The 58883-nt window shown below is 37.1% G+C and overlaps 1 protein-coding gene across 5 annotated transcripts; it reads right to left on the reverse strand.

Annotated features, from left to right (window-relative positions):
- Positions 1-226: 226 nt before the first annotated feature.
- On the reverse strand, positions 227-48986 carry MYBL1 (MYB proto-oncogene like 1). Of its 5 annotated transcripts, XM_074386714.1 has the most exons (17): positions 48589-48822; positions 37164-37269; positions 36455-36526; positions 34188-34280; positions 32462-32682; positions 30728-30902; positions 28070-28144; positions 27375-27479; positions 16884-17000; positions 15477-15710; positions 13761-14123; positions 11051-11193; positions 10177-10291; positions 4936-5052; positions 4744-4848; positions 4074-4253; positions 233-2844 (listed from the first exon to the last, which is right to left on the reverse strand). In XM_074386714.1, the coding sequence occupies exons 1-17, from the start codon at positions 48606-48608 to the stop codon at positions 2716-2718; spliced, it is 2370 nt and encodes a 789-aa protein (XP_074242815.1). In that variant the 5' UTR covers positions 48609-48822; the 3' UTR covers positions 233-2715. The 5 variants fall into 5 exon arrangements, with proteins under 5 accessions (XP_003942939.1, XP_003942940.1, XP_074242815.1 ...); XM_003942890.3 differs by lacking the exon at positions 16884-17000 and having other exon boundaries at positions 227-2844; positions 48589-48986; XM_074386715.1 differs by lacking the exon at positions 16884-17000 and having other exon boundaries at positions 13758-14123; positions 48589-48821.
- Positions 48987-58883: the final 9897 nt, after the last annotated feature.

Raw genomic sequence — 58883 nt, forward strand, 5'->3', positions numbered from 1 at the left:
CTGCTTTGGACATGTTGTGTTTAAGGTGCCGACAGGCGTGTCATGCAGCTGAAAATATGGTTTTAAATGAGGCTCAATAAAGGGGCAATGTTATATTTACTGATAAAATCACCTGTAAAGAGAGTTCTAAGGGAGAAAAAAGGCCTAAGAACTGAATGTTAAGTCTTTAAGGATTCTACTAGTTCTTCATACAACACAAAACCAAAATGAAATGAGCAATGCCAAGTCAGCTTGTACACAGATGCTTTATTCTGGATGTTAATATGTCGACATTGTATGCAAGATTCTCTTACAATGGAGTTTTCCTTACATCACAAAACTCAATTTAGTCACGGTAATTGCTGTATTAATGTGAAAACCTTACAATAAAATGCAGTATTATATATGTATAGTCAGTTTCCATGCAAGTATGGCTGCTACATGTATGTCTGGCATTTGTATAACATACTGAAAGAAATTCAGAGGAACAAAACAGTATAAAGGTGACTTAAGATGTCTGACATGTTTAAGATTAAAAATCTTGCAAAAAGCAACAAAGCAGTTAACTGAAGGATTCAACCAATACCGACCCACGTATGCATTATGTCCAATAAGGCCAGACTTATCCACAATATATTACCATTTAGGATAATTTAATGCTCAAGAAAAAATATGCTTTAAAAAGTATAGCTCTTCCAAGATATTATATTTTGGTGATTGCAGACTATGTACATCCAGGTAAGGGAAAACAACAACAACAACAAACCATTATGTGCTATTAGTTCAAGGTAACTGAAATGATCCAGTATGAGTTTGCTACAATCATTGGTTTCACTAAGTAAAATTTCTGTGAGAAGTTCATTAATTAGAAAGCAATCAACATACTTAAACATCCTAAGAGGATTCGAATTGGTTTAACTATTTGTTATCAACAAGTCATAATCTTAGTACCATACATTTTCTTCACTTCTCACTATATGTATATAAATATATAAAATATGCAAAAACTAGCAAGTAGATTTAAATAGCTTAAAATCCTTTTAGGTCTACTGTTCAAGAGCTAGGCATTAAAATACTTAGTATTTCCATTTCTATTAACATACAAACAGAGCAGAAAATCTTAACCTGCTTTCATTTTGTTTTTTAAGGCATAGTAGTTATTTTGGTATTTGTAAGAATTTGTCTGGTAATGGTTGATTCCATTTAGTTAACTTGAGAACTTGCCATCATTTCTTTATCTTTTCACACAGTGCAAGTGGTGGTCGCTCTTTCCTTCTCTCATAGCAGCAAGCCGATTCTGCTATTTTCTATAGCAGCATACTTCAGGAGTGGAGAGGGAGAGAGTGTGTCAATTATAAATAATTCAGACTACAGTGTACAATTCTATTTACCTGTCAGTGTTTAAGTTGACAGCACACCATTATATAACTGAAAAAAAATTACATATAATCTCTACCACAAAAGCAAATAAAAATTCTTTCAAGAAGAAATAAAATAAGTGCAAACACCTAAAACAGGCAACTGAAGCAACTGTTGTAACCTATAGAGAAACACAAAACATTTTTTAAAAGGACAAAATATTTTTTTAAATAAAAGATAATGTTCTCCACTTCTGAAACACTGAGTAAATATAAACTTCTAAGTGCAGATTGTTTTTAGGGACCAAGGTACCATATAAATTTTTAAACAAAATGCAAAAATTTCAAACACATATACAAATCACCAGATTAATGTATATGACCACCCTCGATATAATTTAAAAAGAAAATATTAAATTATTATTTAGTACATTTTTAGAACTACTTTATAACCAACATGATTTAAAGGGCATAGTGCAATATTTAGGTAGATGTGACATACAGTATAGATATTGTATTCTTTACAGCTATAACTTACTACTGCTTCATACTTAAAAGCCAAAATTATTCTTTACTGTGTTAGCTGTAATAACAAGAAACAACACTGGCTTCTAGGCACCCTGCATATGTATAAATATCTACATTTAAGCTTTAAAAATAAAATAAATTATAAAAACAGACTTCTTTCCAATTTACAAAGTTCTCCTGCTCCTACATACTGTACAATACATTCAACAAAACTCAGCTCTTCTGAGATTAAGAAAATACTATTTACTAATAAAGGAAAAACTCTTTTTGAATGCTTTTTGTTTTTAGTACTATGCTCAAATAAATACATTTAACACTGTAGTTAATTTTATTGTTTCTGAAAATAAAAAACAAAAAATTAGTAGTGCAACTTTCTATCCTTCCTTTAAATTCCTTTTCAATGTGTTTCTTTGTAAATGGAAGCCTAAGTAAATCAGCACGCGGGTAAAAGTACTTCATAAAATCATGTGTGCTTTCCATACATAGACTAATTTCAGAAATCATATGTACTCATACCCCTATCTATAACAAAACTGCAGCATCAAGAGAATAGCAATATATACCTTGTGAAGAAAATATATGAGAATTTACTTTTAGAATATCCATGAACATTCTATTATTTTCCCATCTTGTTCTTTAAAAACAATTTTTAAAAATCTCATACCTTAAAACATAAACTATTAAATTGTGACTTACTAGCTTTCTGCCTGCTCTATATAGAAAAAAGATCCTGTATTAAAAGGACTATATTACAACTTTAAAAACAATTAATTGAGAAAAATTTCACTGCAACCTAATTTAGTAGAGAATGCAGTAAGGAAGTGGGGCATTTCATCAGTTTTAATAACAATTACAGTATGAGAGCTCTTGAAGTACTGCTGGTAGCTGTGTAAGTACTCAGATATCTTCTTGCTTGTTCAGTCATAATAAGTTGGTCTTCTGTCTTCCCATAAACCACTGTTTCCCATTCACAATTTGACTATAAAGGAAATTTTAATAGTAATGTGAAAATTATTAAAATCTCCATATTACATCACAATTAGACTCTTAAAATCAGTTATTTTAACTGATTAGATATTTTATAATTACTATAAAATGTTTTAACAATGGCATTGTATTTTTTAATAATAATATCTTAAAATATATACTGAAATATTATTTATCAAGTTTTTAAAAAGTCAATTATTTTACCTATCTACATTGCTTACAGGCCAATGGAGGCAGTTTAAAAGTCTCGTCCCTAACAATTCCCCCCAAATCAAGTAAGTCCTAACATGTAAATAACTGTTAGTCTTTATTGCTTCAAAATTCTGCAAAAGGTTTAAAGAGAGGATGTAATGTCAAAAAATGAGCCAAGAATGCTTTATTTACAAATTAAGAAATATATTCATAACAAAAAATCAAGTTTATGTTTTTTTTTCTTCCCTTATTATAAAGATTACTATGTTATAGACATGATCAGCTATATAATAACTTTCCCCAAAAGTTCTATGTTAATTAAACACTGGGAATTCAAATCATTTTAGATGGATTAAGAGAATGTGCTACATGGCTCTTAGAAAGCAGTGGCTGAAAACAGATGTGAGGTGGCCAGATGTGATTGTCAAAGATGTTTTCAAAGCATGCTTCAGCATCAGGAATACTAGTGCTACAGTCACTGTGGCATAAAGAAAAAATTTCCTCCTCAATGAACTCTCAAATTATCTGGGGTAAACTCTTAAGATAATGCAGTAAAAATTTTTCCAACCTTCCTTTGCAGCTACACACTGGCCACATCCCAACCAAAAAAAAGAACTTTATTTTACAACTTCTGAGCCAAAAAGTTCACTGGAAACCATGGTACAAACAAAATCATGCTGAAACTGCTTCCAATCACTTACCCTTTTTCAGAATAGCAATTAGGGCTATACATATTTGTTACAGGAGAAGAGATGCCAAAAGTAGATGTATATATCTCCAGTTTTAAAAAAATATAGTGCTTAGGAAATCACCAGAAGAGTCTTTGGTTACAACTCCAATTGTTTAGTTTATATGTGCCCTGATAAATGAGTCTCTCAAACCCAAATGTGAGTGACAAAATAATGGTAAATGTTTAGTTGCTGTTACAGTCAATTATGAATTTAAAGGAAAAAGTATAATTTGTGGTAAGTCTAAAGTGATCATTGATTAAACAAACAAAAATCACTAAAGAAATTTATAAATCCATACCTGAAGATTCTTTTCCAATTTGACAACTTTGGAAGTGTTAGGGTTTGGTTTCTTTATAGTAAGTGTGTATGTTTTGTTGGTTGAATTTATATCTTGTTTTTCAGGAGTCAAGTTGCACCTATTGTCATGTATTTCCAATAATGGTATCATTAATAAAGATGTAGTAAATATATTTTCTGACTAAGAGAGAAAACAGAAAGAGGAAAATAACTAATTCAAAAATGGAGACACATGGAGGGACTACTGAGTAAGTGGTAATGGAAGCCCTGTTTATTTCCCTCCAAGAAAGCATTTGGCTCTAATGAAATTTCTAGTAATGTAGTAATATTAAGTATTTTGGAAATGAACCAAAGATAAACTCTGAAATTTAAAATCTTGAGAACTACAATTTTTTGACATCATAGATAAGACAGCTAACTCCTCTCATAACAAAAGAAGTATTTTTTTAAGTAAATAAAATATTCTCTACAGTGAATAGTTTCTCTGTGAATTAGGAAAAATGATACTAAAATAAAAATCTTCCATGAATCTCTAATGAATTGGCTACACAATGAGTAAGAAATAAGAACCACTAGGATTTAAAGTAACCATTTCTTTCTTGTTATTGTCTTTTTTTTTAACCTGTGTCTAGAAAAGCAACCATTTAAAATAATAATAATCCTTTACAAACCTGCATGTCTGAAATGTCTTCAGTCAATAGTTGAGTGCCTGATTCTTCTTTTTCCCAATTATCTAAGACTAGTGATTTTCTGACTTTCTTTCCAGAAGCGGTATTCTAGAATGAGTAATTTATATAGAAGTTTTATGGCGAAGTCTCTTGGATACAATCAGACTTTTATTAACAATAATACTAGAAGATTACCTCTTGTTTGCAGCTTTTGTAAGCAGGTTCATCTTCCTCTTTGAGGAATATGTCTGTTCCAGTTTCTTCTTTTAAAACTTCCCGAATATCTTCTTCCAAGAAGGCAAGTGGCTGGGACTAAATTGTTTTTTAAAATGTTGTAAAAAGTCATATATAGCAATTCCTTTTTCTCCCCATATATAGGAAACCAATCTTTTAAACTTTTCCATTACTGTCATAATTTTCTCCTAGCTCTTATACATATATCAATTTAATTAATCCATTTTATGGCAAAACAATATTGCACATTTGCAACCACTGAGTAAAGAATGGCAACTTCTTCTTTCTAGGCTACTAAACAAAAATCTTCCTTTTGGGGAAACCATTGTAGCTCCTGCTTCAGGTCAGGATCTTCAGAATTAAACAGAAAAGAAGAGGTTATTTCTTATGTATTTTTTTACATAAAAATAGGAAAAATAAGAAACATAGAATATATTGGGAATACGCTAGCTCTTATTCTACTTTTATTGTAATTATTACATAGTATGTAATTACTAGTTAACATGTTTCTGTTACCATTAAGATTGTGAGATACTGACACAGTATCCAGGGAGGACAGGAGGGTGGGGGGCGGGGAGAGAGAGAGAGCAAGAGCGAGAGCAAGAGAGAGAGAGAGAGAGTGTGAGAAAGTGTAAGAAAGTGTGAGAAGGTAGGTTACAGAGAGATAGACACTTGAGTGTGAGCTGAGTAATGAAACAGTCTCAAAATATTATTCATCTAGCTTTCGGTCAAAAAAGTACAGGTAAGTACAACTTATAACTCAGAAAAAATTTTTAAATTGTATCTAACTTATACCTGTCATAACCAAGCTATACTTGAAATGGTAATCAAACCTCTACAAAATAAAAGAACTGGAAGCACTTAATAACCAGCAGCTTGGCTGGGTGCAGTGGCTCACGCCTGTAATCCCAGCACTTTGGGAGGCTGAGGCAGGTGGATCACGAGGTCAGGAGTTCGAGACCAACCTGGCCAAGATGGTGAATCCCCATCTCTACCAAAAATACAAAAATTAGCCAGGCGTGGTGGTGCACACCTGTAATCCCAGTTATTCAGGAAGCTGAGGCAGAAGAATCACTTGAACTCGGGGGCTGGAGGTTGCAGTGAGCCAAGATCATGCCACTGCACTCCAGCCTGGGTGACGGAGTGAGACTCTGTCTCAAAAAAAATAAAAATAAAAATAAAAATAACCTGCAGCTTACATTCCCAGCCAGCAGCTAAGAGAGAAGAGCATTCATATATGAGTGAGATTTCACAGCACTTACAAAAACTTCTAAAATGAAAATAAAATGTTAAAAGTATTCTCATCTAGATTGAGATACATAGGAATTTAATATTAGTGTTTCTGTATATTTCTCAAAGAGCTTTTAATTTTTTTATTATTTACTTTATTTATCGAGAGAGAGTCTTGCTTTGTCATCCAGGCTGGAGTGCAGTGGCTCGATCTCGGCTCACTGCAACCTCTGCCCCCACCACCCAACCCCATTCAAGTGATTCTTCTGCCTCAGCCTCCCAAGTAGCTGGGATTACAGGCACTTGCCGTGACGCCTGGCTAATTTTTTTGTATTTTTACTAGAGATGGGGTTTCACTATATTGGCCAGGCTGGTCTTGAACTTCTGACCTCAGAAGGTGATCCGCCCACCTTGGCCCTCCTAAAGTGCTGGGATTATTAAAGGTGTGAGCCACCATACCTGGCCTCAAAGAGCTTTTTAATGATGGTACTTCACCAAGAACATAAAGTACTCTTTTTTAAAATTAACTTTTATTTTCAGTTCAGGGGTCCAAGTGCAGGTTTGTTACCTAGGTAAACATGTCATAGGGGTTTGCTGTATAGATTATTTCATCACCCAGGTATTAAGCCTAGTATCCATTAGTTATTTTTCCTATCTCTCTTCCCACCTTCCACTCTCTGAAAGGCCCTGGTGTGTTTTGTTCCTCTCTATATGTCCATGTATTCCCATCATTTAGCTCCCATTTATAAGTGAGAACATGCAGTACTTGGTTTTCTGTTCCTGTGTTCGTTTGCTGTGGATAATGGCCTCCAGCTCTATCCATGTCCTTGCAAAGGAATGATCTCACTCTTTTTTACGGCTGCATAGTATTCCATGGTGTATATGTACCACATTTTCTTTTTCTTTTTTCCTTAACTGTTTTGAGATGGGGTCTTACTCTGTTACCCAGGCTAGAGTACAGTGGCACAATTATCAGCTCACTGCAACCTCCACCTCCCACACTCAAGCAATCCTCCCATCTCAGTCTCCTGAGTAGCTAGGGCCATAGGCGCACACCACCATGCCCAGCTAATTTTTTGTACTTTTGGTAGAGATGGGGTTTTGCCATGTTGCCCAGGGTGGTCTTGAACTCCTGAGCTCAAACGATCTGCCTTTCTTGACCTCCCAAAGTGCTGGAATTACAGGCATGAGCCACTGCATCCAGCCCACCTTTTCTTGATCCAGACTAGTATTCTTTAAAAGATCTGGAATTTTTTCCCCCTTTAAGAATACAAATGTCCTAAAGTAATGGCTAAAACAGATTAATTCATTCATTAGCAAGAATTATTCTCTTAATTGTTCTAATGTGTCAAAAGCAAAGAACTCCTGCATTTAATACCTTTCAGGTTTGATAACACCAAACTTAATATTTCTACAGTTTTTTGCCTTTTGATAATTTAAAGTAAATATTAGAAGAATCCAAGTTTATTAATAAGGCAACAGATATTTAAGATATACCTGATTAAAATTCCAAAGCCAATCTCCAAAAAGTGCATTTGACTCATAGTAAGATACATTAGAAAACTAAGTGGTTAGCGTATAGTAGTTGCTCAGTAAATAACTGAAGGAGGAGGGGCAGGATAAATGAAAAGTCAGCTTACTCCGAAGAAATGTATGAACCTATAGATAGTCTAGGAATTTTAATTTTTAAATTACTGTCTTCCTTTTATCTTAAATTGCTAATGGAAGTGACCTGTCTAACAACAGTCAAATTGTATCCAAAGAACTAGCTGTGAATGCCGCTGGTATTAAATTTAAAATGTCAGAAGGGTAGTAAACAAACTGACAAGGGCTTTAGGTATTTGAAACCTACTACAAACGATACTTTTGGTTTTTTTCAAACAGAGCTACACTCGGTCCCTTAGGCTGGAATGCAGTGGCTTGATCATCACTCACTGCAGCCTCTACTTCCCAGACTCAAACCTCCTGGGACTACTACAAGAGCATACTACTATACCCAGCTATCAAATAATAAATTTTATTCCACTTATATGTTGACCAAATGACCTCGACTCACTGTAGAATTTTTAACTGCTTTCAAATCATTTTTTACTTGTCTAATCCCCAATTAGTCTGCATGTCCCTATGAAGGCAGGAACCATACTTGACCTTTTCAACATTCATTCCATAAAGCCTAGTAGAGTGTCTGGCACCTATTAGGCACTCAATCAATATTTGCTGAATTAATAATGAATTTTTAAAATAAACAGCAAAATACTGAAACAGGTTAAATCAATCAGGTAATTCCATACAATGGAATATTATGCAAATATATAAAATTATGGGATAAATATATACATTTATTTGGTTAAATTTAAAAAGAGTGTTATAAAATAATAAAGTGTGGTCTCTTGTTTTCTTTATATATATGCATAAATAAAAACTCCAGGAAGCTCTAAAGGAAATATGACTGTTCACAGCAGTACATGGAGCTAAATGACAAAAAGACTTGATCAAACCTACTGTGTACCTTTTAATACAGTATTTTGAAAAAGAAAAAAGAAAGACTAGAAGATTTGAGGATGTAACATGCTTTTGGGTAGAAAATTAAATCAAGTAAACTAGTATTTGTTAATAAATCTAACCAGAAAGTACTAAAAATAGAAGAACATAACTAAAAAATCCTGGAAGTGACCAGTATTTTAAAAATCATATTTCTAAAGAACTTGTCAGAAATGTTTATCTGCCTAAAATGCCCATCACTTTTCAAAGGTACTTCGAAGGTAGGAGTATATATGAAAGCACAGTAACTAGAACACTTCCCAGTCCTATTCATTCGTGAACTACTACCACAAATACTTACTAGAATAGCAACAACCAGGCACACACTACCTGAAACTCAGAAAAGCCCCTTTAATAGTATTATCTCTTTCAGCTTCACAGTAACAATTTGAGGTGTGTTTTACGATCTCCTTTGCATAGAAAAGGAAACTGAACCTTTTCCTAATCAGTTTCCTATAGCAGTACCCTGATTATTTCCTAAATATTATCATGAAAGTGCTTCAGTATATCAAAATATTACAATTATTTTATTCTAATGCATTTAACCATGACAGAAACTATTAAAATGTAAATTTCAGTATTAAGAGTTCCACTGACACTTGATCTGCTTTCTCTAGACGATACAAAGAATTCAAAACAAGCCAAGCAAGGGTTTATTTACAAGTTAAGGAAAAAGGTGAACACAAATTCAAACTTGAAAATCAGGCTGGGTGCAGTGGTTCACACCTGTAATCCTAGCTCTCTGAAAGGCCGAGGTCAGCAGTCCGAGACCAGCCTGGCCAATATGGTGAAACCCCATCTCTACTAAAAATACAGAAAGGCCAGGTGTGGTGGTGAGCACCTGTAATACCAGCTACTCGGGAGACTGAAGCATGAGGATCGCTTGAACCCGTGTGGGCAGAGGTTGCAGTGAACTGAGATCATGCCACTTCACTCTAGCCTGGGTGACAAAGTGAGACTCTTGTTTCCAAAAAAAAAAAAAAAAAAACCTTGAAAATCAAAAGATAAAACTTTATATCTGTTTCAGTAAACATCTTTTTTTAAATGTTAAAAGTCGGCCAGGTGTGGTGGCTCATGCCTGTAATCCCAGCACTTTGGGACGCTGAGGCAGGGGATCACCTGAGATCAGGAGTTCAAGATCAGCCTGGTCAACATGGTGAAACCGCATCTCTACTAAATATACAAAAATTAGCCTGGCGTGGTGGAGGGTGCCTGTAATCTGAGCTACTCGGGAGGCTGAGGCAGGAGACTCGCTTGAACCCAGGAGGCGGAGGTTGCAGTGAGCTGATATCATGCCATTGCACTCCAACCTGGGCAACAAGAGCGAAACTTTGTCTCTAAACAAAACAAAACAAAACTAAGTGATAAAAATCACAATTTGTGTTTTATTAAAATTAGGAAAATTATTAAAAATAAAAATAATATACATACCACAATTTTAAGAGGTCCATATTTTTTCTCCTGAGCAGCAAGCGCATTCTTAAAAGGAGTAGGAGTTCTTGGTGTGGTACCCAATATAGATCTTCTAATAGTAGGTGTTCTAAACCTATCCAATCATTTAGATATTTATGTTATAGTCATAATCTGATTTCATACAAGTTAATGAAAGCAAAGCAATTTAAGCACACGCTAAATTCTTTTACATATATATATGCTTCATTTAAACATTCTAAGACTATTTTAAAGTATGTCCACCTATAGTAATTCTGATTTCAACTAATCATCTTAAAATAGAAAAAAAGAATTAACGCAGAAAGAAGTACTAGAAATGTTTTTATTAAAATCAAAGTTTGATGCTATATTTAAATTGGTTTTCAGTGTCCTAAGGAGAAAGCATAACGTTACGATTAAAAAAAATTCTGCCCAGGTACAGTGGCTTATGCCTTAATCCTAGCACTTTGGGAGGGGGCTCAGACGGGCAGATCCCCTGAGGTCTAAAGTTCGAAACCAGCCTGGACAACACAGTGAAACCCCATCTCTACTACAAATACAAAATTAGCCAGGCGTGGTGGTGCATGCCTATAATCCCAGCTACTTGGAAGGCTGAGGCAGGAGAATCGCTTGAACCCGGGAGGTGGAGGTTGCAGGGAGGTGGAGGTTGCAGTGAGTGGAGATCACACCATTGCACTCCAGCCTGGGCAACAAGAGTGAAATTCCATCTCAAAAAAAAAAAGAAAGAAAAAAAATTCTAAGTCCTATAAGAATAGAGATTATGACACAAGCCATATATATGCACAAAAACCTAGTCTATTCTTAACACTGTGCTCCCCATTTTCTCTAACACGATTATTTAATATCTACTTACCCTACATTTTCCTTTTGATCTTTGGGAGTTGTTTCCTTATGAAGAGGAGTTGTAATAAGAACTTTTTGCCCACAAATAGGGGTTGATGTAAATGAAGGATTTTCTATATTAAGTTGTTCATTTCCAGGACAGGTGTTGAAAAACTAAAAAGGGAAGAGAGTTTAAAGGTGATTTCTAGAACATCAAAATCCCTACACAAACATTAAACTGATAAGATTTTCAAATTACTTCTTCATACTTCTTTAAAATAGCTTATGAATAATATTACACTTACACTCTATGGAAATTAAGCTCCACGAGGGTAGGAATTTTTGTCTGGTTTGTTTATTTTTGTTTTCCCAGCTCTTGGAACAGTGTTTAGCATATAAACAAATTCAATATACAGCCATTTAACATATATTCAAAAGTTAAAAAAATATAAAAATTTTAAAAAACAGAATATTATCAAATAAGGAGCTATAGAAACCATAAACAGCTGTTGTGTTAAATATAACAGTTTTGTACAACAGTGTGCAACTGAAAAAAACACGGTTTTTGTTTAGCTCTTATTAATAAATGACCTTAAGTGGCTTTTGCTTTTCTTTTCTTTTGAGACAGAGTCTCACTCTGTCGTTCAGGCTGGAGTGCAGTGGAGTGATCTCTGCCTCCTGGGTTCAAGCGATTCTCCTACCTCAGCCTCCCGAGTAGCTGGGAACTACAGGCACATGCCACCACACCCAGCTAATTTTTGTATTTTTAGTAGAGGCGGGGTTTCACCATGTTAGCCTGGATGGTCTCAATCTCCCGACTTCGTGATCCACCCGGCTAGGCCTCCCAAAGTGCTGGGATTACAGGTGTGAGCCACTGTGCCTGGCTTGAGTGGCTTTTTCCATGAGAGTATTTTAACTCAGAATATAATAATAATGCTTTGCTGTTAAGAAATACAGCTGTCTGGCAAATTTGCCTGTCTAGAACACAGAACAGAACCTCTAAGCAGCCAACATTGATATCACAGAGTCCATTTTCTAAACTACATAATTTACAATTATGAAATACTAATTGTATTCACAACACAATTGTGAAATACTAATTTATTTTTGTAGTCAAAAGATTAGAAACAGTGAAGCAGTAGATTAGAAGCAGTAAAAAAAATAGCTTCAAAGCTACTTATAACTAGAATGAAGTCTACCTCTATCACTTCTGGCTCCGAATACCTGAATTTATTTTACCCTAAGATTAGCAATCAAATCCTCTTTTACAGAATAAAATCCAAGCAGTTTGCCATGGGAAATAAGCATCTTTCAGCCACTTCCACCTTAGAATTCACACTCCACAAAAACTGCTGGCATGCAAAACCCCAGAACAGAAAACTGCTAGTGTGCCCGAGCCTATTCACTTTCCCCAGTTCTTTTTAATTCTGAGAGCAGGGCTGGGGTGAAGAGACTATTAACCTTGTAGTCTACACAAATGGTATCCCCTGAAGCATGGGTGCATAATTTTCAGAGATCTGTGTTCTGCCAGATCCTGCTTACCTCCCTAGCCTCAAAATATACCTCTAATAATATCCCAGCATTCTCCATGTTTATTTGACCATTAAACTCTTTTCTTCCCCTTTAAACTTTGTAGTCTCTGCCAAACACTTTCAGGAAACATCAGCTCCATCTCTTACTAACTGTTGCCTTTGACAAGTAGCTCAATTTCAGAATTTCCCCTCACTAACTCCTTCTGAAAGAGTATTAACTGAGATGCTGTAAGAAAAGTGTTTGGCAAACAGCCTGAAGCATAGCAAGCATTCAATAGGAAACTGTCCTAACATAAACATCTACTGTCCAGGGATATTACAAGAGGAGAAAGTGGGTAGTTCTGGACATCCTTAGGAAACCTCTTGACACATGAAATTCTTACAGTAAGCAATTATCTAAGTTTCTTTCAAAGAACATTAAGAAGAAAAATCCAGTGGACAAATTAAAATCTAAATTACTCTAAATAGGTATGGTCACTTTAAACCCTATCCGGTATACCTATTGAACAGACAGTCAGGAAGGTGGATCTTAGTCTCAGCCTTGCATTAGATAACTTTGGGCAAATCAATTTTACCTTTCCGGGATTGTTTTCTGATGAGTTCTATAAAGATGTGGGACTACAAGATTTTAAAAATGTCCCTCTAAAAACTGTAGGATAATATAATGCAGAACCAGTAGCAGTGGCTCACGCCTGTAATCCCAACGCTTTGGGAGTCAAGACAGGTAGATTACTTGAGCTCAGGAGTTCAAGACCAGCCTGGCTAACATGGTGAAACCCCATCTCTACAAAAAATACAAAAATTAGCTAAGTGTGATGGCACACATCTATAATCCAGGCTACTTGGGGGTCTGAAGCAGGAGGATCACTTGAGCCTGAGTAGTTGAGGCTGCAGTGAGCTGTATTTGTACCACTGCACTCCAGCCTAGGCAACAAAGTGAGATTCCGTCTCCAAAATACATATATATGTATGTATATATGTATGTATGTACGTATGTGTGTGCGTGTGTGTGTATATATTTATAGCTACTACACTTTGTGAGATACTTTCTAATCTCTCAGAGTTCAGCATTCTCATGTTAAATTTATGCATTTAAACACATTATTTTTATATGTTATCAAAGCTACCAACTGCTAGTAAGGATACTGAAGATCTAATTTAATCTAACTCACTGACATTTGGAAACATAAACAAAATGAACACCACTACCTGTGAAGGAGAAAATGGTAGTGTTTTCAGTGGTGTATGTTTTAGCGCTGTATTACCACCATCGTTCAGTAAGCCATCCCTAAGTTCGCTGCCGGGGGAATGACCCACTCGCATTCTTCTCTTCTTTCTGAGGATGGCTGGCGGAGTGCTAAACTTGGCCATATGTGGGGAAGGAACAGGTTCACTGTTGCCACCATTACAAATGTTTTTTTTCCCTTCAAGTACAACACTGACATTAAGTTGACATTCCACGGCTCCTTCATTGTGCTGAATTCTCATGAATTTAACTGGGGTGGATTTGATAGGAGAAGCAGCAGCATCAGAAATATCAAAACTGGCAACATCACTCCATGCTACAGGATCCTGCAATAAATTAAATTGTTAAAAAGTTAATGCTATAAACTAGTTAAATCTGATCTTGAACATAGGATGGTGACTTCCACAGTTAATTAACCACTCATTTTATCAGTAGAAATGCTTTCCTGGGAACTTTTTTTTTAAGCAAGACCATTTGAGAGAAACAGATTATGGTTTTCCTACAATTCCAAAATTCATAGTAGTTCATCTAATTCAGTAGTTGAAGCTTACTGTCAAAGCATTTTAAGAAGAACAAATTATAAGTTATTATCAAAAAGTATAATACATCATAAAACTTCACTGTTTACTCCACAACAGGAAAACAGCATCAAATTCTACATAATAGTTTGGTAATGTGTATGGAACATGTTAAAAATGGTGATACACTTTGGTCCAGAAATTCAATTTAACCTAAAGACATAATCATGATTTTGCACAAAGCTTTATGTAAATATGTTATTTATAATACTGAAAAACTAGACACTACCTAATGTCCAATAATAATAGTACACTGGGTAAATATATTTTCTTATAGTCATCTGATGGAATACTACAAAGTCTCTAAAATTCAAGTTTAGGACTTGAATTCACAGTGGCTCAGGCCTGTAATCCCAGCACTTTGTGAGGCCGAGGTGGGAGGATCACTTGAGGTCAGGAGTTCAAGATTAGCCTGGCCAACATGATGAAACCCCATCTCTACTAAAAATACAAAAATTAGCTGGTGTGGTGGCAGGCACCTGTAATCCCAGCTACTCAGGAGGCTGAGGCAGGAGAATCACTTGAATCCAGGAGGTAGAGGTTGTAGTGAACCAAGAATGCACCGCTGCACTCCAGCTTGGAAAACAGTGAGACTCCATCTCAAACAAACAAACAAACAAAAAAATCAAGTTTAGAAAAGTTAAGAAAACAGAAACATGTTCATGATACAGTGGAAGACAAAAAAAATTCCACAAATACAATTCATAAGTGTATTTTTGGATTTAAAAATATAATGTGTGTTTTCTATGTATAGAGCACAGACTGAAAGGAATATATCAAATTATTAACTCTGGGTTTATGAAGGATTATAATTTTCTTTTTTTATAGTTTTCTCTAGTTTCCAGCTTTCTCTAATGCACTCACATAACTTATATAATAAAAAATGAATTAAGTTTTTAATTTAAAAAAAAATTCTTCACAAGGCACATAACTTGAAAAAAATTTGAACTTCTCCCCACTAGAAGCTACTGCAAAATATCAGAACAAAATTAAGCATGGCATACAAAACATAAAACTGGTCAATGTCCAAAACTGAGTTTCTGAGCATTAAATCATGTAACTAAAATTGAACTTTTGATAATCTTACAATTTTTAACTTACAGATTCAATAAGTTCTAGAGTCTCTGCAAATTCTGGTATTGTCTGCAAAGAGGACAACACAGCATTTGCCTCCACGGCCAGGAACTTCGTGGGTGAATTCTGCTGAGCAGACACAGGCTGATTTTCATCCATACTGTAAAACTCACTAGTGTGCTCATCAAGGCTATTTAGAGTATTAGACATGTTATCATCCATGAGGAAACTTCCAGACCAGCCAGAAAAACTTCCAGCCTGCTAAAAATACAAAAGAAATTTGAATATTATTTCTCATTCTCATGTAGGCATAAATTCAGATTTCAAGTGAAAAGTTTTCTCTAGAACAACACATTTCAATTAGGCTAAAAATACAGTAGCAAATATTTTGTCTTTCCTCAAAATTGGTATACTTTTTTTTTCATTAAACTTCATGCTTTGACTATGTTTCTTTTTTCTAATTAAAATTTTTAATCTATACAATCATGATGAGATAAAACAAGCATCTATATACAACCTAAAGCCCAAACTCTTAGAATCTGGCTATTATCTTCCTTCCAAACTTCATTTCTCAACATTTCCATTCACAAGAGCTCCTCCCAGGGCATACCCAGCTGGAGCACTTGAAATTCCCCAACGAATTATACTCTTTTGACCTGGAGTGCCTTTGCACATATGCTGCTCCCTTTATCTATTAATAAAATGCTCTGAAACCTACTGACCAGGGAAGTTATTTTTTTTGAAATGGAGTCTTGCTGTGTCGCCAGACTGGAATGTAGTGGCGCAATCTCGGCTCACGCAACCTCCGCCTCCTGGGTTCAAGCAATTCTTCCGCCTCAGCCTCCCAAGTAGCTGGGACCACAGGCGTGTGCCACCATGCCCAGTTAATTTTTGTATTTTTAGTAGAGACGGGGTTTCACCATGTTGGCCAGGATGGTCTCGAACTCTTGATCCACCCACCTTGGCCTCCCAAAGTGCTGGGATTACAGGTGTGAGCCACCGCACCTGGCTGGGAAGCTATTCTTAAGACACAGTTTGAATACTGGAAAGTACTTTACCTGATTATATACTTTGATCTGCTTCATTTATAATAATGTCCTAATTCATCTATGTTGCTAATATATAATCATTGTCTTTCAAGTTAGGACTTCTTCCAGGAACTCTTCCCTGATGAACTGAATCTAAATCAAGCACCTCTCCTATATGTTACCATAAACTTTGTGACTTACAAATTGTCAAAAGTCAAAGAGAGAGAGAACTCTAAAAATAGCAACAGAGACCAAGCATGATGGATCATATCTATAGACCCAGCATTTTGGGAGGTCAAGGCGGGCAGATTGCTTGAGCCGAGGAGTTTGAGAGCAGTTTGGCCAAGATAATGAAACCCCATATCTACAAAAAATACAAAAATTAGCTGGGCATGGTGGCACGCACCTGTAGTCCCAGAACTTGAGAGGCTGAGGTAACAGCATCACTTGAATCCAGGAAGTCAAGACTGCAGCAAGCTGTGATCACATCACTACACTCCAGCCTGGATGACAGAGTGAGACCCTGTCTCAAAAAAAACCATTAAAAGTAAAAATTGCAAGGTAAAAGCATTAAGTCACATATAAGGGAATCCTTATTAGAAAACAGAAGATTTATCTGAAAAAAAACATTACAGGCCAGAAGAGAATTAAATGATATATTTGAGAAGTGCTGAAAAAAAAAAAAAAAAAATGCCTGCCAAGAACACTCAACCCAGCAAAGCTATCCTTCAGAAATGAGGGAAAAACAAAGTCTTTCCCAGACTTTTTTTTAAATGGTGGGAATTTACCACCACTACAATCAGCCTTACAAGAAGTGCTCAAAAAGTCCTCTACCTGGAAGCAAAAAGATAACAAACACTATTATGAAAATATGCAAAAGTATAAAATTAACTAGTAGAGTAGGTACACAAAGGAGAAAGAGAGAATAATCAAACCACAGTACTACAGAAAACCACCAAACTGCAATGATAAACATTAAGAGAGGAAGAAAGGAACAAAGGATATACAAAACCAGAAAACAATTAACAAAATTGCAAGAGTAACTCTACACATATCAATAATAACCTTGAATGTAAACATTAAACTCCATACCTAAAAGACATAGACCAACTAAATGGATTAAAAACACATGAACCCACTATATGCTGCCTACAAAAACTCATGTCATCTGTAAAGACACATATGGACTGAATGTTTACATTCAGGATGTAAAAAGATATTCTATGCAAACAGAAACTAAAAGCAAGCAGGAATAGCTATACTCATATCAGATAAAGGATAATTTAAGTTAAAAACTATAAAAAGAGGCTGGGAATGGTGGCACATGCCTATAATCCCAGCACTTTGGGAGGCCAAGGTGGGCAGAATCACTTGAGTTCAGGGGTTTGAGACCAGCCTGGGCAACATGGCAAAACCCTATCTCTACAAAAAATAAAACTAAAAATTAAAAAAATTAGCTGGACGTGGCAGCACATGCCAGTAGTCCCACTACTTGGGAGGCTGAGGTGGGAGGATTGTCTGAGCCTGGGAAGCTGAGGTTGCAGTGAGCCGAGATCACAGCACCGTACTTCAGCCTGGGGGACAAAGTGAAATCTTGCCTCAAAAAATAAAAAAACCCTTTGAAACCCTGCCTCAAAAAACAACAACATACTATGAAAAAAGACAAAGAAGGTCAATATACAATGATACAGGGATCAATTCAGCAAGATAATGTAACTGTAAATATATATGCACTAATATCAGAGTGCCCAGCTACATCAAGTAAATATTTGATCTAAAAGGAGTAATAGATTCTAATACAAAATAGCTGGAGACGTCAACACCCACTCTCAGCAATGAAAGATCATCTAGACAGAAAAATCAACAAAGAAACAAACATTGGCTTTAAATTGCACTTTATACTAAAAATGAACTTAACAGACATCTACAGAACATTACATCCAATATCTGCAGAATATACTTTCTTTTCATCAGCACATTCTCTAGGATAGACCACATAGTAGGCCACAAAATAAGTCTGAACAAATTTAAAAGAATTAAAGTCATATCAAGTATCTTTTTTGACTGTAATGAAATAAAACTAGAAATCAATAACAAAAGAAACTTTTGAAATTGTAAACTGAAATTAAGCAACATGCTCCTGAAAAACCAAGAGGTCAATGAAGAAATTAAGAAGGAAACCAAAACATTTCTTGAAATAAATGAAAGTATAAACACCAACACCTATGGGATACGGCAAAAGCAGTATCAAAAGAAAAGTTTATAGTAATAAATGCCTACATCAAAAGAGTGGAAATAAACAATGTAGCTAGTAAAATAAGAACAAATCAAACCCAAAGCTATCAGAAGAAAATAAATAATAAAAATCAAAGTAGAAATAAACAAAATTGAGACAAATAAATACAAATAATCAATGAAATGAAATGTTGGCTTTTTAAAAAACATAAACAAAATTGACAAACTGCTGGTCAGGCTAACCAAGGAAAAAAAGACCCAAATAAATAAAATCAGAAACAAAAAAGGAGACATTACAACTGATAACACAGAAATACAAAGGATCATTAGAGGCTATTATGAATAACTGTGTACCAAGTTAGAAAACTTAGCAGACAGTGGCTCACACCTGTAATTCCAGCACTTTGGAAGGCTGAGGTGGGTGGACCACCTAAGATCAGGAGTTCGAGACCAACCTGACGGATATGGTGAAACCCTGTCTCTACTCAAAAAACAAATTTAGCTGGGCAGCATGGCGCACACCTGTAGTCCCAGCTACTCGGGAGGCTGAGACAGGAGAATTGCTTGAACCTGGGAGGTGGAGGTTGCAGTAAGCCAAGGTCACACCACAGCACTCCAGCCTGGGCAACATAGCAAGACTCCATCTCAAAAAAGAAAAAGCAAAAGAAAAAGAAAAGAAAATTTAGCAGAAATGGATAAACTTCTGGACACATATAACCTATCAAGATTGAACCAAGAAGAAACAGAAAACCTCAACAGACCAATTACAAGTAGCAAGATTGAATCTGTAATAAAACATCTCCCATAAAAGTAAAGCCTAGGACCCAATGGCTTCATTGTGGAATTCTACCAAACATATAAAGAAGAACTATCAATTCTTTTCAAATTCTCTCAGAAAACTGAAGAGGAATGAATTCTTCCAAAACCATTCTACAAGGTCAACATTACTCTGATACCAAAACCAAATAAAGAAAACTATAAGCCAGTATCTCTGATGAACATAGATGCAAAAAGACATTCACTAAGATCAGATGGAATTTATCCATGGATGTAAGGCTGATTCAACATACATACATCAATAAATAAAATCAAATATCAATAGAATAAAGATTATCAAAGTAGACATAAAAATCATTTGATAAAATTCAACATCTTTTCCTGATAAAAACTCCCAAGTTAACTAAAGAAAAAACACACCTCAACACAATAAAGGCCACAGCCAACATCATAATGCACGACAAAAAGTTGAAAGCTTTTCCTCTGAAATCTCAAATGAGACGAGGATGCCCATTTTTACCACTTTTATCAAACACAGTACTGGAAGTCCTAGCCAAAGCAATTAGGCAAGAGTTTAAAAAAAAAAAAATAGGCATCCAAATTGGAAAAAAGAAAGTCAAACTGTCCCCATTAGCAGACAACATGAGCAAAAACAGTGCTAAAATTCATAAAGAATTACAAATAGCTAAAGTAATCCTAAGCAGAAAAAAATAAATAAATAAAAATGCAAAGCTGGAGGCAACACACTAAAAATCTTCTAAATATTCTATATAGAACTGCAGCAACCAAAAACAGCATGGTACTGGAACAGAATATAGACCCCAGAAATAAATCCATGCATTTACAGCCAACTGATTTTCAACAAAGACACCAAGAACACTCATTGGAGAAGAGGTGGTCTCTTCAATATCAAAATGGATAAAAGACTTAAATGTAAGACCCAGTCTATAAAACTACTAAAAGAAAACATAGAGACTGGGTGCAGTAGCTCATGCCTGTAATTCCAGCACTCTGGGAGGCTGAGGCAGGCAGATCACTTGAGGTCAGGAGTTCAAGACCAGCCTGGCCAACATGGTGAAACCTCATTTCGCCTAAAAATACAGACACAAAAAAAATTAGCTGGGCATGATAGCAGGCACCTGTAATCCCAGCTACTCAGAAGGCTGAGGCAGGAGAACTGCTTGAACCTGGAAGGCAGAGGTTGCAGTGAGTTCAGATCATGCCACTGCCACTGCACGCCAGCCTGGGTGACAAGAGCAAGGCGCCGTCTCAAAAAAAGAAAGAAAACGTAGGAGAAATGTTTCAGGACATTGTTTGGGGGAAATTTTTATGGGGAAGATCTCAAAAGCACAGGCAGTAAAAGCAAAAACAGACACATGAGATTAAACTAAAAAGCTTCTGCACAGCAAAGGAGGCAATCAACAGAGTGAAGAGAAAGACAGTGTGCAGAATGGGAGAAAATATTTGCAAACTGTTAAAAAACAAGGGATTAATATCTAGACTACACAAAAAACTCAACAGTAAAAAATACTAATAATAATCTGGTTTGGGGTTTTTTTGTTTATTTGCTTTTAAGACAAGGTCTGGCTCTGTTGCCCAGGCTGCACCGCAGTAGTGCCATTCCAGCTCACTGCAACCCTCACCTCCCAGGCTCAAGATATCCTCCCACCTCAACATTCCAAGTAGCCTGGACTACAGGTGCACATCACCATGCTTGGCTAATTTTTATATGTTTTTGTAGAGATGGGGTTTCACCATGTTGCCCAGGCTGGTCTCAAACTCATGAGCTCAAGCAATCCACCCACCTCAGCCTCTCAAAAGTGCTGGGATTACAGGGATGAGCCACCACACCCAGTCAATAATCTGACTTAAAATGGGCAAATGAGCTGAACCAACATCTCTCAAAAGAAAACATACAAATGGACAACATGTATATTAAAAAATGCTCAATAACACTAGTCATCAGGGAAATGCAAATCAACACCACAATGAGATATCATCTCATCCTTGTTAGAATGACTATTATCAAAAAGACAAAAAATAACAGATGCTGGCAAAGATACAGAGAAAGGGGAACTCTTACATACTGTTGGAAGCAATGTAAATTAGTACAGCCATTATCAAAAGTACTATGGAGGCTCCTCAAAAAACTAAAAATAGACTATGATATAATCCAGTAATCCCACTACTGGGTATATAACCAAAGGAAAGAAAATCATATATGTACTCCCATGTTTATTACCGCACTACTCACAGATACGGAATCAACCTAATTGCCCATCAACAGATGAATAAAGAAAATGTGCTGTATCTGTATATTTACACACACACACACACACACACACACACACAAACACACACCATGTAATACTATTCAGCCATTAAAAAAGCATGAAATTCTGTCATTTGTGGCAACACAAATGAACGTGGAAGACATGTTAAATGAAATGGGCAGAGAAAGATAAACATTACAGGTTCTCATTTACATGTAGAAGCTAAAAAAGTGGATCTCATAGAAGTATGGAGAATAGTGGTTACTAGAGGCAAAAGAAGGGGAGCCAAGGAAGGGGAGTGGAGAAGAGAGAGTAGCCAAAGGTTGGTTAATGGACATATAAATACAACTAGAGAGGAGGAGTAAGTTCCAGTGTTCTATAGCACTATAGGGTAACTATAATTAACAGCAACTTATTGTATAGTTTCAAATAACTATAAGAGCAGGATTTAAATGTTCCCAACACAAAGAAATGATAAATGTTTGAGGTGATGAATGTGCTAATTACTATGACTTGACCAAGACACATTGTACGCATGTATCAAAATAGCACACTTTACACCCTGTAAATATATACAATTATTATGTGTCAATTAAAAATAATAATAAAAGCAAAACAATTCTTGTGACTTATTTTATCATACACTATCCTGTTTCTTGTCTAGGTCCCCACTGAAAAGTAAAACCTGAAGTTAGAGACTATGTCATTTTTTCTTTATCTCTTTAGAAATGTACACTAGGCAATTTACTTATCTTGCAAGTCTAGCTTTCTAGTGTTTTATAATTAAAAAAAAAAAAGAAAAGAAAAGAAACCTCAAAGAGTTATGAATGAGAAACAAATCATTCAACAGAACTTTCTGAGATGATGAAAATGTTCTATATTTCCTCCTGCTCAATATGGGAGCCACTAGCCATGTAAGCAACTGATATGTGGCTAGCACAACCAAGGAACTAAATTTTAAATTTTATTTAAAATTAAATGAGGCTAGTAACTACCATATTGTAGAAAGCACACTGGAAGTCTATAGGAAGCACTGAGTAAAAGGTAACTATTACTATTAAAAATATAAATTTTCATGGCCAGGTACGGTGGCTTATGCCTGTAATCCCAGCACTTTGGGAGGCCGAGGTGGGTGGATCACCTGAGTTCAGGAGTTCCAGACCAGCCTGGCCAATGTGACAAAACCCCATCTCTACTAAAAATACAAAAAAAAATAGCTGGGCGTGGTGGTAGGTGCCTGTATTCCTAGCTACTTGGGAGGCTGAGGCAGGAGAATCACTTGAACCAAGGAGGCAGAGGTTTCAGTAAGTCAAGATCGTGCCATTGCACTCCAGCCTGGGAGACAAAGCGAGACTTCGTCTCAAAAACAAAAACAGAAACAAAATTTCAGAATGTTCTAGAGATTCACAATAAAATGTTATATTTCATCTCAAATAAGGTAATAGAACACTGTTGCAAAGCAAATTCCACCTGTTTTAAAAATAAAAGAAATACAAATGATCTTATTTCATTATTTCTTTTTTCATTACCATAGCCACCTTCTGTCTTAACAATCAAATCACTTTCAGGAGACAACATGGTTCTGTCATGCTGGAGGGAACATGGTTCTCCTGTCATGCTGGAGGGGACATGGTTCTCCCATCATGCTGGAGGGAACATGCGGTTCCCTCCAAACCACATGCCTTTCAGTTGAGTATGCAGGTGAGAAAACTATCCAACACACAAAGAGGGCAATAACTGGGTCCAGTGAAAAAAACCATAGGGTTACAATCAGACAGACCTAAATGTGAATCTCTCTTTTCTTTCTTTTTGAGACAGGGTCTCGCTCTGTCATCCAGGCTGGAGTGCATTGGCACAATCTCGGCGCACTGCAAACTCCACCTTCAAGGCTCAAGCGATCCTCCCACCTCAGCTTCCTGAGTAGCTTGGACTACAGGAGCACACCACCATGCCTGGTTAATTTCTGTATTTTTTGCAGAGATGGGGTTTTACCATGTTGTCCAGGCTGGTCTCGAACTCCCGGCCTCAAGTGATCTGCCCACCTCAGCCTACCAAAGTGCTGGGATTACAGGCATGAGTCACTACATTAGACCCTAAATGTGAAATCTCTAATGACATTCTACTCACAACAGAGTTACTATGAGGATTACCAAGCATATATATAAAACATTCACAAGAATAGAGCGCAATGGATACTCAGTAAAATGGCAGTCAATATTACCACATAACTCTTTAGAGAAAAATGCTTTAAGCTGGAGGCGGTAGCTCACACTTGTAATCCCAGCACTTTGGGAGGCTGAGGCGGGTGGATCATGAGATCAGGAGATCTAGACCATACTGGCCAACATAGTGAAACTCCATCTCTACTAATAAAATAAAAACTAGCTGGGCGTGGTGGCATGTGCCTGTAATCCCAGCTACTCAGGAGGCTAAGGCAGGAGAATAGCTTGAACCAGGGAGTCGGAGGTTGCAGTGAGCCAAGACTGCACACCACTACACTCCAGCCTGGTGACAAAGCGAGACTCTGTCTCAAAAAAAGAAAAGAAAAAACTGCTTTATATGTGTATGGAGTCTATTCTACTGGCTGCAGCAGCTTCCCTCTAGAATTCAGAATACCCTTATTCAACCAACCTTTATGAAGACAGATTTTAAATAGTAAGTTCAAAAAAGAAAATAATAACTTTCTTCCTTTTTAATGCAAAACATTCATTCTTTTACATTAAAAAGGGTATGATCACTATAAAAAAATCCAAAATGTTTTAAACATAACATAATCATCTACAAATGTTGATTCTCTAACAACAATTATTTATAGCTCTTTTTATTTATTTATTTTTTTGAGACAGGGTCTTGCTCTGTCACTCAGGCTGAAGTGCAATGGCATGATCATAGCTCACTGCATTACTGCAGCCTCAAACCCCTGGGCTTAAGCAATCCTCCCCCGTCAGCCTTTTGAGTAGCTGAGACTATAGGCATGTACTACCATGCCTGGCTAATTTATCTATTTTTAAGATGGGGTCTTGCTCTGTTGCTCAGGTTGGAGTGCAGTAGAGTGATAACTGCTCACTGCAGCCTCAACCTCTGATCCTTCTGCCTCAGCTTCCTGAGTAACTGGAACCACAAGCATGTGCTACCACACCTATCTAATTCTTTTAAAATTTTTTGTAGAGATGCGGTCTCACTATGTTGCTAAGGCTGGTCTCAAACTTCTAGGCTTAAGTGACCCTCCCACCTCAGCCTCTCAAAGTCCTGAGATTACAGGTATGAGCCACCAAGCCCAGCCTATTTGTAGCTTCTTAACAAAACCAAAATTAACTTTAAGGTAAGTATATGTCAGGTCTTCCTCATTGCTCATGTCTTTTGCAATTTCAGGACAGAAACTGCAACACAGGGAAATCCTGTCTCTACAAAAAGGTATGTATGTATGTATGTATGTATGTATGTATGTATGTATGTATGTATTTATTTAGTCAAGTGTGGTGGTGCACACCTACGGTCCTAGCTATCCAGGAAGCTGAGTGGGAGGACTACGTAAACCACTGCACTCCAGCCTGGGCAACAGACGAAGACCCTGACTCAAAAACCCCAAAAAACAAAAAACAGAAATTGCTTTTCTTATGGTATATATCTTATCTATTATAATCAATAAATATCATTTTTATTAATATCCTCTTTAGTACAAACACATCACCATTGCCTCATAATACTATTTCAAGATCTCAGGTTATCTTCTTAGTAATTTTGCCTGAGTTCCCAGTCACTCTCAACGTACTGCCCTCTCATTCAGCCCCAAACCAAAAAGAAACCAACCCTTTTCTAAATGTAAAAAGGGGCCAGGAATGGTGGCTCATGCCTATAATCCCAGTACTTTGGGAGGCCAAGATAGGCAAATCACATGAGGTTAGGTGTTCAAGACTAGCATGGTCAACATGATAAAACCCCATCTCTACTAAAAAAAAATTTTAAAAATTAGCCAAGCATTACCCAGGAGCCTTCTGGGTAGCTCAGACCACAGGTGTGCACCACCATACTTGGTTAATTTAAAAAAAAAAAAAAAAACTTTGTAGAGCCAAGATTGTGTCACTGCACTCCAGCTTGGCTGAGTGAGACTGTGTCTCAAAAAGAAAAAAAAAAAAAAAAAAAATGTAAAAAGTAAAAAGGCTCAAGGCATTATTTTAAATCCTTAAAATTTAAAAAAGGTTCAAGGGATTATTTTAAATTTTTAAAAGCGTTATTTAAAGGAAGGGTAGAGTGAAGGGAGGGATAGGGAAATATGTGTTAAAGGATACAAAATAACAGCTAGATAGAAGGAACAAGTTCTAGTGTTCTATATTACTGGAAAATGATTATAATTAACAATATTAAATAGTTTCAAATAGTTAGAAGGAGGATATTGAATATTCCCAAGACAGAGAAATTATAAGTATCTGAGATGATGGACATGCTAATTCCCACAATCTGGTCAATATATACTACACATATGGAAACATCACCATATACCCCATGAATATGTACAATTATTTCCCAATTTAAAAATTTTAATTTAAAAACCTAAGAAAAGTCACTTAAGTATAAACTTGTATCTTTCTTTTAACCAATCTAGCATAATCTGCTTAATTCTACTAAAATGATTACCTTGGATCCTAATTTAACACTCCTAATTATTATCAACCAAATCTTAGACAACGGTTTTTACATGTAGTAACCAAAACCCAACATCTATATAAAATTTCTTCTTTTAGAAGAGTTTAGAGAGCATAAAATCTAAATGTTCCTTTTCCCATATATTTTTAGTGTTATTACTTTTTCTAATTTATAGAGCTCATATTCTAAATCTAGTAAATAGGAAAAAATATTCCAAGAAGGTAAAAGTAATTATGGAGCTCATAAATCCCTCTACATCTATTCAATTCTTTATTTTTTAAGCTTTTCTTTAAAAAAAAATTAAAGCCATCATTACATGGAATGTCTAAAATAAAGCCAAAGCCTAATCCAAACACACACAGTTTTCCCAAATACATATATTATATACATGTAAGATTTTACTTTACATCCACTTTGCATTTATGACTCAAGGAGTATCCTAATACAGAACATAGTAAATTATGCTCGAAGAAATGTATATCAAAATCAGGCAACCTCGGGCCAGGCACAGTTGCTCACACCTATAATCCCAGCACTTTGGGAAGCCACAGCAGAAGAATCACTTGAGCCCAGGAGTTCGATACCAGCCTGAGCAACATGGCAAAATCCCATCTCTACAAAACAAACAAGCAAAAATACAAAAATGTGTCAGGCATGTTGGCATGCACTTGAAGTCTTAGCTACTTGAGAGGCTGAGGTGGGAGCATCATTTGAGCCCAGGAGGTCAAGGCTTCTGTGAGCAGTGATTACACCATGCACTTCAGCCTGGGCAACAGAGCAAGATGCTGTCTCAAAAAGAAAAAAAAAAAAATCAGGAAACCTCAAAGTTGCAAATTTTTAAAAAATCTATTTTTACTCCATATTAAAATCTGCAGTCATTTTGAACATGCTTTCTAGCTAATAAAAATTACAATAAGCATATATGAAGGATTCTAACAATATAAAAAACACTTAAGCTTATTTCTTACTGATGGAATTCGCTTTCTTCTAACTTCATTCTCAGCTGACATAAGAAGCAACTCAAGTTCCTTTATTTTTTTTTCCTTATCAGGATCTTCATCAATGAAGGGTTGCTAAAATAAGTTAAACAAAAAAGAAAAATAGGCTACTTACATAATTGTTTTATTATTATTAGTGTTCTGATTTTTATTTTCTTCTATGCAACATGAAATATATTTTTTCTAATAAAGCTTAATGCTACTAAATACTAAATGTTCATTATCACAATCCCTCTGGTATCTAAAGAAGTGCTGGTAAATATTTTCAACTTATCAGAAGAGATTTGGGAAAATTTAAATGCATTAAAAAACATGTTGCATCAGTTATATCAGCTGAAATGTATGTCTGGAATATTTTAGATTTTTAAATATTAATACATACATTCTATACAATTTAGCAAAAATATGTCCATTCACAAATTGAATCCTTTACCTTGGAAAAATGAAAGGACTACCATACTAGTATTGCCAATCATCTTGTATTTGTACAGTTTATATTTCTTCAAACCCACTTACACACTTTCTCCTTTAAGGTTACAGTACTCTAAGTAGGAAACATGTATTATTTTTATCCTAGTTTAATAGACGAGGAAATAGGTACTACTAGGCTTTAAATAATATGACTGAACACATTTCCTTTGGTCTTTGTTATAAATAAAAGTTACCTGAATAAAGGCAGAAGTAGTCTGAACATGTTCTATACAATTGCCTTCAGGTGACACGTACTGATACCCAGGGATCTAAAAAGTAATTAATGCATTATTATTATACATATAATGCTATCTAAATGTTTAAAATATCAAGCAAATGGCAAAAACTTTTGACATAGTATCAACATAAAAAACTTAGCATCTGTACTAATTTTGAAATTTTATACCTATAATACTTTCTTACCTATTAAATAATAACTACATCTCCATTCCTAACATTAACTCTAACTCTGTCCCTACTAAAAATCCAAAAACTTAGCTGGGCGTGGTGGTAGGTGCCTGTAATCCCAGCTACTTGGGAGGCTGAGGCAGGAGAATCGCTTGAACCCGAGAGGCAAAGGTTACAGTGAGTCAAAAATGTGCATTGCACTCCAGCCTGGGCAACAAGAACCAAACTCTTGTCTCAAAACAAAAAAGTTATAACACTTAGAAAAGACTGTTTGCCCAGATGAAATATGAGAATTACTTAGCCTAGACTTATCAGCCAGTTTATTAAATCTGATATTCACCAAATATATTTAAACATCTACTATTAGAAGGGTTGCTCCTAGAGAAAACAAAGTAACTGTGTTTCTATGTGTCCATATGAATGAAGCACTCACAGGGACAGAGACTGAAGCAAGTTTTTCAATGTTCATATCTCCTACTCTTATCACCACCCTATGCCAAAGGCTTCTTCTATTACTTGTCTTAGAAAAATAATCAGAATCAGTCATATACTTTTAATAGATATATTGATGATAGGCTAAGTCATTCCGCTTCTTTTCTAAAATATCTGTAATAAGAATTTTGAAGATACATTTACTAAGCAGTAGTGGAAAGAAATGTGAGAGAAAGTATTTTTAAAACCTTAAAATCAGGGCCAGGTGCAGTGGCCCATCTCTGTAACCCCAGCACTTTGGGAGGCTGAGGCAGAAGGATCACTCGAGCCCAGGAGTCTGAGACCAGCCTGGGCAACATGGCAAGATCCTCCCTCTACAAAAAATAATTAGCTGGGCAAAGTGGAGCATGCCTATAGTGGGGCATGCTATCCAGAGGGATGAAGAAGGAGGATCACGTAAGCCCAGGAGGTGAGGCTACAGAGAACTGTGTGTGCACCACTGCACTTCAGCCTAGCAACAGAGAGAGCCTGTCTCAAAAAAAAAAAAAAAAAAATGCTTAAAATCAAAATATATAAATACAAAATTGTCTGCTTTCCATAATAGTCTTCCTAAATCACTATATAATACAGAATCATTAAATATAACTTCTAACATAGAACTTAACTTTTACAATACTCAATTAGTATTACTTATCGCTCAACTCGGTAACGCTAATGAATTAGAAACTTATTTTCTCAAACTTTTCATGAAAATCTGTGACAGTATTTCAAATCCATCTATGTTTTATCAAGTCACACACATAATAAAATTATCTTATTAGTTTAAATAATGCATATATCTTTTTAAATTAAAAAAGGAACAATTCTTATAGTACAAGATATATCCTCATCTTTCCAACATACTTCGATTAAAACTGTTAAACACTCTGTTGGTCTCAAGTATTATCTTTCTACAAGTTAAAAAAATAAATTTAAATGATCATCTTTCTGAGACAGAAGCAAAATATTTTAGTTTATGCTGCTGAAATCTAGACTCTAAAGAAAAATATAAAGAAACGTAATAAAACCCTTAAGATACTGATACTGTCTTCACGTTTTCCTATTGTTAATGAAAATGCCATTATTCTAAGTCGTTCTTTTAAAATGATGCCTAAGAAAACTTAATAATGCCCACAAATGTTAAATATCAAATCTGAGGCATAGTAAGCACAGACTTTTAACATCTTGCCCCATTTTATCTTTTAGCAGATAACTACTAAGTCCTGACTTAATCTTTACAATTTATGTGACAAGAACCAAGAATTGCTCATCTTGAAAAATGGCATAACAGACAGGTAGACAGGGAAATGTAAAACAAACCCCATGAAGACTCCTACACTAATTTCTTCCAAGTAGAAAAATGCACTGTAAGGGACAACATAGAGCTTGCCCAATTTTGAGCTTATGTAATATCTACTTTAATGAGTCATCTAAACAAAGACTAAAATTACCGAAGTGATTAGTTATTAGGGGGAAAAGCAAAGCTGAATGCCAGCAAAGACCAATTAATTACCATACCCCCAAAATTAGCCAGGCATTAATGAGTTATTTATTTTTTTACTACTTTCTCCTTTAAGCCATTTTATATATATATATATATATATATATATATATATATATATATATATATACCTCTTAGAGATAAGCAATACCATAATTACATCAAAACTTTTAAAATGGAAAGTACAATAAAATGTTGAAGCACAGATGACCATTAGCTTTGATTCATAAATGAAGATTCAAAGAATCAGAGTATTAGAAAATATACATAGTTTCTTGATGTAAAAGTTACATATATTTGTTCCCAAAATACTTATAAATCAAAGTTACACAAATTATTTTTCAGTTTGGAAATTTAAATGTCTATTTATCCCTTAATATACATTGTATTTGTCCTATTAGGAAACCAAACACCTTCCCATATAGCAACTTAAGAAATTTTTTTAAATAATAAAAGTATTAAAAGTATGTGCCTGAACAGGTATGTAAAACTGATTCTGGGTTTGCAAATGGTCCATAGCTGCACAAGGTTTGTGTTGAAGTTTAGATGAAGATCGTTCTGATTTTATTCCATCTTGTAAATAGCCCTCTTGTTCCACTTTTCTTCGCATAGTAGAATTCCAATGATTTTTGATAGAATTATCAGTCCTAAGAAATGAAAGGTACAATTTAGAAAGAAAAAAAGATTCCACAGATTTCAACACTGTGTAATGTGTACAAAACGATGAAAACAAATTTTTACACTGGTTAAATTAGATACTTTTTTTCTTAATTTTTCTTTTGCAGTTTCTACTCAGGAAGATAGGCACTTTTTCAAAATTCAAAAGATAAACTGTATGTGCATGTCAGGCATAGTTCTAAGCACCAGAGATACTGCAGTGAATAAGGCAAAGCAAGTTGCTGCTCTCATGGAGCTTACACTCTCCTTGGAAACATGGGAGAGGGAAAGGAAGGAAAAATAGAAAAACAAATAAATAAGAAAAATATCAGTACAATGCAAATAAAGTAGGATAAGAAAAGTGGGTAACGGGGTCATTTTGGTTTGGTTAGAACAAACCAGCCATACAAGAACAGAAAGAAAAAAAGAACATTCCAGATAAAGGGTATAGCAAGGGCCAAGGCCTTAAGACAGGAACAAACACGATCATGAAAAGCAAATCACAAATTAAAGAATCCCAGTATTCTTTTTCACTTCTTAGAACAAAATATTTATGGTAAGAAAGAATTCATTAGCTCCCTTCTTATCTAAGGTTCCCTTCATAAAAATGTAAATCTTCAACCTATAGCTACTTATAGTGTAACTTACATCCTTCATAAAATATACACAGGTTTTCAGTAAATATAAGGCACTAAGCTAGGTTATATGGAAAGTAAAAAGACGTACAAGAGATTAAAAGTATCTAGACCTGGTTTAATAACTTAGATAAAAAATTGAACACTGTGCCTTAATACATTACCTATAAAACAAAGATAGCAATGTTTGCTCTGTATACTTTCAAAGTCTACAAAGATTAAGAATATATATAAAAGTACTTTACGCTATAAAGTACTATACAGACAGAGATTACAGCAATAAAAGACAAATGCATAACTTCTGCATAAGGTATGGATTTTCACAAGGTTGTTGGTCTGCTGTACTAAACACTATTAGAAAACACATGAATGAGTACAATGTAGAGTGTACTTAGCACATCACAGCCTCTGCGGAAAACTTTGTATTTTAGCCACATGGATATATATACTAATGGTTTGGATCATACCATAATTAAGATTAAATTTTCCCTAACACACTTTCATAGCAGTTTACTGCAGCTAGTGTATTACTCCTGGTCTTATGCATAGAACCTAGTATGAAAGAAATCTTAGATTTAGATTCTGTTCCAACAGAGTTTATACAAAGGGGGTCTACTTGATTGGCACTGATAATGTCAACATGATTTTAGGAGTGTATTAAACGTTTACATAATCTAAAATCTATCATTTTATTGTACAAATTATTGCCATAAAATAATTCATTAAAAAAGTAATCATACCCCTTACCACAGACTTTAGTACAAGTGGTCCCAAAAGGTTGCTTATGTTATGTAGTCTACATTTTAATTATGTATAAAAATAAAAGTTGTGGGGTACTTGAAAATGTATTTAATAATATGATAACAAAGATCATGTTTAAGAACAGAAAAATAGATATACATTTATATAAGCACCTTCCTGGAAGGAGTTTGGCAATCTCAGCCCAACGATTTCCCAACCGCTTATGTGCTTCATAGATGATCCTGTCCTCCTCTTCTGTCCAGGAAGATTTCTTTACCTCAGGATTCAGATGATTATGCCATCTTTCTCTACACTGCTTGCCTATTCTTCCTTTTAAATGTTTTGCAATTAAAGACCATCTTTTTGGTCCATATTTCTGAACTAATTCAATAACCTAAGAAACAGAAAAATAAACTTCAAAAAAGCATTACCTTGAAAGAATTTTAAATCATAATTTAAGAATACCATTTTAAATAAATGCATGAAATCCAAGCCGCAACTACAATTTGTATTAAAAAATTTTTCACTAATAAATATCCCTCTAGCATTTGCTAACTTCAAAAACTTATTCCAAACTCATCTAAAAATCCAAGGAGCTAAATAAAGATGCTTGAAATTAAATTGCCTTCACACGATATTAATTTGAAATAACAGTAAAAATGTTGAAACTTGTGCATTTTCTATTCTTACATCTTTAAAAAAAAAAAAAAAAGCTTCAGCACAAAGCCAAAAACAAAAACAAAAACAAAAAAAAACATTTGGAAGCAGAAAGACTCTACCAAGTTACTGGCTGTCATTTCTTCCTTTCCCAAAGGGAAAGGATATAGATCCACATTTTACATTTGTTTTTCTTTTACCTAAAATTCCAAGAACGGTTATTCCAGCCCACTTTACCTCACTGCCCTATGTCAAATATCACCTCATAAACAATTTTATACTGGTAGACTAAGTTTAATATATGTTGATATTTTCACTATATGTTATCTATTTACTATATTTTAAAACTAAAATTTCAGGCTTTGGTAAACGTATTTTTAAACAAGATCACACATTTTAAAACTTATGAGTAGCCATCAAGTACATCAGATCAGTCTAGGTTAAGTAACTTTAAGTTTGTTCCAGCTGGGCACAGTGGCTCATGCCTGTAATCCCAGTATTTTGAGTCACCAAGATGGGTGGATTGCTTGAGCCCAGGAATTCAAGACCAGCCTGGACAACATAGCGAGATTCCATCTCTATTTAAAAAATTAAAACAATAACAAAATAGTTTGTTAAATAAGAATAACAAATAAAGCAGAAGTAAGGATGCCCTAATTCCCCAACTGCATTAGCAATTTTTATGACTTAAAGGGCATGAGCTAAAGAGCAATTCCTAGTGAAGTACAGAAACACTTCTATTCATTTCCAGCTTTAGAGCACAATGACCTTGGTTTTTAAATCACAAAACCTTTGGAAACATAGTGCTCTGACATCTGTCTAATCCTGGGGTCAATATAGGTCAAGAGAGAAAATTAAGAATGATTTCCGTGCATATCAAGTTATTAGATGTAAAAATAAAATGAAAATCTGTTTTAAAACGTTAGATTTTTGACAAGAAACTATACCCTAATAATTGTGAAATTGAGCTCTAAGCAAGGTAACTAACCTTATAGCAAGCATTTTTCCTTCTGCAAACCAAACTCTCAGGAAGAAAAGGCCACATGTTATACTTGGTTTCACTAGATTTTTTAAAAACCCATCAACATTTCAAGACACTTAACATACAATTCTTATGCAATTATCTCCCAGAAAACAAAATCAAAGTGATTTAAACATATACTTCACATGTCAAAACAACACAGTAGGAAGAAAAAAGTTAGTCTACCTACATAGTGAACATAAAGAATATGAACACATTACCCTCTGATCTTCTTCTTTAGTCCAAGGACCCTTTATCAATTCGGGATTTAAAACTTTCTGCCATCGATGCTGGCACTGAAAATCAGAGCGATTCTGAAAAAATTTAGATGACTTTGTTATTCTGTCTTCCAGAAAGCAAGTCAGTCCAAATTTATGTCTTACATCCTTAGAACAAAGACTTCAAGAATAGAATATTCAATAGCATTCTTTAAACATGTAACATTTACTTTACATGCCTGTGTCCCAATTATGTTCTGGTTTGCTTTTTTGGGAGGTTTTTTTTTGGGGGATGGAGTCTCACTCTGTCGCCAGGCTGGAGTGCAGTAGTGCTATCTCGGCTCACTGCAAGCTCTGCTTCCTGGGTTTAAGCGATTTTCCTGCTTCAGCCTCCCAAGCAGCTGGGACTACAGGCACGCGCCAACCACACCCAGATAATTTTTCTATTTTTAGACGGGGTTTCACCATGTTGGCCAGGATGATCTCGATCTCTTGACCTCGTGATTCACCCACCTCGGCCTCCCAAAGTGCTGGGATTAAAGGTGTGAGCCACCGTATGTTTTTTTCTTAATTACAGTAGTCAAGAAGGCTTAGACTACAAATAAAAACAATTAATTTAAAATTAAAGTATGTCTCTTTACACTGTGCCTTACAATATAGCAAGCAGCAAAGATAAAACACAGATAAATGCCAAAAAGAAACGGATTTATAACTGAGGAATAAAAAGCAGTGGACAGAAAACTATACAAAGCTGACATAAGAACTCAAATAGCCTATCAGTCTAGATTCACATAGTACAGCAGTACCTAACTATATAGTTTTTAAAAAATGTAAAGGCATTACTATACTACTGCATGTCAAAAGGATGTTATAAATGATTACTCCAAGTTATTAAGAAAACATTACATAGTCTATATAGAAGATGCATGTTACATTTCAATTAAATTGGTTAAGTGTTGACATTTAAAAAGAAAATGAATTCAGCAGAATAAGAAAACCTATGCAGTATCTGGGTAGAAATATCTCAAACTCCAAAAACAATAAATGAAGACTTATTTTAATCAGTTCAGAACCTGGTAACTCTACAAGGGTAATGAAACCTAATACTTTATTAGTGATTCACAGTTGACAAAATTGTTAGTTCATACACAAGATAACAGAAAATCTGGAAATGTATAAAGGGATAAATACAAATGTTTTGTCTACCAATGGCTCTTTTGCCCAATGTACTTAAAATTCTTATTATTCAAACTCAGCTTCATTTATGGCTTCTGTACATCAATGCTGATCCATTTAAAGGTTGTCACTTTCTTCAGAATAATCAGGCTGTTCCTGTATATTCTTGTAGCAGTTCTCCATTACTGCTAATGTAAATAACTTTTCTAATCTAGCTTCCATTTATTGAACACCTGCTAAATATTGGGAATTGTGCCAAACATCCTATATGTTATTTCTAATTCTACACAACCATATTACAGAAACAAGTATGATTACCTAGATATTATAGATAGAGAATGTGACAATCAAAGAGGCTAAGTAATTCTTCTATGCTCATAGAGCTGACATTTAAACACAATTCAAACTGACTCCAAAATTTATGTTCTTTCCATTACTTGATCTCAGTTTTTGGGTTACATTGAAAGACATACGAAAATATAGAGAAAACACAATTAACATGGTTTCTGAAACCCAAAGGAGTCAATATTGAAATTCGAATATGAATATTTTGCCTTACTTCTCACAGTGTATTAACAAATAACAGTATATGTGAAAACACTTCATAAATTATAAAATTATACAACAAATAGCAGGTGACTAGTACAGGGCAACAGTATGGTAAACAATAGGCATAATAGTTTTTAAAATCATCAATATTTTAAAATGTAAGCCTCAGGTGATAAGTTTTTTTTGATAGGGATTTTCTGGTTTCTTCTTTTTTTTTTTTTAATCGGTTAGCTATCAAATATCTCAATATATTTCTCACCAAATGTTTTAACATGTATTAGCAAATATTTATATGGTCCCACAAAAATTTGTTATCATTTTTGTTTTAAAGTTAATAACCTTTTAGGTCCCTGGATGAACACATTACTAGAAAATCAGACTCTCTAAGCCATTAGCAACCAACTATAGGCAGACCAAAAAACCGGGATTTTTTTTTAGGAAGGAAACCTAAAATTAAAATATGTAGACACATTTTTGAAAAACAGTCAATTTAACCCAATGCCTTAACCAGCCATGTTAGAAATATAATTTAATATTTCACTTACTTGAAGATGACTAGCAATTAGAGTCCAATCATCAGTTCCATGTTGTTCAACCAACTTCTTTAATTTATCGTCCTATTAAAATAGTATAAAAATTAGAAAGCTTTTCCCCATCGTTTTCATCTATCCCTAAATATAGATAACTCTCCAATTCTGTTAAAAAATATCTGTTAACCATAGAATAACTAAAGCCACCCACTATAATACAAATTCCTCCATTTATTACACTGTTTCTGTAAGTCCCAATGTCACCCATTATTCAAGTCTCTGGTTGAAGAAAAAGAATGTACAGTTAATTGATACAGCCCCTATCTCATATTTTGTTTTTAAATATCTTTCATAACTATAGTAGTATTTTTTTTTTCTTGAGACAGAGTCTCGCTCTGTCACCCAGGCTGGAGTGCAGTGGCGTGATCTCAGCTCAGTGCAACCCTCCACCTCCTGGGTTCAAGCAATCTTCCCACCTCGGCCTCCCAAGTAGCCAGAATCACAGACATGCACCACCACACCAGGCTAACTTTTGTGTTTTTAGTAGAGATGGGTTTCATCATGTTGGCTAGACTGTTCTTGAACTCCTGACCTCAAGTCATCCACCCCTTTCAGCCTCCCAAAGTGCTGGGATTACAGGAATGAGCCACCACACCCGGCCATATAACGACAGTAGTATTAATAAATAAATCTAAGAAACTAGAAAACTTTGCCAGATAATTACCTCATCCCTTGTCCATTTTACTCTGTTCCAGAGTTTCTTCAGTCCTTTCTGTTGTGGTACTTCATAATCATGATCAGCATACTGAAGGTCATCATCCTCATCCTCACTAAAAAAAAAAATTGTGAAATCGAGAATTTTATTTAAATTTGTAAATTCAATCACTGAACCTGTCACAGAGACAGGCTGGGCGTGGTGGTTCATGCCTGTAATCCCAACATTTTGGGAGGCTGAGGTGGGCAGATCACAAGGTCAGGAGTTTGAGATCAGCCTGTCCAACATGGTGAAACCCCGTCTCTACTTAAAAAAAATACAAAAATTCGCTGGGCATGTTGGTGCATGCCTGTAATCCTAGCTGCTCAGGACACCGAGGCAGCAGAATTGCTTGAACCTGGGAGGTGGAGGTTGCAGTGAGCCAAGATCGCGCCACTGCACTCCAGTCTGGGCAACAGAGCGAGACTCCATCTCAAAACAAAACAAAACAAAACAAACAAAAAAAAGATAAGAAGTCACACAGACTAAAAGACATATTCACAATGAAATGATTCAAAGTATAAAAAAGTAAGAATCATACAATGGGGTGGGGTGGAGCTATACTTCTTACTGACACCAAACACATGAGGCTGGATATGCCACTATGGGAAAAATCATAACCCTGTATGTCATGTTAAGGAATTTGGCCTTTATTCTTTGATCTTTATTCTAAAGAGTTAAAGAACTTTAAATAATGCAGCAAAAGACAAATATCTTGTGTTTTAGAAAAATCAATGACAAGAAGGTGGCGAAATTGAAAAAGAAAAACCAATTCATAATCTTCTCAATAACCCAAGCAAGAAATTATTGGGGCCCAACAAATGGTAATGGTAAAATACAAACCACAGCCAGTTACAAGACACAATAGAAGTGACCCAATTAACAATACCAACAAAAACATCTAAAAATAATTTTAACATAAATAAGTGACAAGACACCATTGTGAGACAGAGAAGTCTTGAACAAATGGAAGAACATTCTGAAATTCTTTGTTTTTTCAGACAGGGTCTTGGCTTGTTCTCGCCCAGGCTGGAGTGCAGTGGCACAATCACAGGTCACTGTAGCCTTGAACTCCCAGGCTCAGTCAATCCTCCCACCTCAGTCACCTGAGTAGGTGGAACTACAGGCACCCACCATCATGCCTAACTAATTTTTTCTATTTTTTGTAGAGATAGGGTTTTGCCATGTTGCTCCACCCCCAAGGCTGGTCTTGAACTCCTCGGCTCAAGTGATCCTCCTGCCTCAGCCTCCCAAATCCCACACCTGGGATTACAGGCATGCACCACCACATCCAGCCTCCTGATCACATTCTTTGATAAGAAAACAATATTATAGAGATGCCCATTCTCTAATTTAGGGAGATGTCCATTCTCCCTAAATTAATTCATAAATTTAAATTAAATTAAATTAATCTACACCAGTAGATTTTGGGAGGGAACTAGACAAGCTGAATCTATAATTCATATGAAAAAAATCTAGACGAATGGCAGGAAAAATGTTTAAAAATAATAATTGAGAATGATCACTAGCCAATATCAAAATATACTGTAGAGAAACAATAAATAAAACAGAATGGTACTGCCACATGAACAAACACACAGATAAATGGAACAGAACAGAACATTCAGAATAGAAATTAGCTGGGTGTGGTAGCACATACCTGTAATCCCAGCTACTTGGGAGACTAAAGCAGGAGAACCTTTTGCACCCAGGAGACAGAGGTTGCAGTGAGCCAAGACTGAACCACTGCACTCCAGCCTGGGCAACAGTGTGAGCAAAAAGATGGAGTCCTAATTTACAATAAAATAAATTGGAGTGAAGCAATTAATTACATTTAAAAAAATAAAACCATAATAGAACTATAAGAAAATAGAAAAGAAGTCTACTTTTTATATCCTTGAATAGAAGAGAGGTAAACATGACAAAAATCCAGAAGTCATAAAATAGATCAACCGAGGTAATGATAGTGGGAATGGAAAGAAATATATGAAACGGAGAGATATTTAAAAAGCAGAAACAAAAGGATTTTTACAACTGATAGATAAGGGACATGGAAGAAGGAGGAATTAAGGATGACTCCAAAGTTTCTGGCTTTGAAAACATAAGTAGAGCTATTTACTATGGAAAACAACAGAAGGAGAAACAAAACTTTAGGAAGGAGAAGAAAATGGGGAAAATATGTATAGTTTAGGACTAGCTGTTTTCAAGGTACTTCAAAAATACACAGGTGAATATGTCTGGAACAGTACTTCCCAATAGAAACACAATGCAAGCCACATATGTAATTTTCTAGTAGCCACATTTTTTAAAAAAAGAGAAATAGGTGAAATGTACTTTAATAGTCAATATTCTTTAACTCAATATATCAAAAAATCATTTAAACATGTAATCAATATAAAAAGTATAAATAAAATGTTTTATACGGCCGGGCGTGGTGACTCAAGCCTGTAATCCCAGCACTTTGGGAGGCCGAGGCGGGTGGATCACGAAGTCGAGAGATCGAGACTATCCTCGTCAATATGGTGAATCCCCGTCTCTACTAAAAATACAAAAAAAAATTAGCTGGGCATGGTGGCACGTGCCTGTAATCCCAGCTACTCAGGAGGCTGTGGCAGGAGAATTGCTTGAACCCAGGAGGCGGAGGTTGCGGTGAGCTGAGATCGCGCCATTGCACTCCAGCCTGGGTAACAAGAGCGAAACTCCGTCTCAAAAAAAGAAAAAATGTTTTATACATAGTTTTTCTTCCTTAAGTCTTCAAAATCTGGTGTGTATTTTGTAGTCAGAGTACATTACAATTCAGACTATCTACAGTTCAAGAGCTCAATAGCCACATGTGGCTAGTGGCTATCCTATTGGGCAGAGCAGATTTAGCAAGGCAAATGAGCACACGGACTTGCTCAGATACAGTCTAGGGTAGAGAGGCAGTTCTGGCAATCATCAGCATACAAAGAACAGCTGAGGCCACAGGATGACCCAAGGAAAATTAATAAAGTGAGAAAGGAGCCAAAGTCAGAACCTGAGTTTTGATGGGGTAAAAAAAGAAAAAGCTATTTTAAAGAATAAAGTCCCATAAAAGAGGGCAAGCCTTAATGATAAACTGAATTAGAAGGCCGGACACGGTGGCTCATGCCTGTAATACCAGCACTTTAGGAGGCCAAGGCGGGCGGAACACCTGAGGCCAGGAATTTAAGACCAGCCTGACCAACATGGTGAAACCCCACCTGTACTAAAAATACAAAAATTAGCTGGGTGTGATGGTGGGTGCCTGTAATCCTAGCTACTTAGGAGGCTGAGGTGGGAGAATCACTTGAACCCAGGAGGCAGAGGTTACAATGAGCCAATATCACACCATTGCACTCCAGCATGGGCGACAGAGCAAGACTCTGTCTCAATAAATAAATAAATAAATACTAAACAAACAAACTGAATTAGAGGATTCTGAGTAGGCAGTGGACTGAATAAAGTCATGGCATCTGAAAGTAACACAGTCTAACATTTATTTAAACTTTCTAAGTACCAGACATTGTGGTAGTCTATAAAATTTTTCTCTTAAAACCTCATGACAACTGGAAGAGGGGAATGTTATCGTTATTCCCACTTCACAGAGTAAAAAACTTTGACTTAGAAATACAACTTCTTGCCCACAGTCACACGAAATATGGCATGGCTGACCTCTAAAGTCCACTACTTAACCACTATACTACAACACACTGGAAAAACAGGGGGAAAGTGCTAGAAAGTTGGAAAATACCAAAGACAAACTTTGAGTTCATTTTGGAATCAGAACAAGGTTCTAGTTCTAACTTAATTACTCACTCTGTAACCTTGAACACATTACCCTCTCAGGGGTTTAGTTTACTTGTTTGTAAAATGATAGTAATACCAACTACCTTATAGTGCTGCTTTAAGGATAAATTAAATGAGAAAACATATATAACACCTCATACAGCACATGGCACAGAAAGGTGCCTCAATATTAGTATTACGTGCATAGGTTGATCATCTAATAGTATTCAAAATTCTTTTTGCCTTCAACTCTTTCTCAAAAATTCATTCTGATTTCAAACAGCAAAAGTTTGAAGATTTGTTTAAACTTACTATAATATAGCTAAGCACATACTAGTTTCTAATATCTATGTAAGTTGTATAATTTCAATCTTACAAAATTGAAAAACAAAGGCCCAGATTTAATATATACTGTCAACAGGTCTTTGGAGGAACTCCTAACTTCCATTGACTTGTCAATTCCATTGGAACAAAATTCTTCATATTTGACCAGGCAAAACACCAAGATCCTCCCATTCCCCTATGATCTGCTTCTATAGTTCAATGCACTTCAATAGTGCAATGTTCTCTCTCCCTGAAGCCATTGTATATTTATAACAATAATCCACCAGTCTTCCTTCCTACATGGCTGTTTTTTGTTGTTGTTGTTTTGTTTTTTGTTTTTTGAGAGTCTTGCTTTGTCGCCCAGGCTGGAGTACAGAGGCACAATCTTGGCTCACTGTAACCTCTGCCTCCTCAGTTCAAGCAATTCTCCTGCTTTAGCCTCCTGAGTAGAAGGAATTACAAGTAACTGCCATCATGCCCGGCTAATTTTTCTTTCTTAGTAGAGACAGGGTTTCACCATGTTGGCCAGGCTGGTCTCAAACTCCTGACCTCAAGTGATTTGCCCACCTTGTCCTCCCAAAGTGCTGGAATTACAGGTGTGAGGCGCTGTGTCCAGCCCATGTATGGCTGTTTTATTAAACTATGTTATACACACACACACACACACACACACACACACACACACACACCTTACAGAGGCTTGATTAAAGAAAAATACCTGATACATTAATTCAAGAAGGAGATGTGAAGAAAAAAAAAAAAGAAAATACCTGATACATGCAGCCATTTTCAGCTATCAGAAATACCACCTGATTGGCCAATATTAAACTGTTAAATTCAACATGCTTCAGGATTCAATGACTTCATAAATTTCTATAAAGCTACTGAATCAGATAAAACACCACACTGCAGCTTTCTGTCCTATTTGTATGTACTCAGAGCACCTACCCTTTCTTTCTTTCTTTCTTTTTTTTTTTTTTAAGAGGGAGTCTCACTCTGTCACCAGGTTGGAGTGCAGTGACTCTAGCTCAGCTTACTGCAACCTCCGCCTCCCAGGTTCAAGCAATTCTCCTGCCTCAGCCTCCTGAGTAGCTGGGACTACAGGTGTGCACCACCACACCCAGCTAATTTTTGTATTTTTAGTAGAGACGAGGTTTCACCATATTTGCCAGGATGGTCTCGATCTCTTGACCTTGTGATCCACCTGCCTTGGCCTCCCAGAGTTCTGGGATTATAGGTGTGAGCCACCAGGCCTGGTCCCTTCTTTTTAATGTTTATCACATTTGCCAACCTCCCCATCCAAAAAGTAAGCTCATGAGTATAGACCATGTCTATGATGTTCACCTCTCAGGACCAATTACAGTACCTGCCACTCAAATATTTGTAAAACTCATGAACAATATTCCCTAAACTTCCAGCTCAACCAAGTGCTCTATATTCCAAAATTATCTCACTTATTTCCAACCCAACCAAAACTTTCACCTTCCTCAATATACGTGATCTCAAAGTGGATCTGAGAAAGAAAGCTTTTTAACAAATAAAAATACCTCTAGGAAGAGGTAAAAGCATTCTCATTAACAAATGAGACAAAAAAAGACTTTCAAAATCCAAAGAACACCTCCAAATGGTAGAATTTTAAGAAACAGAACCTGCTAAAACAAACATTTTTAAATATTCAGCATAGAAAAGGTTCTTTTAAGGTATCTACTGTACTGTCTAACCTTTCTTTGAAATGCCACCAGCAACATTACCACTTCCTGACACCCCAAATAGCCCTCAGGCATGCTTTTCACAGGGTCGTTTGCTTCTCCTCCCTCTTCGGATCCCCAAAATTTCATAATAGCATATTTGAGACTGCTTTAAAATATAGACTATTTCTAAATCAAAACAATTTTTACCTTGGGAATTTGCCCATATAAATCTCGAGTATTCACAAAACTATATACATCCCATTTATGAAATCCACTTTGCGGTTCTTACAAAATACTTTACGGATATAAGTCCAAAAACATTATTTTGGTCTAAAAGACTCATTTCCAAGGAGTAATTTTCCTAAAAACTTGTTCATTTTAACCATAAAATTCTTCCCCTTACTTTTTATCCACATACTTTATTGTGAGAAATTTCTATTTCTACATGAGGTTTCATTCTCTGTTTTGCATTTCAGCATGGTCATCAGTTTCAGACACTGAGTTATATAGCCCATCCAATGTTCAGTAAGCTGAGCTTTTTGAGTGGGTAAGTGTGAAGGGGCAAGCAGAATTCCTAGAATTATCTCTCTCCCACTGCGACTTTCCCAGAGTCTACCTACTTCTTAGTTTTGGCATCAAGTTATTTCTCCATATATTTAAATGAGTATTGAAAAGACAATGTTAACTTCCAAATACATGTGACCAAAAAAAAAGATCCTAGAAATGTATCAACATCACTAGCTACAAAGAAATGTGCCTGAGAATGTTCGTAATTTGCAAAGAAATCAAGGAAAGTATAAAATCCCACAAACCACCTCACCAATATTCCACTTTCACCATTTAACAACAAAAACGTCCCGTCACTGAAAAGTTAGACACCATCAAAATGGATCTCCTCTATTTGTCTTTTATATAATCTTTTGATATTTCTGTATAAAGCAATCAATGTTGGCAATATGTAAAATTTAATAAAATCTGCTTCCTACTACATAGTTTAATAAACCATTTCTAGCCTGGTGTAATTATCCAGAAGATAGCAAAAGAAAATAACATTATTCTCTAGTCACAAAGCAATAATAGATTAATTTAGTCTTTTGACTCTCCAGCCCAGGACTTGGTTTCCAGAATGATTCTGCCAGTTTTCTTAAGTCAAAGAAAATATCTACTTGGCAAATGTCTAATAAATAACTAAACTACTATATTCGAATGTAAACAGTTTCATAGATTGTGTGTGTGTGTGTGTGTGTGTGTGTGTGTGTGTGTGTGAAGTCTCGCTCTGTTGCCCAGGCTAGAGTGCAGTGCAACAGTGCAATCTTGGCTCACTGCAACCTCCGTCTTCCGGGTTCAAGGGATTCTCCTTCCTCAGCCTCCCAAGTAGTTGGGATTACAGGCGCCCACCACCACACCTGGCTAATTTTTGTATTTTCAGTAGAGACAGGGTTTCACCATGTTGGCCAGGTTGGTCTTGAACTCCTTACCTAGTGATCTGCCCACCTCAGCCTCCCAAAGTGCTGGGATTACAGGCGTGAGCCAACGCACCCAGGCATAAATTGTGAATTAAAGTGATTAGGGTGATTATGAAACAGCAAAAGGAAGCACACAAAAAAAATTGTATAACTCATTAGGCCAGGACAATAGTTAAGAGTAACTTTACATTGGGGTGCAAGCTAACAGGACGTGATAGTTATGACTGTCTGTGAAATAATACACACTTGATAAAAATAATTGACGTGATATTACTAAGAACATTTAGAAGTTCAATTTTAGAGGACAACAATTATCTCACCTAAAGCCAGTAAATGAGGTAGTCCAAGGAGGAAACTGAAATTTTTACAAAATTTGTATTCTAAAAGAAATAGTTCTATAAAATTTGCTCTAGTAAAATTGCATCAACTTGATATATTTTTTTCTTTTTTTCTCTTTTTTTTTTTTTGAGACAGAGTTTCACTCTTGTTACCCAGGCTGGAGTGCAATGGTGCGATCTCGGCTCACCGCAACCACCGCCTCCTGGGTTCAGGCAATTCTCCTGCCTCAGCCTCCTGAGTAGCTGGGATTACAGGCACGCGCCACCATGCCCAGCTAATTGTTTGTATTTTTAGTAGAGACGGGGTTTCACCGTGTTGACCAGGATGGTCTCGATCTCCTGACCTCGTGATCCACCCGCCTCAGCCTCCCAAAGTGCTGGGATTACAGGCTTGAGCCACCGCGCCCAGCCAACTTGATATCTTTAATCACAAACTAACTCAGGTCTGAATTCTTTATCATAGACAAAGAGAATACATCTTTATTACAAAATCTTGAGGACCAGGAGCTGGCCATTTAGGTTTTTTAAAGTCCAATCATATTCAAGGTATGAAAATTTACCAGGTTGATTTAATAAAGTGAAATTAGGCCACCCAGTGGCTAATATGATGTACTGCAGACATGAATATTTTATTTCCAAATCTGGATTGTGCAAACCAGCATTTATCACAGTAAGACAAATTTGACTTTACATAACCTTTGATCATTATTAATGGCAATACTGAAGAGAGTTCTACCTAGCAATTCCATAAACAAAAACAATGAGAAAAGATTATAAAATGTCTTCAAATATATATATTAAAGATAGAAACTACCTTATAAACCATAAAATCCAAACTCTGTATATTAACCAGATGAAAAACTGAGCCAGAGTTTACCTGCTTCCCCAAAACAACATTGCCAGTTAATGACAAAACCGATTAAAAGATCAGTTCTCACATTTCAGTATGATTTCACTCCCACCCAGTTTGCTGGAAACAACACAATAAAATTGCTTCCTACACACACACATATACATACCACTGAGCTGGCTTTTATCTTTTCAGGTTAGTATAGTCATAAGTCATCTCAAGTGTAAATAATCTATTACTAGTAAATACATTTCTAAATATTTTATAAAGGTTTATTTTAAAGGATAAAACTCTTAAATCTAAAATTAATTATGTATATATAAATATGCTTAAAAGTCAAATATATGGTAATAACAATAACAATTTTGGTATTGCCTGTAAATTGTCATTACAACTCCCAGTGGGATGTAAAATTATTTAAAGTCACAATACAAATAAGTCTTTTCCTGTATGTAAATCTAGAGGAGAGACACTACAGCTATCTTAAACAAAGATCAAAACAACCAACATCCTGCAGTTGTTTCACACTTGAGGTAACACTTAGTCTTCTACTCTTTGTTTGTTTTTTCTTCCAGATCACATAGCAAACGTGTATTACAGGATTTACGCTTACACTCTTAGGCAAAACTTCTATACAGTGAACTGTAGTTTTCACTTGAATGCTTACATGGTTGTATACTGGAGATCTCAAATTACAACCTGAAGTAACTGAATTATTTCTTTTCCCTTTCAACTATGAATAGAATTCAAATATATTAAGATACTTAGCTAAAAGGCAAGATATATTTTTCCCAATGACTATTTTAGCTTCAAAACAATTCACACTCTAACTTGTTTTTTGTTGAAAGACAAAGCAGGGCTTCTCCTATCTTCTAAGATACGTAAATCATATTTACATATGCAAGAAATGTAGACTATGCAACACATTCAGGTATGAAGACTTAAGAGATATATCATTCAGAGATGATAATTTCTCCCCACATCCACTATCTGTATACTCCTAGACAATGTAGCTTCACCCCACCACACTTAATTACTCCAGATTTATGACTCTTTAAATCATTCTATCGTGTTTAAATTAACTTAAACTTAACTGGCAAGGGATAAATGTCAAAAATACAATTAATATTTAAATTTCAAGGTCACAGTATTGTCAATAAAACAACTTATACAGGGAAATTAACATTAAGTCAATTTTCCTTTCTTTGTCTATTATTATAAAACATGCACTTCATACCTAGGAAATGGACAGAAAACCCACTGGGAAGGAGAAAGTTCTGACATTTAAACATTCATGTCTACCCATAATTTTAATTTAACTAAATGCTGATGGCAGAATTAGCCAAGAAACTGTTTCAAGTAAGATTAATATGAATACTGATAAGTAGATAATATCACACATTGATAAATTTGTTGACATATTCATTTGTCATCTTAATAATTTTTAAATTTTTTTATATTTAAAAATTCGAAAAGCCTAAACCAGTACTTCAGCAATGATAATTACAAGAGCTTTAAATATCTATCTTTTCTGAAGATTGATGTTAACTGGGTCCTTGAAGTTCTAGAGGTGTGGTTCTTTCCTGGGTGATTTTGTCCCCCAAAAGATATTTGGCAATGTCTAGAAATATTTTTACTGTAATGACTGAGTTAAGAGGAGTGTTACTATCTATCTCTACTGGGTAGAAGCCAGGGATGCTACTAAACATCTCCCCATTACACAGAATTATTTGGTCCAAGATGTCAATAGTGCAAAGGTTGAAAACTGTTCTAGAGGGATCTGTGTATACATTTATTTCATCTCAAGGGTTGTCCTATAACTTATTACAAAACTAATAAGCTTACAGGGACTTAAAGATTTCTGCAGAAGCATCTTGCACACAGCAGATGCTTAACAGACAAATAAAGCAAAAAACTACTATGTATAGTTACTGCCGATTTTTAGCAGAAATCTGCAGTGAATGACCTCCATTACTAAATTTCAACTTAGGAAATACATCGCTAGTTAAGATTTTAGGGCTGTGGATCTAGATAAATAAAATATTTGGAAAGTCTGCCATACATCTTTTCCGGTTTATTTGATAATGCTGAAAATCAGAAGACACCCTGTATTTTTGTTATCTAAGCAATTACTCCACATAATTTATGAGTAGCTGCTGTAATGCATATAAACAAAAATTAGACGCATAAATTCATCCTAGCACATTTTCCAGGCCCCCTCCCCCAAAAAATATGCCTTACCTCTGTGCAATACTTAGATACGGTCAGAGCCAGACACAGACACTCAAAATATTAAGTGAATCAAACACATTGTTTTATTTTAACATCAAGCTACTAGTAGTAACAATGTGGCATGGTCCCAGTAGAAGATATTAAAATATACATATATACAAAAAGCTGAGAATATGGGTATGGAAATTACAGAAAACATCAAAAAGGTCCTCTCAGCTATTCCCCAGAGGATTTTCCACGTTTCAAGGTAGCCAAGTTGGCAGAAGGGTGGCCGCCCACGTTCACAGAGGAGTTCCTATTTTGACTGTACGGTCATTCAGAAAAAAGCAGCCGGAACACCATTTTCAAGTCCTCCCGGCAGGACACAGCCTCTTATCTCTGCGTAGCGAACTCCCTAAAAGCGCTCGACTTACCTGGCAAGAAACCTGCCTCCAAGAAGTGGCAGCGTGAGGACAGGCGTCTGGACGCGCATGGTGGGGAGAACCACGGAGCAACCTGGGCATCTCCTACGCCCCGCGTCTCAAACACCCTGGTCCCCAACTCTACACATCACGGCTGCATTCCGGCCATCGAGGCCAAGCGGCCGCGGGAAGAAAAACCTCTGCCCTCGCCGGGGAGGGCCTTATGGCGGGAGGGGGCAGCGGGAAAGGAAAGAGAATCTGAGCCGAGAAGGCGCCGACAGGCCTGGGCGAAAGGGGTGCCACCCACCTGCGCGACCTCTTGGCCATCCTTCAAGTACCGCATAGGAGCGGGCTGGACAGGGACGCGGATCAGCCTCCTCTAGCCTCCGGCGAATGCTCCTTCTCCCTGACCCTCTAGCGGCTTCCCTCGCTCCCTCCGAAGGCAGCCGAGTGCGGAACGCAAGTCCTCGGCAGGGCGCGACGGAGGGACAGCGGGGGCGGACCGCGACCCGCCCCCGGCCCCGGCCCGCAGCGCTGCTCCTAGCCCCGGCCCGGCCCGGCCAGGGATGCCCCCAACATGTCAGGAGGCGCGCTCCCACCCTCCGCCGGCCTCTCCCACCGCTGCTCAGCCTCCCCGCCCCGGTCCCAGCGCGACTCCGCCACAGGAGCCGACCCCCGCCCTCTCCCCGCAGCTAGCAGTTCTGCAGGGATCGTAGTCTCCAGCAGGGTTTTGTCCGCACCGCCGAATCTCGCGCCCAGCCTCCCTCTAGAGCCGCCGTTTGAATCTGCGCACGCGGCCCTGAACCTCATTGGCTGTGGGGGCCGCACGCGAAGGAGCAAGGGCGGGGCAGGGAGAGCGCGCGCGACTGAGGGCGGGGCTGGGGAGCTGGAAGCCGGGACTGGAACTCGCGGGAGTCGGGGAAGGAGCCGGGAGCCAGTGGGTGGGGCTGCGGGTGGGGCACGGGCGGGGCGGAGTTGGGGAGTCGGGGGAGGGGGGCGCCGAGCTGTCATAGGACCCGGAACGCGCCGAGAGGCGCACCGCGCAGGGCCTGCTGGGAGAGCGAGTTCCTGAGCTCGCCAGAGGCGTGTCCGGAAGCGGCGCGGGAACCTTCCAGCCGCCCCAAATTTCTGGGGTGAGCGGACAGAGTTTCTGGCAGAGTGAGTGGTCCCTCGGCCTGGCGGGAGTACGTCTCCGCAGCCTCACCTCGGCTACATTCGTCACTCCTTAGGTGTCTCCCTCCTTACTAGTTAGGAGGAGCGGTCTTCGGACCTGAGGCAAATGTAACCACAAATTTGCGCGGCCGTTATTTTTTAAGCAAACGTGAGCTATTTTTACCCAGACATCGCAGCTACAAGAGTTACGAAGACTCTGGCAGGAAACCAAATATCATCTATTTTCCTCAAAAAGCAGCAGAAGCGTGACAAGTGAAAAAAGTTCCTAGCGGGAGACATGCTTGAAACGGGAACGGGAGATAATCCTTGTCTGCCGTTGGTCCTCAAGGTGCTCAATTTCGTGCCTCGCTCTGCGGGAAATAACGTGCGCGGCGGAGGAGCCCGGTCCTGGAGAATAACGCGTGAGGACGGCGGTGGACTGGGCATTTTGCCCAGACGAATGAGCATGGTAGTTAAGTGTAGAAGGTGACCTTTCTTCCTCTGGAGAGACAGGGGAGGGGGGAAACCACCGGAGGAGTTTCTAGCGGTTGCAGCTACTCGAGGTTCCAAGTCTAATAACTACAGACTGTTCATTTCAAGTAGCATTAAAGTAGATTTGCTACAGTAACAATTAGACTCGGATAAGGATGTAAATTTGCAAGGCAACATGGTCTACTGCATAGAGCACTGAGCCACATGTTAACACTGTAACAAACTGACACTTGGCTATTTTGAAATTTTACGCATCATCATTTGCAAATCAGATGCAGGTGCAGAGTGAATTAAGAGGAGCTGAATTGAGAGAAGCTTGCATACACTACTGTCAAAACTTAAACCCACTGGCTTTTTTTTACAGTTCCTTTTTTCATGGTATAGATTCTGGGAAGGTAAAACAGGTTTCCTCTCTCTATCTCTCTCCCTCTCCTCTCCTCCTCCTCTCCTCCCCTCCCCATCCCTCCCCTCCCCTCCCCTCCTCTTCTTCTTCTTCTCTCTCTCTCTCTCTCTCTCTCTCTTTTTGAGGCAAGGTCTTGCTCTGTCGCCCATGCTGGAGTGCAGTGGCACAATCATAGCTTACAGTAGCCTCGAACTCTTGGGCTGAAGCGACCCTCTTGGCTCAGCCTCCAAAGTAGCTGGGACTATACCCGGCTAAGCGTTTCTTCCAGATCATTCCTTAATGGGTTACTGGTTCAGTTTAAAAATAATAATAATTTAGAAACTAATTTAGACATTTGAGTTCCCAAATTTCATTATGTTCCCAATGTCATTTGGAATCACTGTTTCATTGTTTTCTTGTTTACCCCTGCGTCATACATTACTGCACTTATTTATATCTAACAGGCACCAGAGTTTCTGCTATGTTTTAGTCTGTATTCATTTTTATACAGGATACCTTTTTTAGGGCTTGAAGACAGATGTTTTAAATTTTGACAGTAAAACAAATTTCCCTCATTTTTACATATGAAGAAAAACGATTTCCAGAAAGGTAACATTGTGAAATTACTTAAATCACTTACAAAACTCAGGGCAAAGTGTGGAATTAAAGTGCTTCATAGTCATTTGAATACACATGCTCAAATGTATGATAAACTAAGGAGGGGTTTTTCAAGCACATTTAAAGATTTTTATTCAGAGTATATAAAGAACTCAAAACTCAGGAAAAACAAACTTTTTTAATGGGCAAAAGATTTAAACAGATTTCACCAAACAAGATATATACATGACAGGCACATGAAATGATGTTCCACCTCACTAGTCACTGGAGAAATGCAAATTAAACCGCGATGAGATACTATTACACATCTGTTAGAATGAGGGTGGAAAATGACTGACTATACAAATGTTGGTGAAGATGAAAATGCTGAGCAAGTATAATTTGCATACATTGCTGGTAGTAATGTAGAAAGCCATTTTGGAAAACGTTTATAGTGACTGTGTTTTGTTTTTTAATTTTTGTGGTACATAGTAGGTGTATATATTTATGGGGTACATGAGATGTTTTGATACAGGCATGCAACATGAAATAATCACATCATGGTGATGGAGTATCCATCCCCTCCAGTATTTATCTTTTGTGTTACAAACCCATTACACTCTCAGTTATTTTAAAGTGTGCAATTAAATTATTGACTATAGTCACCTGTGCTATCAAATAGTATGTCTTTTGTTTGTTTGTTTGTTTGTTTGTTTGTCTATTTAGACAGAGTCTCACTCTGTCGCCCAGGCTGGAGTGCATTGGCATGATCACTGCTCACTGCAACTCCACCTCCCACATTCAAGCAATTCTCGTGCCTCAGCCTCCCAAGTAGCTGGGATTACAGGCATGTGTCACCATGCCCAGCTAATTTTGGGGGTTTTTCTTGTTTGTTTGTTTGTTTTGAGACAGAGTCTCACTCTTGCTCAGGCTGGAGTGCAGTGGCACGATCTCAGCTCACTGCAACCTCCACCTCACGGGTTCAAGCATTTCTCCTGCCTTCGCCTCTCAGTAGCTGGGATTACAGGCATGCACCACCATGCCTGGCTAATTTTTTGTGTTTTTATTAGAGATGGGGGTCTCACCATGTTGACCAGCCTGGTCTGGCACTCCTAACCCCAGGTGATCCATCCACCTCAGCCTTCCAAAGTGCTGGGATTACAGGCATAAGCCACCATACCTGGCCTAATTTTTGTATCCTTAGTAGAGACGGAGTTTTGCCACGTTGGCCAGGCTGGTCTCGAACTCCTGACCTCAGGTGATACGCCCACCTCAGCCTCCCAAAGTGCTACGATTACAGGCATGAGCCACTTAACCTAGCCTACTATTATTTTGTTGTTGTTTGAGACAGACTTTGCTCTTGTTGCCCAGGCTATAGTGCATTAGAGCCATCTCAGCTCAACCTCTGGCAACCTCTGCCTCCCAGGTTCAAGCAGTTCTCTTGGAGCCTGGCCTAGTTTTCAAGTTTTTAGAGATGGGGTCTAGCTGTGTTGCCCAGGCTGGAGTGCAGTGGTGTGATTATAGCTCACTGTAACCTTGAACTCCTCAGCTCTAGCAATCCTCCTGCCTCAGTCTCCTAAAGTGCTGAGATTATAGGCATGAGCTGTCTGTGCCCAACCAGGGCCATTCTTTAGAGATGCTGGTGTGGTTACTAAGAGAAACAATCTTCCTTGGTCTTCTTGCACTCCTATATATATCTTGTTGGGTGTGCCAAGATGCAAGGCCCTGAGTATTCTTATACATGCCATTTCTAAGGGTTGCTTGCAGCTAGTTGCCTTGAGAGATGAGGCAACATCTCAATCCAAGACAAAAATCAGGTTTACTTACTGCTTACTATAAAAGCAGTGGATTCCCAAGTTTAGTGTTTCTCAACTGTAGCACAAATCCACTGTATGCATGACATCCATCTGGGCCCATTGCATTGCCCCATGGGACCTAAAAGCAAGAGGAACTGGCACAAATACATTGACGCTCAAGGTGTTTGCTGTGTTGTAGGTAATACCAATACTTTGTCCTTGACCTAAAAGTCTGGTGTCTTCTGGGAAAAGGATCTATGAGCTACTAACAGTTTAACTTAGCTTGTTAAGTAGGGTAAAATCAAATCCCAGCCCTGACAGCTAGAGTATCATGAATGAAGGGGTACTCACAACCCCTGTCACTCTCCTTATTATATTTACATTTCCATAAAGTAGATTTTTATTTTTCCAATTCAAAATTTTATTTAGAATTCCTAAATTCTTCAGCCTAATTTTTATTGGATAAAGTGTATATCTTCTGATTGAAAGTAACCATTGGCCAGGCGCAGTAGCTCAGGCCTGTAATCCCAGCACTTTGGGAGGCCAAGGTGGGTGGATCACAAGGTCAACAAATAGAGACCATCCTGGCCAACATGGCGAAACCCCATCTCTACTAGAAATACAAAAAGTAGGTGTGGTAGCAGGCGCCTGTAGTCCCAGCTACTCAGGAGGCTGAGGCAGGAGAATCACTTGAACCCAGGATGCGTAGGTTACAGTGAGCCGAGATTGCACCCCTGTACTCCAGCCTGGTTACAGAGCGAGACTCTATCTCAAAAAAAACAAAAAAAAAGTAACCATCATCAGATATAACAAGAAAAAAGAGAAAAGAAAGAAAAAAAGAAAGGGAAAGAGAGAAAGAAGAGGAGAGGAGAGGAACAGGAGGGGAGGAGAGGGAAACCATCAGCACCCTTCTCTCATAGCTATAGTTTTGTTGGATATGGAGCTCCAGGGGCATAGAAAGCATTCATAGATAATGGGGACCCCTTTCATATGAATGGCTAGCTTTTGCTTATTTGGTAAAAGGATAAAATATTTGAAAATGATAATCTGAACATTCTGATTTTTAGTTTTAGGAAAACCTTTTAAGAGCTGCAATACAGGACTCAAATGCTGAAAAGCTAGTGATATTCTGCTGTTCCTCTTTAGTGAATTATGTATAAATATAGTAAACAAATTAGTACAAAATTGGTTTGTTTGTATATATTCATGTTTATCACAGTAATAGGGAGGTAGTGGTATAATATAAAATTTCTGAGCCGGCCATGGTGTTTCATGCCTGTAATCCTAGCACTTTGGAGGCCGATCAAGGCAGGTGGATCACAAGGTCAGGAAATTGAGACCATCTTGACCAATGTGGCAAAACCCTGTCTCTACTAAAAATAACAAAAATTAGCCACATAGTGGCACAGGCCTATTATCCCAGCTACTCAAAAGGCTGAGGCAGGAGAATCGCTTGAACCAGGTAGTCAGAGGTTGTGAACTGAGATCACACCACTGCACTCCAGCCTGGGCAACAGAGTGAGGCTCCATCTCAAAAAAAAAAAAAAAAAATCTGCACAGAGCACATAGCATCTGGTGGTATAATAAAGATTGAGAATCCCTATTCTTAGAGAAGAAATGCTTATTAATCCTATTTATTTCTTATTAATCTTATTCAATTTAACAGTTCTTGAACACCTACTTATGCTACGCATTGGTACTACAGAAGATAAATTTTGCTTTCAAAAGCAGTCTCAAGTTTAGCAACTTAACCTGTTACCAGGAAAGTCAAACATTCTATCTTCTAAATTACTGTTATTTTTTCAATTTAGTTAATTTTTATAGGTAGAACTAGCTAAAAGAAAGTAACTTAAAGTAATAGTAAAGTCAAATTTGAACTTAAATCTCTAAATTGAGAGTCAGAACCAACTTAAAAATTTTTCAATATATGGAAATGGACTTTAAAATCATGTAAATACAAATAAAGGATATGCTGATATTATTTCAATAATACCTGTAAAGTATGTTTTAGATTAGCTATGACTCGGTAAAGTAATTCTCAATATTAAAATGAATAGTCTTTTCCTCTACTATATAAATCTACAAGTCTTCTCCCAATTATCTTTTTTTTTAGAGACAAGGTCTTGCTCTGTTGCCCAGACTGGAGTAGTAATACATGGAGTGCAGTGACTGGCACAAACATAGTTCACTGCAGCCTCAAACTCTTGGGCTCAAGTGACCCTCCCACCTTGGCCTTCCAAAGTGTTGGGATTACAGGTGTGAGCCACTCAGTCTGACTCAATTATTCTGAATTCAGATCTATTAGTGATCTCATATTCTATTACTCTCTAATACTCTAGTAATATGATCCATCTATTTAAAGTGTACAATTTCAATTTTAGTATCTTCAAAGAGTTGTGCAACCATCACCACAATCAATTTTATACCATCTTCATCACCTCCCCCCAAAATCTGTACCCATTAGCCATCATTCCCCATTTTCACACAAGGCCCTCAGCCCTATGCAACAACTACTCTACTTTCTGTCTCTTTGTTTGCTTTTTAAACAGGGTAGAGCTAAACAGATTTATATTTCAAAAGATACCCAAGGTGACCATGTAGAGGATATATTGGATTAAACATGACTAGAAGCTGGGAGATGAGTTAAAAGAACTGGGTGTAATTGGGTGAGGGACAGGAGCTTAAACCGATGCATTGGCAGTGGGGATGGAGAAGACAGAATAATGGAGAGAGAAAAAGGTGAATCCAAACTCAGATTCTCATTTGAAAGACTGGCTGGCTGGTGGTGCTACTAATTAGGAATAGGATACAGGAGTAATTATAGATTGGTGGGTAGAAAGTGAGTTCCATTTTGGAACATGTTGAATTTTGGGGTTGTGGTGCTCCCAGATGGAGAGAGATGTAGTTCAGGAGTGGGGTTGGGATTGAAAATAAAGATGTGTGAATCACAGGATGTGACTGAAGTCACAGGAGTAAATGAGATTACCTAGTAAAAGAGTGTAGAGCAAGAAACAGGGCTAAAAGTGAAGTAATGGGAAATGCCAACGAGGAACAGGTAGAAGAGCAAGGCTTGCAAAGGAGTTTAAGGGACAGACATCATGAAGGTGATATATAGAAATCAAGGAATGAAAGTTTCAAATAGCAGGGAGAAATGAACTCAAATGCTATAGAAATGAGAACTGACTTATTTCTGCAAGTATATATTGGATTTAACAGGGTTTGGTGACTTTTTGGCCACAATTTCAATGGCATGGTAGTGGTAAAAGTCCGATTTCAAGAGGACTGATGACTGATTAGGTAATGTAGTCAATGTACTCTTTGAAGATACTAGAGAGAAAAGGGAAGGGAAGGCAGTGGTGATACATGGTTATGGGAAGAAGCGGGGTGTGGGTTCGTGGGTGGGTGGGTGGGTGGATGGATGGATGGATGAGTATATTTAGAGCAATGATTTCAACCTTACTGGAGCCAATATCCCCTTTTTATAACAATATTTTCTATTCCCTGTACCATACTAAAATGAAATTCATAGATAACTTACACATTACTTTTTTAAAAATTATTTTGCTGCTCTATCTACAATATAGAAAACAAAAGAAATTTATAGTAAAATCTCTCTCGGGCACAACTACTCCAGCTGATATTTAGGTAGAGAGACCATGAACACAATATTTACAAATACAGACATCCATTCATGGGCTGTATTAGTGTCTTAAAACTTGGAGCTGTGGTGCCTTCAGTCATGTGAGTTTCTAAAATGGGGAAACAACTATTGGTTCAGCCTGAACAAAATAAAATACAATCTTTCTTTGATTTATGAGGTAGTTGCATTTCTGGAAGATATTCAATTATTTTATAGTGCAAAAACACTTGTGCACTTTTGTTTATATGTAAAAGGAAGTCTGGTTTTAGCTTACATAATTATAATCAGGTTTTTCACTTACATGACTGGTTGAAAGGTAAATGGAATGCAGAATATTTCTTCCTTGTGCAGGACTGTCTCACACATTGAGAGAGTAATGTGTTCCCAGTCCCAGCACACTAAATGCCATAACCACCATCAAGAAGCACAGATTACCCTTAAACTTTCCAAAATTCACTGGGCCCATTAGTAATGCCTGGACATACCAAGCCAGTAGAGAAGGAGAGGCTGGAAGAAGACAAGATAAATTATTAATTCTGTTGAAGTAGAAAGAAGGTGATAACTTTTAGAGTAGAGGTAGCAAGATCCTAATTTAAGAGAAGCACACATATTTATATCTTGGTGGATGTCATGCTTCCCACCAATGAGTGATAACCCTGCTTTGAGGATTCTGTGGCCTGCTGGTAAGTCATTTTAATGCCCTGAATACCCTCTTCCCTAACGTGGAGTTCCTCTCCTTTATTTTGAACCCTCAGTAGGCTTTTTTTTTTTTTAATGAGGGCTAGAATTTGAACACTATGGAAAACTGCTTTTTGAAGAGAAACATTACTATTATTACAGGCCAAAATTGTTGAAAATTTCAGCAACAGTACGTCAGTTTCCTATTGCTGCTGTAACAAATTACCACAGATGTAGTGGCTTAAAATAATACAAACATTACCCTAAGGTTCTGGATGCCAGAAGTGCAAACAGGGTTTTATTGGGCAAAATCAAGGTGTCTGGAGGGCTGTGTTCGTTTTCTGGAAGCTCTAGAGGAGAATTTGTTTTCTTGTTTTTGCCAGCTCCTAAAGGCAGTGTGCACTCCTTGGCTCACAGCCCCCTCCTCTATTTTCAAAGTCAGTGATGTCACACCTTCAAATCTTTCTCTGACTCTCTTGTCTCCCTCTTCCATTCTTTTTTTTTTTTTTTTTTTTTTTTTTTTTAAGTTGGAGTCTCACTCTGTCATCCATGCAGGAGTCCAGTGGTGCATTCTCGGCTCACTGCGACCTCTGACTGCCTGTTTCAAGTGATTCTTCAGCCTCAGCCTCCCGAGTAGCTGGTATTACCGGCACGCGCCAGCCACCATGCCCAGCTAATTTTTGTATTTTTAGTAGAGATGGGGGTTTCACCATGTTGGTCAGAATGGTCTCAATCTCCTGACCTCATGATCCGCCCACCTCAGCCTCCCAAAGTGCTGGGATTACAGGCGTGAGCCACTATGCCTGGTCCCTCTTCCATTCATAAGCGTTGTGATTACACTGGGCCCACCTGGATAATCCAGGTTAATCCCTCCATGTCAAGATCCTTAATTTAATCACATCTGTAAAGTCCCTTTTGCCATGTAAAGTAATATATTCAGAGGTTCTGGGTATTAGAACATGGACATTTGAGAAATCATTATTCTCTCTACCACAAAGTGTAGAGCAAGGAGTATTGGGTTTAAATAGGGACACTTTAAAACGTTTCTTTCTCTTTACAGTTTTTCTTCTCATGCAGTACAAGTGCTCTTATTTTTAACTTTAAAAGCCAAACTAAGAATCTATAAGTGCTTATGTTAGACAGTGTGGTTTCTATTTATAATTTCCATCAAATTTAAAATAGCACCCTAAATGTACACTGAAGATTAGCAAAAATATCGGTGGTGAGGGGACAGAGAATGAAGCAAACATTTCTCTATCCAAGATACAGTTCTAAACCTGAGTTTTGTTTTCAGATTGAAAACAGCCATTTTGTTTTCAGACCTGGTTTCATCATTTCTGTAAAAGCATTTCTATTTTTTGAAGCTATTTCCTTCTAGGATTTATCGATTTATTTCCTTCTAGGATTTAATGATTTTTTGGAGACAGAGTCTCACTCTGTTGCCCAGGCCTGAGTGCAGTGGTGCGATCTCAGCTCACCGAAACCTCTGCCTCCCAGATTCAAGCAATTCTCCTGCCTCAGCCTCTGGAGTAGCTGAGGCTATAGGTCTGCGCCACCATGCCTGGCTAATTTTTTGTTTTGTTTAGGTATTTTTAGTGGAGCTGGGGTTTCACCATGTTGCCCAGTAGTTCCTGAGCTCAGGCAGTCCACCCCCTTGGGCCTACCAAAATGATAGGATTATAGGTGTGAGCCACCGTGCCTGCTCCTTCTAGAATTTTTTTAAAAAATTAGCTGGGTATGGTGGCACCCCTCTAGTTCTAGCTACTGGGGAGGCCAAGGCGGAAGTATCCCTTGGACCTAGGAGTTTGAGGCTGCAGTGAGCTATAATCACACTTGTGCACTCCAGCCTGGATGACAGACCCCAT

This window comes from Saimiri boliviensis, chromosome 15 (assembly GCF_048565385.1).
Source record: "Saimiri boliviensis isolate mSaiBol1 chromosome 15, mSaiBol1.pri, whole genome shotgun sequence".
Classification (NCBI taxonomy): Eukaryota; Metazoa; Chordata; class Mammalia; order Primates; family Cebidae; genus Saimiri; species Saimiri boliviensis.

What these genes read in the sequence shown, in the direction of transcription:
- MYBL1 (XM_074386714.1), bottom strand. Translation starts at nt 48,608, where the DNA reads ATGGCCAAGAGGTCGCGCAG. An exon ending in GAAGAAAGCGAATTCCATCA is followed by an intron (nt 17,001 to 27,374) that starts GTAAGAAATAAG and finishes TTTTTGAGACAG; the next exon opens with GGTCTCACTCTGTCATCCAG. An exon ending in TACCATTTTCTCCTTCACAG is followed by an intron (nt 11,194 to 13,760) that starts GTAGTGGTGTTC and finishes TTCCCTTTTTAG; the next exon opens with TTTTTCAACACCTGTCCTGG.